This window comes from Euprymna scolopes, chromosome 35 (genome assembly GCF_053919585.1).
Source record: "Euprymna scolopes isolate OS-2025 chromosome 35, ASM5391958v1, whole genome shotgun sequence".
Classification (NCBI taxonomy): Eukaryota; Metazoa; Mollusca; class Cephalopoda; order Sepiida; family Sepiolidae; genus Euprymna; species Euprymna scolopes.
The window spans coordinates 43619686-43691774 of record NC_136516.1 but is presented as its reverse complement, the minus strand read 5'-3'; positions in this window follow the sequence as shown (position 1 = coordinate 43691774).

The window sequence follows — 72089 nt, the reverse complement described above, 5'->3', positions numbered from 1 at the left end:
AGCCTTAATTTAAACCTACGTCACTTCCGGTTTTGCAATGGACACAACAGCAAATGCATCAGTTATCTCTCTTTGGCTAGTTTTCCGAATTAATTGGAATATAAAGGCAGTAAAAAAATTAAAATTTGATTAATTAAAAACAATATTTTTCATAGATGACGCGATAAAAAGTTCACATTTATTATAGTCATGATTAACAGACCCACATTAAGAATATACCATGGGTTTCTTTTCTTTTTCTGTTTCTTTTCCTGTGGCGTCCAAAATATTAAACAGACATTTTTTTTTTCAATTTTAATCATTTGAAATTTAAATTTACAAAAGAAAAACGAGATTTGAAAGAGATTAGAACGAGATTTTTAATATATGTGTATGTATATATACTAGTAGAGAGACCCGATGTTATCTGGGATTGAATGAGGATCAATAAATGTTACACCTTCCCTTACTTTTATTGTCATCTAAATCAGTGAAATCGCCCATTTTAATCAAATCGATAGCTTGCCTGCTCTAATTAGGAACCTCTCCCCAAGTAGTAATGTACAAGGAGGAATCTCCAGATGCCTCCCCGCAGTGACTTGGTTCACAATACATTGTAGTATAAAGTGCACTGTGAATAATTTATTTCGAACGCGCCCCTGTTTTATAAAAGAACCAACTATTGAATTTTTGAAATTATTTTTACATAATCACTTGAATTAAGTTAAACGTAAAAAGTCATGCATTCTGGTTCAATTGTGCTTTAAACAGAAACATACATTTCGAACGCGCGCCTGTTTTATAAAAGAAACTACAGTTGACTTTTTAGGCTGGGCCATTCTCCTTGTGTGGTGACGTCGGCACCTCTCCTAGTGTATATATATATATATATATATATATATATATATATATATATATATATATATGTATGTGTGTGTGCGTGTGTGTGTGTGTTCTTTATTTGTCTTTACATAAGCAGTAATATGTTGCTACACAGTCATGAGCATGTTTCGATCAGCTAGTTACCAGTAACTAGAGACCTTTTCGATACGATTACGATATCAAAGTTTGCAATCTCTACTTCAGTATTGAGCACTCTTGTATTAATTTCGTCAAACTTAATTGGTTACTTAACCTCTGGAATACAATAACCTTAGATTATATATATATATATATATATATATATATATATATATATATATATATATATATATATAATGTTAAATAAGTATCAACAATTATTTTTATACGTAAAGACTAATGTTTCAAACACGTTCTCATCAATATAGGAAATAATAATTATGGCCATTCGAACCCTGTCACAAAGTCACCGTTGACTTGGCCGCCCAGTATCTTACCTCTAGGCTACCAGAAATTGCACGAGAATTGTGGAAAATTACGTATCTATAAATGCCAAAGCATAAACAGTAAACAGCCAGAGCGTATTAAACGACGTGAAGGTCGAATATTGAATTTGCGCTTAGGTTGACCGCTTATTCTTAATTTCTTAAAGAGGACACAAAGTTTCTTTAAGGAGGCCGTGTACAGATAATACTTTAAAATATTTAATAAAAATTATTTTTATATCTCTGGACAAGTGTTTTGATCATACGTGCTCTTCAGTGAAGAAGATGATAACATATTACCTAGTTCTCTGCACCTTATGATGCAATACAATATTCCATACAGAACGGCCCAGTAGTTTCCGAGAACACTTTTACGGTAGTGAGTAACCCCTATTAATCCTTAAGTGTGTATCGAACTGATTCACTTATACTTAGTTCACTACACCTTATCATAAAAAGTCCATACAAAATTTCAGCCAGATCGGCTCAGTAGTTTCCGAGAAAAAAGTGAAACGGATGGACAGATAGAATTAGAGAAATAATTATATATAGAATTTTACCTAAAATTTCAAGCATTGTTGCACTGATATTTGGTCAAGATCAAAGTGTAGTATCTGTTCTTCAGATGCCGCACTTCGATTTCTTGTTCTCTTTCGGTGGAGGAGAAATCCTTCACGACTGAGACAATTTTTATTTTTTTTACCTTTTCTCCACGTTTAAAAACGACCCTGGTGTCTAACTCTGTCCCGTGGGGAGGCATAGTAAATAGGCACTTAGTTATTTCGAGTAGTTTTTACTTTGTAAAAATACATAACCACATACAAACATACAAACATATGAGAAATATATATATATATATATATATATATATATATATATATATATATATATATATATATATATACTAGTGGGGTGCCAACTTTTCCTGGCCGTAAAATACGCTTAAACATCATATCTTAATTTTTTTTTCCAGATTTCGTATATACTATTATTATAGAGTCGTGATTTCAAAGTAAAATAAAAAAAATAATTCGGGTGCCATAAATTAGAACCGGTACCAAAAGTAAAACTGTAGAATTCAAAGCTGATGACGTTACCACTGTATAAAGGTGACACACATATGAACTGATTAAAAATAAACTAAGATGAATGGATAAAATGTATAACGATTTTTTTTTTCAATTTTGACCCCTTTTAGGCACCTTAAAAACTACTTTAACCAGCTAAACACCCATAAAAGAACAGTACCTAAAAAATTTAATCATTTGAGACCTCTAGCTACGCAAAACCGACTTTTAGTTTTGGACGAGAGAGAGTTTGGAAATATGGAAACAGACAGACAGACAGACATAATGAGTTATATATATATATATATATATATATATATATATATATATATATATATATATATATATATATATACTAGCAAACGTACCCGTCGTTGAATTGGGTTCAAAATCAGCCTACAGAAAATCGACTCTGATTCATGAAAGTATTATAGGTTATGAAAGGGAAGGGTTGTAAAGAGATAGCTTCGAATTTGGGGGTATCAAAACCAAAGCAAAATATGATGAAAGTAAAAATAAAATAGATAAACCCTATAATTTATTATACCATACCTGTTCACACTGAAACACTTATCACAATATTCGGTAGATATATATTAAAAAACCTTGTTAAACTTTGTGACATATTTCCATTCTATGGAGATCAGGTGCGAACGAAAACCCCATAATTTTATTATACCATATTTCTTCAAACTGAAACATAATTATCAAAGTATACTTGCGCAAATAGATATGAAAAGTCTTTATTAAAGTTTGTGCCTATTTCCATTCTTTGGAGCCCAGGCGCGAACGCAGATCCCACAATTTTATTATACCATCCCTATTTAAGTTAAAACATAGTTATCAAATATTATTATGTACATCTATACGAAAAACACTTCTAAACGTTCTCTTTAATTTTTAAACTTTTTATTTCCATACTTTATGAACCAGGCGCGAACGCAGACCCCACAATTTTAATGAACCACCGTTCTGCAGAATCAAACATACCTATTCCTGTGTCTCGGTACATCTTCTATCATTATATGTAATCAGTTTTTTAAAATAGTCAACCATATAGGAGCCTATTCGTGACCAGACACACATACACACACAGACAGACATTCAGCTTTATATTATATATATATATATATATATATATATATATATATATATATATATATATATATATAACTGAGAACTTCAACTGAAGTAAAATAAAACAAGATATATATATACCTATATATATATATATATATACATATACATATATATATATATATATTGTGAACGAATGACAAAAGTCTATATTCACAAGTTCATGGTGTTGACCATCTTACAATTTATTCGTTTAATTCGGTTGACATTTACACTTCTTGACAGTATCTGTTTCGTAGCACAAAATCAATCGCTTAATTATTATATCCATTAGTGAATCTATTTTACCCTTAACTCATCAGAAGAAACAGCAACAATCAATTCATTAAAAGTAAAGAAACTGCGTTTTGACATCATTAGCATGAATTCAAAATGGCGTAATGGAAACATATAAGGTATTTACAGCTTCTCTTCCAATTTTCGGATTTTAATCAAAACGCACTTTATTTCCTGGTATTATTTATTGGTATATATTATAAGGAAATAAATATATGTTTATTGGTATATATTATAAAGAAAATAAAGTATATTTACACGGATATATATATATATATATATATATATATATATATATATATATGTCATGCACATGCAGTACTGTTTCACAGTATCATAGCTGATCAGTGTGGCCAGACTAGCACCTATCCCAAGCCAGTGATTGAACGTACAACAATCTAGTTGATAGTCGGCATTCAAACTTCCTGACCATGAGATCGGTGCTCGTAAATGACTTCATCAAATGCCTATTTACATATCAAAAAACAGAGCGCTTTACATTAACGCTAATTAAGCGGAGGATGAAATCATTTTACGAACGGTGGATGGGGATGATTAATCGTTATCGAGAATCAAAAAAATCGAAACTTTATAAGGGGTATGTAAATCGGAAAAATTGGTCACTATTTTTCGATGCCAAAACCGATTGTATTGTTTGTTTTGTTTATTTTTTGAGTTTGTTTAAAACAAAATCTTCGACTGCTGATAGTAATACTAAAATAATAAATATTCATCAATTTCAAATTACCAGCAAAATTAAAACCTAAAGATCATTCCCCACAAGTGAGGAAATATTTGCACATTTAACATGTGTTTTAATGGATATCGGGAAAAACTAATATCTGTATATGTTAGAATTTAGAGATTAATAAAGATTCGGGATCGGAATCGGTAATTGTATCGGAATTTGGAATTATTACAGAATCTGTAATTGTATCGGAATCGAGTAGGATATTGGAATCGTCCTACCACTAATATATATATATATATATATATATATATATATATATATATATATGTATATATATATATATTCTGTACAAGAAATATACTTTCTTATAATATATACCAATCCTTATTTAAGAAGTTCAATGTAATTACAGAGCAATATAGTGAATAAACGACAAAAAACTATATTCCAAACTCCATGATGTTGACCAGCTTATAATTTATTCTTATAATCAAGTTGACATTTATGATTCTTGACGGTATCTGTTTCGTAGCGCAAAATCAATCACTTAATTATTATATAAATCATTGAATTTATTTTGTCCTTAACTCATCAGAAGAAATAGCAACAATCAATCCATCAAACGGAAATAAAGTTCGATTTGACATGATTAAAATCCGAAAATTGGAAAAAAAAGCTGTAAATACCTTATAATATGTTTCCATTACGCCATTTTAAATTAATTTTGTGTGTGTGTGTGTGTGTGTGTGTGTGTGTGTGTGTGTGTGTGTGTGTGAGTGAACTGTATCCTCGCATCGTGTTTCCGTCCAGATCGATATTCAACACACGTGGACTGCATCAAAAGAGCAAGTCGAATGTCAACAAAGAGACTGAAAAAGAAATCCTTTATTTGTTCCATTCACGTCAATCTACAATTGCATCAAACTCAGCCCTCAAGAGAATCGATCAATCAATAGTGCGCCGTTCAATGACGTTTAAGCTAAAAAAGAATATCTCGATTTATTGGTTGCAGTCAACTGTAACGTTTAACGCCTTCTCAAGAGACTTGACTGACCAGTAATTATTTTACTACAATCCATAACTCAGTTTTACACTGTAAACTTTGCTTTATACCAGGTGCACAGCATGTAATCATAGATGTATAGTCTGCTCTTCTATTTACGATCGAGCACTTTTGTATTTTTCTGATAACTCGCTTACTTTCGTTCTTTTTCCCCTCTCTCTCTCTCTCTCTCTCTGTCTATGTCTCTGTCTCTCTGTCTCTCTCTCTCTCTCTCTCTCTCTCTCTCTCTCTCTCTCTCTCTCTCTCTCTCTCTGATGAACCAGCAGTTTCATTGTATTGAATCAGCTACCTGTGGCTGAAATGAAATTCACGATCGGGCAATTTATTTGATTTCTTTTCATCGTTTCCTGACACAATATATATATGTGTGTGTGTGTGTGTGTGTGTGTGTGTGTGTGTGTGTGTGTGTGTGGAATGTATATATTAAGAGGATACCGTGTGTGTTATTTATTTTGCGTGTCACACTCACATCCGAGTGACTATCATTTAATTGTTATGGACTTCCATTTCTTGTATTAAAGAACAATTCGCCTTTTCTTGTAAGTGAGTAAATATGAGATAGGATAGCTAGAGATTCGAACCTGCAAAGCTAGCTTTCGAATTGAGAATTCCGATCATAAGTTAAAATATATAATACAGAATGTTATTGAAAATGGAATGTAGAATTACCATTGTTTAATTCACATAAAATAGTTAGATATATGTTTATTGAAAAAGAAATGTAATGATGAATTTTGATTCTGTTAAAGAAAAATTAAAATAAGGAATTTAAAAACGGACAATGGAAAATGTTTGTAAAGTGGGTTAATCAAAAATTAGGTTAGAGAGTCGGCTTTGTGGAAATGTGAGACGTGTCAGGCCGCGTGTCTGATATGCACGTGTTGGTCATGCAATGACGTCATGCGTTTTCAATATAGTTGGAGCTTGGCAAAGGGGAGTCGGTCAGTTAGTCAGGGGAGAAGAAAGAAGTCAGTGAGTCAGAGACATAGCTGACATGGAACCTTGGAAGCGAGGGGGGGAAGAAAGAATCATGTAGAGATTTGAATTCCTTGATGCAAAGCCATTGACCTTTGTGGCGGTATAGAAGAATTGATCGGAAGAGAATTCGGAAAGTTTCTAAATTCCGTTTGATTACCTGGGTGGATCACTCTTAGTTTTAAAGCCGGCATACTACTACAAAGTGGTGATCCTTCGTGCTGATAAAAAAGGAAAACTTCGACCCCGTTGAAACATAATAAGAAAGAAATAGAGAAACAATATTCCCAAAGGAGGGAACATCATTGAAGATCCAACTATACGCCTCCCTGGTTTTGCTATAAATAGTAGGAAGCAGAGGGTAGTCGCAAACCAGATCAGAACAAAACACTGTATGATTACAGTAAACAAACACAGATGCAAACAAATAGACTCCCTAATCTGCCCAAAGTGCAAGGAAGTCTCCCCAGCACATAAACCACCTAATCCAAAATTGTTCACTCGACTTGAAGGAAGCTATGCTACAGCCCATCTATCTTCTTTTTTACATGAGGGTCACCACTTATCAAGGCCCAGGAGCCACTCGAGGATAAGGGTTAATGGGTATACATTTGTCATTGTGATGTTAGCATAGTAAACATTAGAGGGAATTTTATAACTTGGATTACTTAGGGGGCGGTTCAATAAGAATTTGTTCACGTTGGACTTGAAGACAATCAGATTTTAGTCAGCTGGAAAGCAGGCAAACGGAATAGAGTTCCACAGGCGAACAGTTCTAAGAAAGAAGCCTTGTTCATGCAATCTACGTTTAGATGTAGGCACAGATAAAGAGTGTGGGAAATTGTTGATAGTGGTTCCGGCTAGACGAGTGTTTTTCGTTAAAGTTTTGCAAGGAGGGGGGACCATAGATTGAAGTTCAGATGAGCACTTGCCATGAAAATAACGATACAGCAGGGACAGGCTCGCTACGTCTCTTCTGTGGGAAAGAGGTTGCAGGGAAAAGAAAAAGGCACAATTTTTCAAAGTGGCTAAAAAAAATAGCAGTATAGAGGTCTAGTCCATACGATACTACTACTATCTCTCTTCACAGACTACACGCCTCAAGAGACACGAATGGTCAATATTTTCTCCATTCTTGATTTACAACTACACGTTCACTGAAATACAAAACGTTTGAAGCATCAATAATTACTTTTAAAGTGTGGTGTTGTTCTTTTGTGTGGAGCTTTTGTGTGGCGTTTTTTTTTAATTTATGCTCCATATATTTTTCGTCCTCTGAGAGGAAGTTTGAACAAGTTCATACATGCATCAACCTAGAAAAAAAGAAGACTGGGAGAAATTATAATGAAAAGGAATATTGAGATTACAACGCGGCGTAATTATGAAAACTATTGAAATTTTACGGAAAATCCTTGAACACGGAAACCAACCCAGATAAACTATGAATGCTAACTCGCTACATGAAATTTGTAACAGAAATAAAACAAATATATGACTCACATCAAATCTGTTACCATGGTTGCTGAAAAAATGATTGGATCATTCTACTGCTCTAAAAAGTATTGCCCTCCCGAAGCAATTTTTTAGCGGTATAAGAGTCAAATACCTCCTTAGATGGAGTGCTTTTGCTATATCTAAGTAACAGCTTCGAAATTTAGTAGGTGTCTTTTCTCCTTATTACAACGTCTTTCTCACAGAAGAGATGTTTCTGCTCTACCATTATTTATATGGCAAGTGCTCGGATGAGCTCCAATCTATGGTAACGATAAAAATGGCTGAAATTTTGCAGAAAATATTAGAACGTAGAAACCCAAATAAACTATAAATCTAACCAACCAGCCGCTGCAGATAACTGGGTTTTCAAATGAAACAATTCAATAATATCTCAGAAATGCTTTTCTTATAAATGAGAACAATTATTCATAAGGTATTTCAGGGTACACTTTATGCAAGACAAAAGTTAATTCTTCGGGTTCTTAGCGGTTTCAAAACACAGGATCTTTTTAACTTAGGTTTGTTCAGACAGCTTCTCAAGCAGAGGGGGGAGAGCTTTTCAACTTAGCTCTTTTGGGGGGTATCTGGCTCTGGGCAGGAGGCCAGTGCCAAGGTGTGTCCTCTTCGATGGTCAGTAGAAGTTCTCTCCTCATTTGCAAAACACAACTGTTTTTATGGAACGCTAATTCCAATCACCATCTCTTTGAGATTAGCATTTCCTCCTCTATCGTTTGTAGATTGCTCCTCTTCTATTCTTTTTCTCGTCTCTTTCCTTTCCTTTTCCGAATCTCTTTTCTTTCTTTTTTTCTCTTAAACCATGTCTCTCTTTAATTTTCTTTTTCATTTTTCTTCCTTTCTCTCTTTCAACCCCATTTTTTCTTTAATTCTCTTTTTTCTGGTTCTTTCTTTTTCTCTCTCTCAGATCCCTTCTTTGCCCCAATCCTGGAAAAAGAAATAAAATTTAAGCAAAAAAGAAACACCACCACAAAAACTAATGGGAACTGAAATTGCAAGAAATCTCATAAACCCTTGCAACATTTTCAATAAAAATATTTTTATAAAAAGCTTAATACATACATACGGATGTTTATACGTGTTGATCTTTTACGGGCTGTCTGATTCTTTTCATGAAGTAAGACAGAAGCGAGACATCCACTGAGTTTTCTTCAAGGTTTTATTTGAAGCGAATGAACTTAGGAGTGAGAGACTAATATTATCTTATATCGTTATTTTGTTCTTAAAATTGCTTTCTAACTTACTGTAATGAGTGGTACAGACAGACAGAGACTCGAAGTAAGATTCTAATAAGATTATCCCTACATTATTTGCTCTGTCTCGTTCGGATGGCTTCCCGGAGAGACAGATGTTAAAATCCTTAGGCTTCTCTCCGCTCAAAAACGTGACCTCGTTTTTATCTGTTTGTCCATTCTTTTGTGGGCTGTTATCCTCATCTTTATAGTTGTTATTGTTTCAACACGTTTCGGCCAACTCATTCTCTGGACTTCCTCAGATTATTAACCGCGATTGGATAGGAATGTAGCTCTATTCCCACTAATAGTTGTTTTTTCACTACGTTTTGGTCAATTAATGGCTAGGATTTTAAACGGTATATAGAAATAGTGCTCACCTGAAACTGCAGAAACTTACTGCCTTTATCCACTACGCCACGGGCCACAACTATGAAGATGAGTACAACAGTCCACAAAAGAATGAACACACAGATTATAAAGCCTCATCTCAAAGGATCTCAAATAAGAAATACAAAAATTCTTCATCGTCTCTCTGTTTTGTCTATGACGTTGGACCCCTGTCCTCGGCCTCACTATTACGTCATTCGTCTTTAATTCCACCATGGTAACGATTCTGTTTTACAGCATAGCTTATCATGCACTGAGTATGACCCTTGTTAAAATTCACACGAACTAACTTAATCTCTACAGGCGTATGGTCATTAATACATAACACTCCCTTACGAAAATAAAAAAAAAACACGTGGTGACAATAGAAGCAAGAGATCAAGGAGGAATGAAAGACAGGGGAGAAAGAGAGTACTTACCAGACCTTGACCGAAAGAGTCCAAAGAGTATTGAGATATTAGGGAGGTTAATTGTCGACTAAATCACAGAAATGACCAATGGTTGTTACTAGCGATAAATCAATAGCAAGCGGCTGTTGCGATAACGTAAAATCATAGAGAAAGATATGGAGAGTGTTTGAAATCTTAGAAGATTTATCACTTAGACTCCATGGAACGCTGTCAATTATCGTCAGTGGACAATCGCTCATGGTGACCTGGGTGAGGACTTTTAATGAGTATATAATAATAATTGTTGTCCATCAGGCACCAGGCTAAACCATTGTTATTGGTAGTGAGTAATCTCTGATAATATTTTATATGAAAGTGATCCTAGGCGATGCATTTGTGCTAGACTCCGCTAGGCTGTTCTCGTTGGTTTAACTTGGAAAGGGTTAGATTGATTGATTGTTTTATTTTACGGTATATCAATCTTTATAGGGTTATTAAATGCCGAATCCAGTAATTTTGGGAAAAAAGTTTTTGCGCTTCAAATATTTTTGTGTCGTTAAATATTTATTCATGGAGTTTGGTTTGGTTGTTTTGATTTTTAGTATGTCAGCACTTTTTCGGTTATTTAATGCCGAATCCAGTAATTCTGGAAAGGATTTGGATCCTTCACGTTCTTCACATCTTTATTAGAGATGTTTATTGTCAACTAAATCCCAGAAACGACTGATGGTCGTTGCCAGTGAGAAATCTATAGTAATCGCCTGTTTCAATAGCACAAAATTATTATTGCAATGATTAAAGAAAAGTATGGAGAGTACTTGAAATCTTAGAAAATTTGGGTTTGTATTACTATCCACATAAATTCGAAAAGGTTGTCAAAAAGCAAATATATAACAAATAAATGTTATCAAAGTAAAGATAAGTCACTTTTCTATGTAACTGGATATATATATTTTTTTTAATGTTTTTTTTATTTAATGTAAAATGTTTATTTAGCTCGAAAAACATAGTGTTTACCGATGCATTTGAAAATTACAAATGGCGCCGAATTCTCTATTGAACAGGATAAATTTGAGAAAATGACTTAAAACTAAAACACTATACAAAATACTGTTAGAAACTCGCTTAATATATGTTACCGTGACATAGGCTAACATATATTCGATGGGCTTTAACAGTATTTTGTATATTTTTTAGTTTTAATTAATTTTCCCAAACTTACCGTGTTCAACAGAGAGTCAGGTGCCATCTGTAATTGTCAAATATATCGGTAAAGACTGTATGTTTTTCGAGCTGAATAAACATTTTACAGTAAATGAAAACACTAAAATATTATCCATTTAGGTAGAAAAGTAACTTATCTTGCCTTTGATAACATTTATTTTTTTTTTTTATATATATTTGTTTTTCTGACAACTTTTTCGAATCTATGTGGATAGTAAAACAAACCCGAAGATTTGTTATCACTCCATGAAATGATACCAGCACCCGTCGGTTTCACTCAGGAATTGTTAGCTTGATTGACTTTTATTTTATTTATTTTGCAATATATCAATTCTTTTTGGTTATTTAATTCCGAATCCAGTAATTTTGGAAAAGGGTTCTTTATGTCTTCAAATATTTATTCCTGGGGTTCGGTTTGGTTTTGTTTCGTTTCGTTTACGCAATATCAACCCTTTTTTCGGTTTTTTAATGCTTAATGAATTAGCTTGGGGAAAATATCCTTCAAGTTCTTTATATTTTCAAATATTTATTCATGACGTTTGGTTTGATTGTGTTATTTTATGGCATATCAACCCTCTCAGATTATCATCGTAATCGATGGATAAGAAGGTTTCTTATAATTGTTAAAAGAAAGAAGTTTAGTCCTAGTAGAATTAAATGTTACTATTCGTCCCTATTTCACTACAGACTGGAGATTGTTTTCTAAAATTTCCGCTATTATCTTGAAAATGTTTACATTCGTTTTTCCTCCATGTCTACTATAGCGCGTGATGTCATCAGCAAATATACCCATCTCGGGCAGAATTTTATCAGCGATGTCATTTATGAATATCAGGAATAATAAATGTCCAAGGATCGACCCTTGTGGCACACTCGCAATATATAAATAGTAGTTGACTATAATTTTACCATAACCTTGTCGAGGTCATGTGTTATCAGAATATCTTGTCTCTGTAAGGATATATATGATAGTCTTAACTGCACAGAGAGGCAGAAAAGTTACGTGTCCTACATATAATAAATTACAGCATAAAATGTATTGACAACAGTACACGTATATTACACATATTGTAAAAGTGAAAATAAATATTACCTACGTTCGAGTCTCTGGAGATGACAATCACACAAGACAAGCCCAAACAATAGCGTTCTCATTGCCGACTAAATCGATATCTTTCTGCCTACGCATGCGTACATTGTTGCGTTTCAAGTTATAAGGCTGAAAAAGATGGTACAAGGTACTCCATCCGTCAAATACATATCGTTGCATACTACGGAATCGGCTACATCGAGTTCGTTATACAGAAGGAAGAGAAGATGAAAAATAAACTTCGAAAATTTTCGATCGATGTCAGTCAGATGATTGGTAATCCTGTGAAATTGCAGTAAGATGGTAAGCTAAGTACATTTCATTTACATCTATTTTATGTAAGCTATGTATGTAAGGATATCTGCCTTTTTTGTTGTTGTGTGTCCGTGAGGTGGTCTCATTGATGCAGTTCTGTTCCGATTTGGAGGTCGGTTCCTTATGGTATAAGTTTTTTCCTGCAAGGAAACATCGTTATAGACTAGATGAAAGTTATAATAGGTTTGGATTGGTTTAGTTGTTTAGTGTTTCAGCATATCAACCCTTTTCGAATTGTAATTGTCTGTATTTTTGAGATGAGGTGTTTTCATTGATTGAGATTGTCGGACTGACTTCCTCATCTTTGTTGTTATTGTCACAACGTTTCGGCCGTTTTGCCCTCCGGCCTTCGTCAGGTGTTTTGTATCGAACTGGGGAACCGTTTTTTAGGAGTCTCGAACCCAACCTTTATTACTATTACGGGGTACCGTGTTCGGACTCCAGCTAGGCTTTGGGACATAGTTGCTGATTCTCTGTTTTGAATGTTACTTTTTCACTGTCTTCGTTCAGGATTGAACTCAGCACCTTTGGGTAACTGTAAACTTTGATACAACGTCTAGGACCACTCGGCCATATGTCACTGGGACAATTCTTAAGGGTGGAAGAACACCGAAAAGCGGTAACTAAAGGGGAGACGGAAAAATCGGGTATAGCCAACCATGTCTGGATGGAGAGGGGGGACCATCGCCCCTTATGGGATGAAGTAAAAATAATAAACAGAGAAACCCACTGGAAAGTGAGAAAACTTAAAGAAACAGCTCACGTGCTCGGACATGATATTATTGTCTTTTCACTTTGCAAAACTCAACAAAACATAACAACCTACTGAGCAAACCAAGCATAGAGCTGAATGCAATTTGGACACCTCTGATAGAGAGAGAAAACCTTGAATAACAACATAGGTTTAACATTAACAAAAACCAACTAAGAAACGTTTTTAGGCTTCAATCAAATATGTATTCCTCGTGTTTTGTTTCGTAGGAGAAAATTTTTATTTTAGTGTTTGGATCTGCAGGACATGGTTGAGTTTTGCAAAGTGAAAAGACAATAATATCATTTTTTTTTTTGGCGCATTTTAGATCAGGAAATCAGTATCTTCAGACAGTCTAACTTTGTAGAACCAGTAGCGGGGGAATCTAAGAGCAAATTTTAGTATATGTTTTGATACTAGACGTCATTTGACCTGTCCTTTTTCAGTGAAGGATTAATCCTTCTAGACTTGGGGAAGTTTTATTTTTGTCTCATACATGATTGCTCCTTTTTTTTACATGGAGTTCACTACTTATCAAGGCCCAATGGCCACTCAGGGATAAGGGTTATTGCGTGTACAGTAATCAAAGGGATAGTGTAGCAATAGTATTGGAGAATTGGTAAGGTGTCATTACTTAGGGGGGGCGGTTCATCAGGAATTTGTTTGTGTTGGACTTGAAGACATCCAGGTTGAAATCGGGAGGGAAACAGGCAAGCGGAACAGAGTTCCACAGGCGTGCAGTTCTAAGAAAGAAGCTTTGTTCATGGTATATACGTTTTGATTTAGGCACAGATAGGGAGTGGGGAAAATTATTGACGGTGGTTTCAACCACCGTCAATAATTCGGGTGTTTTTTGAGAAAGGTTGGCGAGAGGGGACCTTTGGAGGAAGCTAGATACTCACTACATTGAATTTAATTTCCTAAACTTCGTATCACTTCAAACTGTACTTCGTTTGACCCTTGTTAAGATTAACACCAGCTGATGCAATTGCCATCCAACATAGGACCATCAATAATGTAACATCTACTCTAGCCCCCAAGTTATTTTATGCATAACTTACATTAGAAATTTTTATATCCTTTTTAAATTGAGTTTTTATTTAAATCACCTCCCTTAAAAATTAATTAACATAATATTTTAAGAAATATTTTGCCTTATTAAATCAGTTTAATTAATAACTATTAATATAGACAAAGCTAATGCATATATATGAGAAAATAGGACAATAAAAGTATAAAGAAATGACGCTAAAATTAATTTAACTGTTTAAAAAATAGTTATCCAAATTAGAAATACAAATTGCTATGTTTAGGTCTTTGCTCTCTATTATATATATATATATATATATATATATATATATATATATATATATATATATATATATATATATACTAGCAAAAGTACCCGTCGTACAGCCTACAGAAAATCGACTCTGATTTGTGAAAGTATGATAGGTTATGAAAAGGAAAGGTTGTAAAGAGAGCTTAGAATTCGGGGGTATCAAAACCAAAGCAAAATATGATGAAAGTAAAAATAAAATAGATAAACCCCATAATTTATTATACCATACCTGTTCACAATGAAACACTTATCACAATATTCTGTGGATCTATATTAAAAAAAAACCTTGTTAAATTTTGTGACATATTTCCATTCTATGGATGTCAGGCGCGAACAAACACCCCATAATTTTATTTTACCATATTTCTTCAAACTGAAACATAATTATCAAAGTATACTTACGCAGATAGATATAAAAAGTCTTTATTAAAGTGTGTGCCTATTTCCATTTTATGGAGGCCAGGCGCGAACGTAGACCCCACAATTTTATTATACCATCCTTATTTAAGTTAAAACATACTTATCAAAGTATTCTTATGTACATCTATATCAAAAACATTTGTAAACGTTTTTTTTTTCATTTTTAAATCTTTTATTTCCATACTTTGTGGACCAGGCGCGAACGCAGACCCCATAATTTTTATGAACCGCCGTTCTGCGGGATCAAACATACCCATTCCTGTGTCTCGGTACATCTTCTATCATTATATGCAATCAGTTTTTTTTAAATAGTCAACCATATAGGAGCCTATTCGTAACCAGACACACACACACGCACACACACACACACACACACATATATATATATATATATATATATATATATATATATAATATAAACTGAATGTGTGTGTGTGTGTGTGTGTGTGTGTGTGTGTGTGTGTGTGTGTGTGTGTGTGTGTGTGTGTGTGTGTGTGTGTGTGTGTGTGTGTGATAGATACTCCCATCAACGTATGGGGTTCGCCACAACGAATAACTATAACTAGAATGTTCGGAAATCCGCATAAATGATTTGTTTACAGTGGTTAAGATTTTGTGTAGAGCTAGCCACAACGTTTTTCGTACAACTGCCAATCTAAGCCGGTGCATTAGTTGCCACAGACAGAGCAGACAGTAGACCTCAGATTTTACACCAGAGGGTTTTTTTTTTCTTTCTCTTAGATGCATATCTTAACGAAGACTGGGAGTACATATCCATCAGTGGATTAAACGCCCCACCCCAGACAGCAACCTAGAAATTTTTACGTTTTACCTACCTATCTATATATATATATATATATATATATATATATATATATATATATATATAATTTTAGTCATTCAATAAATTAAAATATTTATGACGTGAAATGTTTAAATTTCAAATCAAAAGATTTTTATTATTCTATGTAAGACAACGATAATATTTTATGTAATACAAAGAATGCATTTGAAATATAAAAATCTTTTGATTTGAAATTTAAACATTTCACGTCATAATTTTTTTAATTTATTGAATGACTAAAATTTGATTTATTTGTATATCGAGCAATTTTTATAATCACAGGTTTCCATACCAGTTGATTGTTAGATAGTTTTATTCTGAAGTATCTATATATATATAATATTATATATATATAATATAAGTCTTGTATTATTGATTTAAAAATGTGAGCTAGTTTGAGAATGATACAGGTGCGATACATGAATAAAAGATTTTGCATTTAGAATATTTATCGCTATTTTGGCCTGATAAAAGAAAAGTAAGTACACAAGATACCTCTCGTTTCGCGTCGAGCCATAATTTTTCAATTCCTCGTTAGGATTTGCTGATGATTCACAGAAAAATGACTGAAAATTAGTTGGTCTCGGCCAAGAATTTTACCACTAGAGTGTAGGCCTTGCTGAGACTTCTTCTTCTTCTTCTTCTTCTTCTTCTTTTTCGTCTTCTTTTTGGTAATAATGATGATTGCGATAATGGTGATGGTGATGATGATGACAATGATAATAGTAATGACGATGATGGTGGTGACGATGATACTGATAATGATGATGATGTTTATGATGTTTATGATAATGATGATAATATTTATGATGATGATGATGATCAGCATCCACCATTCATTTCGTATCAATCTGATGATTATTGTTGGCATTCTAAGTAAACAGTAGATCTTGCTTAACTTATTTTATCCTTTAGTCCTCACATTCCATGAGCGATGTTTCTGACAAAACGGGAAGAATCTATTCTAACACTTATCGTTGGCATTTTTTTTTTTTTTTACTTTGAAGTAATATTTTTATCTCCTTACACCAAATGGCTTCATACCTTGTCTGAAACGAATTACACCATAATAATACATACGCAATCTGCATAAATTAAAATATCATGTTTAAGCGTATTGTAAGACCGGGCAACGTCGGGTGTCCAGCTAGTAATGCGTATTATCAATCATTCATCTAAAAAAATGTCAGAAACAAGATTAATGGAGTCTTTGAAAGTTAAAAAAATAATGGAATCAAAAATATTAACTTGACTCATTCGAATACTTAGTAAATCTATAAGTCTTCGATGATATAAAAGAAAGTCGCCTTTTTGTTTTGTGTTTTTTATTTGTTTGTTTTCGTTTTGTTTTGTTCTTTGTTTTGTTTTCTGTTTTTTGTTTTGTTTTCTTATTGTGTTTGGCTTTTTTTGTTTCTCTTTGCTTTGTTTTGTTTTTTGTCTTGTTTTTTGTTGTTGTTTTTTATCTTACTTTTGTGAGTTCTCGGAAGTTAATGGTCCCCTTTTTTTTACCTAATCCTTGATTACTTTATGAAATATAATAGCGGGCCGACCGGCGTTTACTTCATTTCGTATTTATTGTTATTGAGACAATTTTTATTGATTATAATATTGTAGCCTTTTTGTTTTGTGTTTTTTATTTGTTTGTTTGTTTGTTTGTTTGTTTGTTTACTTTTTGTTCTTTGTTTTGTTTTGTTTTTTTTTGTTTTTTTGGGGGGGTTTTCTTATTGTTTTTTCTTTTGTTTCTTTTTTTGTTTTGTTTTTGTTTTGTTTTTTGTTTGTTTGTTTTTGCTTTTTTTGTCTTATTTTTGTGAGTTTTCTGAAGTTAACGGTCCCCTTTTTTTTTCTTTTTTTTTTTTTTGCCTAATCCTTGATTACTTTACGAAATATAATAGCGGGCCGACCGGCGTTTACTTCATGCAGATTTCGTATTTATTGTTATAGAGACAATTTTTAATGATTACAATATTGTAGCCAATATATAATACTAACTTCATACGTTAAGAAAAAAAACTTGTTTTGTTTTCTGTTTTTTGTTTTGTTTTCTTATTGTGTTTGTTTTGTTTTGTTTCTCTTTGTTTTGTTTTGTTTTTTGTTGTTTCTTTTTATCTTACTTTTGTGAGTTCTCGGAAGTTAATGGTCCCCCTTTTTTTACCTAATCCTTGATTACTTTATGAAATATAATAGCGGGCCGACCGGCGTTTACTTCGTTTCGTATTTATTGTTATAGAGACAATTTTTATTGATTATAATATTGTAGCCAATATATAATACTAACTTCAAACGTTAAGAAAAAAAAACTTGGGTGTCATCAGCTAGAATTGAAACCAAAACATATAGCGCTACAGTGTTATTCGCTACCGTCTGAGCTAGAGGTATATACACGCAAAAAAAAAAACTTAAAAATTAATTTTATTAAAAATGTTACATTTTTTTAGATTGTTTTTAATAGCGTGAAATTGGTTTGGGAATGGTGACTTGGATTAAATTGTTGTTGATTATTTTTTTATTTTTTTTTTTTTTTAAGTTACGAGGGGTTCGTGAATAAGAAAATGATAAAGTTTTTGGTACTTATGCAGAATAGGAAACATATTATCGTTAGAATATATACAGTGCCGGCAAAAAGAATGTCCGTACTTGTAATATTTTCAAAAACTGCCAATTTAAGCTAAATTTAATATAACTGTTAAAACAAACTATACCTCATTTGATTGGCCTTTTATTCCTCATTAATTTTACCTGTTCATATTTGACTTTTAATTGAAATATTCCAGTGTTCACGTCAATTTACAAAAATAACTTCAAATTGAGAGGGCATAAAGAAAGTCCGCAGCAACAAATTCGCTTAAAACCAGCTTAAATTATCGCCCCTAAATCAGTTTAAAATACCAACCAACAGGCAACAAAGCATCTTTAATCGTAATTATTGTTGTTCCGGGTGACACAAGGTAACAGTTAGTCAATGTGCCACGAATTTCTCTTAGTGATCGCCAGGAGCTCATTAATCTCCATTTCTTATCCAATCCAGAAATTTGCTACAGATTGAAATATGATAAGAAAACGGCACGAAAGACTGTGCAAAAGCACCAAAACACTGGCAGTGTTCGTGATGCCCCTAAATCTGGTCGTACTAGAGTTACTTCTAACAGGGAAGACAATTCTATCAAGATCAGCAGCCTGAGAAACAAATTTGAAACGGCTACCCAAATCCAACAACAGTGCAATCTTGTAAAAACGCGCTCTCTTTCTACTGTCAAGAACAAATTAAAGGAATTTAATTTGCGAGGATATGTTGCAAGACGCAAGCCAATGATTTCTGTAAAGAACAGAAATCGCTGTCTGGACTTAGTCAGATGCAATTAAGATCATGACTCTTCATATTGGTCAAAAGTGCTTTTTAGCGACGAAAGCAAGTTCAATAGGCTAGGCAGTGATGGTAGGCAGTACGTCCGTCGTAGGAAAGACGAAGAATTTTATCCTAAGTGCTCAGTTTCAACGCTGCAAGGTGGTGGAGGTTCAGTTTTGGTGTAGTACCCATGATCCATGGCCTATATATATTAATTCGACCAAGTACATTAATATGTTGACTGAGCATTTTCTACCCTACTTTGGTCGGAATTTGGATAGTAATCCCATCTTCATGCAGGATAATGCTCCCATTCACAAAGCTGGCAATGTCAAGAGGTCCATGGAAGAGCATGATATTCCGTGTTTGGATTGGCCTGCACAATTTCCAGACCTCAATCCTATCGAAAACGTATGGCGTTACATCAAGCAACAGCTACACAATGATAAAATTTCTAATTTGCAAGAACTTTGGACAAAAATTAAAGAAAAGTGGGATGCCCGTTCCCCGGAGTATTGCTGCAGTATAATTCAAGGAATTCCCAAAAGATTGCAGGCTGTCAAATTGCCGAAGGGCTATGATACTAAATATTAACTAATCCATTGTGTTCCTGTTCTATTTGTGTTGCATTAATGTCATAAAGTTACATTTAAATAACAATTTTCCATTGTGCGGACGTTCTTTTTGCTTCCTCAGTTTGAAGCTATTTTTTAAATTGACGTGAACACTAGAATATTTCAATTAAAAGTCAAATATGAACAGGTAAAATATAATTTAGAATAGTAATAGGAATATACTGACCAAATTTTAGGTAAAATCATGAACCCTAATTAAAGTTATGAAGAAAAGTTTAATATATCCAATACTTTTGCGTAGCACTATATATATATATATATATATATATATATATATATATATATATATACATATATATATGTGTATATATATATACATACATATATATATATATATATATATATATATATATATATATTGCGAAAGCGTTGGCCAGTTTTTAAGAAGGTGACGAGCGAAAACTTTTTGTTCATTTTTGGCTGGGAGATGGGTACCGAAAACGTCGGCCGATGTTTAAAATGGATGTTGGCAAAATTCATGTGTTTCCTCGTGTAAGTATTCGATGTTTTTCTAGAAAAAAAATTCTAACTAGAAAGATACCGAGGAAACGAATGCTAACAAATATCATCGAAGTCATTCAAAATGAATGAATGAATGAATGAATGAACAATAGCAATGGCAACAATAGCAATAACGACATCACGAAGAAGAAGAAGAAGAAGAAGAAGAAGAAGAAGAAACAGAAGAAGATGAAAAAGGAGGAGAAAAAGAAGAAAAAAGCAAGAAGAAAAGCATGACGAATAAAAAACGAAGAAGAAGAAGAAGAAGAAAAAGAAGAAGAAAAAGAAGAAAAAATAGAAAGAATAAGAATAAGAGTGGCGGCCAAGGTTCTACAGCTTTTATGTCAAAAGTAACAACTCTCTGTGAAAGGACCATAGCACACTTCGGTCAGAATAACCATCACCACAATTCTACAATAATAATCCATCATCTTTCCTGTCGATGCATTAAACGTTGAACTCTTCTTAACGGTCGCATACTCATTTCTTTGAAATAAATGCCGCTTTCATAGTTCGCTCCACACACGTGTTTTCCGTTGTTGTATTTACGACTGTTTATTGGAAAACCACTCACCGGCATCTTGTTGGATTTTCAAAGTCAGATTCAAAATGCATTTAAGCTGACAAATAAAATTTTGCTTCTGATGATCCAATTGTCATTTGTTATTGTTTTGGCATGTTATTCACAATGTAATAAAATACTTCACAACAATATTTTATTTAATTACTAAACCTTGCCCAGGTGACTCGTAGTATAAAACTTCTTTTTTATTCTTTTTCATCCCAAACAAGGCATATTGCTACTTGAACATAAGGGACTACAATTTTAGATCATGTCTAACAGGGGATTTAGGGGAGTTGAGTAGCGAGATATCTAGTCAAATTACATTCAAACTTGTGCAGGTTAGTATAGTCAAGGAAGCAAGAAACAGGGAAGAAATTAGAAAATTCATGGAAAGAAACTAGTAGAGTAAATGTCATCCGGTATCTAAGAACCTCAACGGTGAAGAAGTGGGATTTTGCTACTTGCTGGGTTAGTAGTAAGTATGTAATTAAATGGAGCACAATGAGTTGATGAGTTTATCAGAGCACATTCCGTTTTAGTAGGAGGCAACATTGCGGCGATGGAACAAAGATTGGAGCTTAGCCGGTAGTGCGAAAACCATTAATTTTGAGACCTTTTGGATCCTGTCTTATAGTGGCAGACTAGTGGCTGATGCCCTAGTTCAGATGTTGCAACAATACTCAATGCATTGGCGAATGATGTCTTTGTAGAGATATAGGATACTCATTTTTAAAAACTCGAAAAATAAGACAGCAAATAATAAAAGTTTACTTAAGTATTCATTAGAATTTGCAATTCATTAGATCCTGCAGTTCTTTAAACTTTGTAGTTCTTTAGACTTCGCAATTCTTTAGACTTTGCCTTTCTTCAGATTTTGCAGTTCTCTATACTTTGCGGTTCTTTAGACCTTGCAGTTCTTTACACATTACGGTCTTTAAAATTTGCAGTTCTTTAGACCTTGCAGTTCTTTACACATTACGGGTCTTAAGACTTTGCAGTTCTCTAGACTTTGCAGTTCTTTAGACCTTACAGTTCTCTAGACTTTGCAGTTCTTTAAACTTTGCTGCTCTTATCCGTTTATTTTTTGTATACTATCGTATCACAATGCAAATGAACTACGATAACTAGATAAGAAGTGTCATACAAATGTACAATGAAATAGGAAGTAGCAAACAATGAATCTGTAGGTATTTTTAGATCGAGCCTTTTAGATTTGACAATGACGATAGAAGTCTACAGAACAGAATACAAGGGAAGGGCAGCTTCCGGGTGGCCGGGGATGGGGACGACTTCATATACCGACGCAGAGAAGACAGTGAGTAGACCAGTCGCGACGGATGAGAGCTGGTAGTAATTACGGTTGGACAAAACAGAGATAGAGACGAAATGCGACTGACAGACGAACGTCACATCGATAGAACGAGGAAAAGACACACACACTCACAAGTCCAACCGTCAAATATATGTAAAACATTGGTGTTTGTGTTTTTCTTCTTTGTTTTATTTTAATATTTCTACTTTGTAAACACACGTGTGTTCCTATCGAGAGTCGCCAGCGAGAAAATGACGATCCGGCCATATGAAGAATAGTTGAACAAAAAATCCACAGCATACGATGTTGGGGGTCGGTGGTCTGTCAGGGCCACACACTCGGTGTCACAGCTGCAAAAGACCGTTTCAAGCCACCGAGAAACCTGGTGCGATTTTTTATCATTTCACGGACTGTGTGCCTTCTTTTGAATGCCTTTACATCCCCTTAAGTTCGCTACAACACAATAAACAGTCCTATAAGCATAGCTAGTGTCAGCGCTAAACAATTCAGCAATAACAATTCTATTATTAAATTATATACTGGTACTTATTTATTTCTATTTTAGGTGGTTAAAAAGTACACCAAACAACATTTCAGGTTGATAATGCTGATTTTAAAAAAAAAACTAAATTGCGGATTGGAATTACTGCCAATTTATCGTTTACTCCTTGTAGTTCTGATTCTAAAAGTTTTTTAAAAAAATACCTTGGGTGCCATCAGCTAGAATCGAAACCAAAACATTTAACGCTCCAGTCGCATTCCCTACCGGTTGAGCTATCGACACATAGTTAAGAATTATATTTTTAAATAAACGAATTCAAGCTATGAATGAATTTGTGCATGCGCAAAGGTAATAGAAATATGTTGGCATGTTGAAATGAACATTTTGCATTTCAACTTGCCGACATATTAGGTTCAGAGGAAAATGCTTGTTGAATTTTTAATTTTGATTTCAAACGATATATTTTCAAAAGAGTTTTCATTATAATACCTTTACTTTGTTTACCACGTTAAAGGGTGTTTTTCTAATCGTTCAAATTACAATCGTTTTAAAACAATTATGTCTTCTTTTCAGGATATTGAATACAAGATAGAAAAAAAAACAAATTCGCACAATTTTCTTATTTCAATTCAAGCTAGGCCGAAACGCTGCTGAAACAGCTCGCAATATCAATGAAGCGTTTGGTCCTGAAGCATTTAGTTCGGGAACCACTACTGAACGCACAGCACAATGGTGGTTTAAGAAATCACGTGACTACGACTAGAGTATTGAAGATGATGAGCGTAGTGGTCGGCTATCGGATGTTGACAACGATCAATTAAGAGCCTCAGTCGAAACCAATTCGATAACTTGTTTCTGAATTAAGCGTAACCTATACAACGATTTCCAACCTCTTAAGAGAGATTGGAATGAAAATAAACTTGATAAAGTAGTGCCTCACGAATTGAACGACTACCAATAGAAACGGAGTTATAAAGTGCCATCTTCTCTTCTTTTATGCAACAAGAACGACCCGTTTCTCGAAGGGATTGTGACTTGCGATGAAAAGAGCATTCTTTACGACAAATGGTGACGCTCAGCTCAGTGGTTAGACACCAACGAATCTCCACGATACTTCCCGAAGCCAGAGTTACATCAAAAGAAGGTTATGCTGACTGTTTGATGATCTGCGACCGGTTTCATCCATTATAGATTTTTTTTTAATGCAGGCGAAACTATTACTGCTGTGAAGTACTGTGAAAAAATAGATGAAATTCATCAGAAACTTTGACAATAACACCCAGCAGTAGTCAAAAGAAAAGCCCCAATTCTCCTTTACGACAATTCCCGAACGCACGTTGCTAAACCGACTCCGCAAAAGTTGAAGGAATTGGGCTACAAAACACTGCCTCACCCGCCATACTCTCCAGTCCTCTCATCTACGACTTTTTCAAGCATCTCAGCAACTTTCTGCGTGAGAAATGCTTTAAAAATGCTAAGCGATATCAAAAACGCCGCCAGCGACTTCATCGCCTCCAGAACGCAAGATGTTTACATTACTGGCATAAATGTACTTGTTTTGCGTTGGTAAAAGTGTGTTGATTCTGGTGGTGCTTATTTCGATCAAGAAATTTTTTTTTTATTTAAGCCAAGATATGTTTATCTGAATTTAAAAGTTTAAAACCGCAAGAACTTTCTTGTCAACTTGCCGACATATTTCTGTACGTGTAATTCATCCAAACAAAGATTTTAATCGTCTTAAACTATCAATGGTGTGTGATCACTAGGGCTATGACAATAGAATACCCTTTTCATTATTTTGACTCTCGAGTATATATCAGTTAATATCTAATGTTTTTAGATAGAGCGATGTGGTTCTCGATTGTGACTAAAAGTGTCGGATATATTTTCGAGAGTCGAAACAACGAAAAGAATATTCATTATTATTTCCTGTGAAGTCCAGTGTCATGTGATCAGTAGTTTAGTAGTTTATCGGCTAAATATGTTCACACAGATACACAGACATACAGACCTACTGTTTTATTTATATAGAGAACACATAACATTGTGTCTAAATTTATTTTTATCTGAGTTTTCGAAAATTTAAATTTTCCTTTTTCTTTTTTGTTTGTCTGATATTAAAGCGGACTTCCTGCTGTAATAAAGAACAATCCTGTTATATCTCGTCGTGCGGCGGCTACATCGATTTGACTCATTAATATTAGTGTAGCCATTTTTAAAACATTGTTCTGTAAGAGTAATTTTTTATAGAAAAACATAAGAATACGTTTGTTATACGTTTTTTTTTTGTTGTTTTTTTTTTGTTTGTTTTTTTTTTTTTTGTTTTTTTCATCCTCAAATAAGTTTCCGGTAGACTTGGTCGCTAAATGAAGCCTGACTTGTGAATTCGAACCGTAAATTATATTTTCGACATTTCCGATTCCGATCGATAGAAAAACAAACAGTTTCTCTATTATTCGTTTGAACTTTTTCATCATTTTTTTTTTCTATTTTGTCCTTTTTGTTGTTGTTGTTGTTGTTGTTTTAATTCCATTACATTCGTATAATTTTTATCTCTTTCCCCTTCCGTTTGTTTTTGTCTTTTTTTTTTATTTCTTCTCTTTCTACTTCCGGTTGACGAAATTAGAAGTTAACTTTCTTTTAATTTCATTTGCTTCTCCAACATTTAAAAAACGAATTAAAGAAAACCTTCATCGTCAAAAAGTTCCGAGTGTTCAAGCGTGTTGCTTCTTAAAAGGTAGAATAGTACACGTCAGTGTATAGAACTAGAATAATACCCGTCCCAGGAGAGGTTAAATTAATTCACCAAACAGCATCCTTGGGAAAATTATAACCAACGTATAATGATACTAAACCTTATGCTAAGAATCCTTGTTCACATTTTTAATCAAAATTAATTACATAATCTTTATTCTGGAATATTCAGATTAAGTAACACCGTTTACTTCCGCCGAGTCTTAAAACCAGAAGTCTCTTGGATTGGTAAATATGCAAGATCGCCAATTATTTTATTATGGTGAGAACGTTTGGACAGCTTAGTCATATTATTATTATCTAGATCTTTCAGTAAATATAAAGCCGTCATCCTTTCAATGTCAAACGCAACTATACCTTTTTTCTTTTTACAAAAAATGGAGTGTAAATTAAAATTGTTTTATTAACTTAACTACCATGACCCGTTTCCCGGTGTTGCACGGATGGAGTATAAAAACTGATTTAATTAACTCTTGGCTAGGAGCAAAGTGTAGTATCTGTTCTGATACTACACTTCACCTTTTCTGACCTGGATCAGTGGAGGAGAAATCCTTCTAGATCGGGGCAATTTTTATTTTGTTCCTATTCAGAGGACCCCTTTTGGGGGAGCTGTAGTTTCCCCACATTAAAATTCGACCTTGTGTCTAATTCTGCCTTCGTAGGGAGGCAAGTAAATAGGAACTCTTTCTCTCTTTCTCTCTCTCTCTCTCTCTCTCTCTCTCTCTCTATATATATATATATATATATATATATATATATATACACATATATACATATATATATACATATATGTATATATATACATATATACATATATATATACATATATATATATGTATATATACATATATATACATATATATACATATATACACACATATATATACACACACACACACACACACACACACACACACATATATATATATATATATATATATATATATATATATATATATATATATATATATATATATATATATATAGCAGGATCCGCATCCCGGCGAAAATATTAAAATATCAATACAGACAAATATAGATTATTTGTATAATTTCTCTCTCTCTTTCTCTCTCTTTCTCTCTCTTTCTCTCTCTCTTTCTCTTTTTATCTATCTATCTATCTATCTATCTATCTATCCGTGTGTGGGTGGTGTTTATCTACCTCCGGCATATCTTATATGAAAGTGTTTCAATTTCAACAATTTAAGTATGTTTTCGATAAAAATTAAGTTCTTCCTTTTGGAGGTAGAGTATTATAGAATCTTATGCTTCTTTTTTTTTGGGGGGGTACTGTAGTATCTTTTCTGTGGTTATTACACCATACTTCTAGGAGATACCTTCTTTTTTGATTGTGTGGCAGGTAGTATCGTACCCTTTCTCTTGTTATAATAACCATCCTTTCAAGCACTGCCTTCTCCTTCATGGATGGGTAATGTAGTATCTGTTCTGTTGCTATGAGACAGCCATCTCCCTGTTTATTGCGGAACGTAATTAAATATTGAGTTTCTAGGAACCAAGCTATCATTATCCTGCACAACACCCACCATAATGTCCATATTGTTTTATGTACTAGATCTGCGTTTAATATAACATATCCTACCATTTATTCGTGCGTTCGACCTTCATTGTAATCCGTTACTTACGTTCGGTAGTTATTGGATTAATGGACAGAATTATACATTATTATTTTTATGTCGATAGATGATCTTCATGACTCAAAGATGTTAGGTTTTCGGACAAGTTTGTTAGTTTGTAATTATGTGTTGTGGTGGCACCCACTCATTTACATATGTGGATAATATTACACATAAATAGCAAGACTCGGTTAGTCTGAATGTGTGTTAACCAGAAGCCACCGAAGGCCGAGCCGACGGCAGATATGTTCTCCAGCCAAGGCTCTCTTACCTGACAACCATTATGTAAATATACTGTGGATATACTTTTTCTAATACACTTCTTACTGATCTACCTTTGTTTGTTGAGTCTTCATTTGTATTGCCTTATACGTTATTTGGTTCAACCTGCAAACATAACAGTTGGCGACGAAGATGAACGTCAAATATAACATTATGTTTGCTTATGTGTTTATGGATGCTATGTACGCTAGTTTTTATTTCGGTTGCTTTGTTACTACGTTTGTGTATGTTCAGTTATGGGTGTTGGTTTGTCAGTACAGGTGTTTGTTTGCTTATGTGTGTTGAATTACAGATTATATGTATATTAGATTGACATTTGGGGGAGGGGGGTCAATATGTTTGCTTGTGTATGTTGGGTTATGGCTGTTGGTTTGTCAGTAAAGATGTTTGTTTGTGTATGTTGAATTATAGATAATATGTCCATTAGTATGAATTTTGTTGGTTTGTCAATATGTTTGTTTGCGTTTGTTGAGTTATTAGTGTTGGTTAGTTAGTACATGTGTTTGTTCGCTTTTATGTGCTGAATTATAGATTATATGTATATTAGTATGAATTTTGTTGGTTTGTCAATATGTTTGTGTACCGACTAGGCACCAATCGTCACCAAACTTTGTCAAAATATTGGTAATCGTCAAACTTAAAACTGGTGTAATTTGGGGATATCGAAGTCAACGTCAATATCAAGGGAAAAGAATAAAGTCATACATTTTTGCGGTTATTTTAGTTGTATTCATCAGAGTCTCGCTACTTGGCCCATATTGTAGCCAATAACGTTCCGCATAGTTAATTTTTTTCTCTAACTATAACTTTTCTTTACTTAATCATATGGAAAACTTCGTTTTCTACATAACCATAATTGATCGGAAGTAAAATGTAAACTTGGGGTATCCGATTACATAATTCATGGCGGGATTTGCTTGCAATGTAAGCATAGTACCAATTGTAAAGAGGTAATAGGTATCTTGGTCGATAGAATCCTTTACGATGGTTCAAGTTAAAACTTCTTGCACTGATATTCTCAGGCAACACGAACTGGAATAAGTACGTAGAAGATATTGCCAAGTCTGCTGCCAAAAAGATAAGTTCATTTTACTGGGTTATAAAACTAGTGCATCTACCAGTATCCTACAGCTCTGTAAACCCATCATTCGTTCATGCATAGATGATTGTTATATGATGTTAACCTTTGGTTTTGACATTCGATTACTCAGTCATTGTCGAAATTTTGAGGGAATTATTCCAAATTTGTATGTATCGATCTACTACCGATTGATTCGAGTAAAATTTCAGTCTCGATTAAAGGCGAAAAGAAGGAGGTGTCGAAAATGTGATTTTTCATCTACTTGGCAATCCATTTGACGGTTCTGAAAAACGAGAAAAAAAATTATATGAGCAAAAAAAAATGATGAACAGAACACGTGCTTTCTAATTATATATAACACTTTCCAAATATCAAAACATGTTTTAAAACAAAAAATTTTTTATGAAACGGCGGGAACTTATGCAATAACCTGATATCTCTTTTCACAAGACATATCAGTAAACTAGAAGCGCCTTAACTGAATCTAAAATTAACTCTGCTGATCTTGCGCGGCCTGTGCTGCCATTAAAGCAAATATAGCCGACATCAAGTCAACCCTAATCATCTGAATGGTTCATTGTTAATGTTTCTATCGTCCAGATACTTATTATTTTATATTGTTTATTCCCCCCACCCACCCCGGGGAGCTGGTTTCCGTGCCAGAATATAACAACAAGTTCAAGAAACATCCCCACGACAAACTAAGTAACTCTCCCCGGTAAACGATCATAACACCAGTAGCCAGGATCACTCAGCTACTATAGTCAAATATATCTCTTTTCGTTGGGTAGATCAGCTAACGAGGAGTGCTTCAACTAAATCTAAAATTGACACTGCTGATCTTGCGCGGTCTGTGCTGTCGTTAAAACGTTGACCTATAGCTGATTCCACGATAATTCCCGGAGGGCTTGTGCAAGACGAACCATCAAAATGGCTACGGCGTTTGTGTTGAATTATTCCGACTTACAAATGTCGGACGCTTCTCCCTACGGGCTCGACATCAAAAATAGCATTTAAATAAACAAACAACGCTTCTTTTTATGTTGTTCTTTTTGTGCTTGCTTTCGTTTTATATTTGTTGTTTTATCATTTGCGTGGAAACCGTCTTCGTAGAATGTCGGACGTGATTGCAGCCATGAAAGGGGAAAATAGACAAAGGTCGACTGTATAAAAATAATTTCTAATTACTTCGCGTCGGCCAATCGGTGAGCACAATTAAGTTTTAATTATGCAATTCTTAGATAACTAGCAAGATCACTCGGTGTTGCACAGCATTAAAAAATAGAAGAGTTTTAACAAGTGTGCGACATGTTTCTTTGAAACTCAACCTTCTTATTCCCTCTCTATATATGTATCTATAAATCTCTCTCCATATATATACATTTCTATCTTTCTCTCTCTCTCTATATATATATGTGTGTGTGTGTGTGTGTGTGTGTATTCCCTCTTTCTATATATATATATATATATATATATATATATATATATAGAGAGAGAGAGAGAGAGAGATGTTGTTTTTATTATTGATACTTATTGAATTAATTCAATATGGAAGCGCATTTTTACTTAAATGCGAGTTGGGAATAATTTGGCACCCCCAAATAGGGAGCGGTACATATATTATTTTTAAAATATTATTATCCATTGACACGTATTTCGTCGTCTACGATTCATCATAGTAGCTGAATTTAGCGAGATTCGAAATCGGGATCCCGTGATAAGAAGCCTAAGCCTCTACCACTGAGCTATCTCGCAGGACTACAAATTTATCAGGTTTTTACATAGATGTTTATTTGTTTGTTTTTGTTAGCGATGCATTTTGAATGAATTCCATTATATGGAAAAGCATTTTTGCATAAATGCGAGTTGGGAATAATTTTTCCTTTGACCAGTTATGTATTATTTTTACACTTACAAAAACAAACAAACATCTACGTAAAAACGCGATACATTAGTAGTCCGTCGATTTCGAATCTCGCTAGATTCAGCCACTCTGTTGAGTCGCAGACGACGAAACACGTGTCAGTGGATAATTATATTTTAAAATAATATATATATATATATATATATATATATATATATATATATATATATATATATATATATATAGATAGATAGAGAGAGAGAGAGAGAGAGAGAGAGAAAGAAAGAAAGAGAGGAATAAGGAAAGAAAATTAAAACTGTAAGTTTAAATTTACAAGCAAAATTTATAATTAAGCCAGTGATGAAAGATGACATGCTGTTTTCCTGTACTTTTTATTTCTGGATTCCACTTGGGCGGAGATATACTTTTCTTTGGACTACTGCACTGTCCTAAAAAACAATCTCCATTATTTCAATTGCTTTGAAAACTTTCCAACCGGACTATTAACATTACACTGCATTTAATTTTGGACTCCATTCTCTCTAAATAATTATTTTCGTCTTTCGGATTATCTTGACAGAATCTTCATGCCAGCTGAAATATTATGCGCGATTTGTTTTTATATTTTTTGTTTACATATCCAAGATTTTTTTACTTGTTTTTCTTAGCAATTTATAACTACAATAAATTGCGGTTCCACTTAATGTATTAACCAGCAAATTCTAGCATTGCTACAAATATAATTTGCTGATTTCTTTCTGTCTTCTGATAAGAAGAATAGCATTCTTTGAAACTCCGTGGAATAAGGACTTTGTAAAATGGTTTTTAGAGTATTCAGTCGAACAATAAATTTTCATTGTAAATTTAAACTTACAGTTTTAATTTTCTTCCTTTTATAATAAGCTCTACTCTCTATTGTGTATTGAGCTTTTTTATTCAGTTGGGATTACATTTTCTATATATAAATACTGTTATTTATATTAGATTGAAGTTTACCATTTCGTATATCAGGTAAACACTACATCTATTTGATTTTATTATATAAATATATATATATATATATATATATATATATATATAGTTTCCCCCTGTATTCAGATATATATATATATATATATCAGTTACGTCATAACTATATATATGTTACGTCATATACATATATATATATAGAGAGAGAGAAAGAGAGAGAGAGAGAATGTATCAGTTTCGTCAAAGATATATATATATATATATATATATATATATATATATATATATATATATGATGTAACTGATACATTCTTCCGGCAGAGATATAAAACTAAAGATATAGAAAGTGAGAGAAAGGAATACATATATAGACAGCGAGAGAAACGGAGAGAGAGAGAGTGAGAAAGATATGTATATATACATATATAGAGAGAGATTGATGAAAATATATATAGATGTATGTATACATACCTTCCTCTCTCTCTATCTCTCTCTCTCTCTCTCTCTCTCTCTCTCTCTTTCTCGCTCTCTCCCCCTCTCTCTCTCTCTCTCTCTCTCTCTCACTATATATATATATATATATATATATATATAAAATTACAATTAAATTTACTAAAATGATCCAAGATGGTAAAGCTAAAGTATATATGAACCAGATGTAAAAGCTCGATAAAACCAAATCCTCTCTCTCTCTCTCACTTTATCTCTCTCTCCCTCTCGCTCTCTCGCTCTCTCCCTCTTTGTCTCTCTCTCTCTCTCCTTCTCTCATTTTTGTTTCTTTCTTTCTCTTTCTTTTTCCCTCGCACACACATACTACCTTAATATTTATCTCGATCTCTCTGCAGGAAACAGGTATTAGTTACACCGACTACATGTATAATTATGTAAGTTTAAGAAAGGTGAATAATATAATTCTTTCATCCTCCTCCTCCTGCTCCACCTCCTCCCTCCCTCTCTCTCTCTCTCTCTCTCTCTCTCTTTCTTTCTCTCTGTCATTACTACACTTTTCTGAAAATCTGTGATTCGCCACTCGATCTTGGGAAAATATTCTTGACTCTTTTCCGTACACACAGACACGCAATCTGTATCCACTTTTAATCGAATTCCGATGGGAAGGTAATCGTTTTCTATTACATCTGATTTTGACCTTAAGCTGATGCTTGAAGAACGTAATCAGATTCTCATTAGAGAAAGATTCAACCTCTCGGCTACTACATCTCGTGCGAACCGCTGAAAGCATTTTTCCATGCGTTTATAAAGAACAAAATTTACTTGTCTGCAAGGAAATGGGTCGTAACGAGTATGACTGATTGCTTCTTTCCTTTGGCAGCTTTTCTTTGGAATTCCCTTCCTGCTCAATTATTCCGTAAGGGTACCAATATACATAATATTAAATGTAATAGTAACAAAGACCTTGCTGCCGAACTCTCTATTTACGTTTCCTCCGAGAAATCTGCCCCTTACTACACAAGCTTCCTGAGTTCGACAATACTCCTGAAGAAGGTCGGGGGTTACATCGACCGAAACGTTGTGAAAATGACAATTAAGAGAATAGTAGTCCGAAGTATCTAAATAATACGAATCGTCCCATTACTACTTAAAACCCCCCATTCTTTTTGTCAGTGTTGCCAATGAAGTTATTTATCTTATTTATCCCGTGGCGGGGTGATGTGACACAAGGGTCGAGAAAGTGAGATTTTGGAAAGCCAACGCCCTAGAGGACGAACACTCTTGCCTACAAAATATGTTTGGGCATTCTAGTCAGTATTCCCCAGTAGGGGCGCTCGTGTGATTAGCAATAAAGTAACCGCTTAAAGAGGGAAAATAAAGCCTAGGATGATGGACCTTTTCGAACTGCATAGTGCTACAGATATACTTCAGTCGATAGGGAACAATGGTCTGGGCCAGCCATTCTCAACCTTTCCTCCATCATTGTTTTATGTATTTCTACATTTATCCCCTACTACTATACAAAAAAATCCAAAATCATCATAAACTGACAGAAAACAAGAAGGTCAAAAGAATCTTTTTATTATATTATTTAATTGGGATTCATTATTGAGATGAGTATCATTGAGATGAGTATTATTTATTAATTTATTTATTGCGGACTATTATTCTCATCTTTCTTAGATGTTGGTTGACGACGTTTCGACCAGCTATTCCTCTGGCCTTCGTTAACTGGAAAGAAGTTTATATAAAATAATTTTATAAAAGAAACAGTAGTTTCTCTAGAGTGCAATGTAAAATAACATATATGTTGGACTAAGTTACTGCATGGAGGCATGTGAAGCTTCCTCCCGGGCGATTTCACGGATTTCGATGGCAATAAAAAATATAGGAGTGTGAAATATTCGTTGATCATCATTCAATCCCGGGCAACGTCGGGTCTCCCTGCTAGTTTAGATATAAACCTGAAGAATGGATTACTTTTCCTGCGTATTTTAAATGGTCCGTAATAGACAATTTTGTCAATCATGATCTGATGAAGAAAATATTATGTTATTACTACAACGGTTAAGCGCTCACGAAAACACGAAATATACGAATTAAATTTTGCCGAATAAACCGGAAGAAATGTTTTTTGAAGAAACTGTAGAAACGTTATATATTATTTAATTGGAATTCATTGTTGAGATGAGTATTATTTATTAATTTATTTATTGCGGACTATTATCTTCATCTTTCTTAGTTGTTGTTTTACGACTTTTCGGCCAACTATTCCTCTTTTAGGAGATTCTAAGTTCCTATCCCGTCATGGTTACGACCTGACAAAGGCCAGAGGAAAAGTTAGCCGAAACGTCGTGAAACAACAAGTAAGAAAATATGAGAATAATAGTCCGCAGTAAATAAATTAATAAATAATACTCATCTCAATAATGAATTCCAATTAAACAATAATATATACACCATTCTGTACGGACCCGACGACGGAACATCAGATAATGAATAAGCGTTGATTTCTAAGACCAAAAAATCCAACGTTGATCGCCCTTCGGGACCCGTGGCACAGTGGATAGAGACATTGAATCTCTACGGTTCTATGTGAGAATTATATGAAGGTAGCGGTTTCAATCCTATCCAAAGCCGTCTTACTTGATAAAAAAAAACGTGGTGAGACGACAAGTATGGATGACAGTAATTGCTGAGAATGCAGTTAGAAGATTCGGAGTTCCTATCCCGTCGCGGTTACTACCTGACGAAGGCCAGAGGAATAGTTGTCCGAAACGTTGTGAAACAACAACTAAGAAAGATGAGGCTCATTGTTCGCAATAAATAAATTAATTAATCTTTAGGACTGTTTTTTATTTAAAAAATATTATCATACATTCGTATCACAAAAAATAAAGAAAATTACAACATTTTCTAGATAGGAAATTATGAAGTTAATCTGTATTACGTTTCTTAGACATGATACAATCTGAAAGAAATAATTATTTTTAAAGATCTAGCGAGGGGGCGCGATTTTGTCCGGGCGTAAAATACGCTTAAATATGATATTTTAATTTGTCCAGATGTATATATTAGTAGAGTTGTGATTTCAAAAGTAAAAAAAAAAAAATATTTGCGTGCTCTCAGCTTGAATCGAAACCGAAACTAGCAGTAAAAGCTGGTGGCGTTAACACTGTACCAACGTGACACGTATATGAACCGATTAAAAATAGAAATTAAAAATTAACTAGGATGATTGTATAAAATGTAGAACGATTTTTTAATTTTTACCCATTTTGGACCCCTTAATTTTTGGAGTATTAAAAAATAATTAACAAAAAAAAAACAGAGGGGCTGTTCGATTCATCTCTGAAATTTTCCGGTAGTTTTAGTTTTGTTTTTGTTTTTTAATTCGATTTTTTTTTTTTTTTTTTTTTTTTTACAAATACATTGTCAAAAAAAATTTCCCGTTATTCAATAATCTTTTTAATTTCAGTTTTATGTTGTTTTGTTTTTGAGGGAGATATAGTTTTTAAAAAGCTCCCCCTCCCTAAATTACATTTAAAAAATATAAAAATTTACTGTCGTTTGGAAGGGGGAGGCTCTTTTTAAAACTATATCTACCTCAGTATTTTCTTTAGTTTTCGATTTTTGAACGATTATCGAGACTCCTAAGATCTGATCCTCTCATGTTGGACATTTTTTGTTCTTAAATAACACTCGACACTGCTTGTTGCTATAATTGAATAAACGCTTTAAATAACTTAAACCACTAAAATCTCACAAAGATAAAACAAAGGTAGAAAACGAACACTTAGAAAAATCAATTTTATCTTTTTCAAAATAGCAGTAAACAAGCAAAAATATATTTTAAAAATATTATGGGATGTGTATTGCCTTTCGAAAACAATATCACCTTTAAGAACGGTCATAAAATGTGTTTTCAATCGATATTTATTCAATATCGGACCAGTTTTCCTACCTAGCAAAAATGGACCAGTTTTCCTACCTAGCAAAAATGGTTTTCCATGGACCAGTTTTCCGTGGACGGGTTTTACATGGACGAGTTTTCTGGGCACCCTTTTAAATCATTTAAATTGTTATTATTATTATTTACCCTCGACTATATAATTTTTTACCCCCTAGGAGTAAATTTACTCCTGGTTCAGAATCTCTGGCCTAGACTCTAAGTTTTTGCGTCGAGAGGATTGTTGCCGATAAGGCGATCGAAAGGTTTTGATGCTTGTAAAAATAGAATTTTCCAATTGAATTTTTGACTCGAGAATTGGAACCGCTGGGGGTCGGGGAGAAATAAGCGGGGTGGGGTATAGATTAGCAGCGGCAGGGGATTGGCGGAGAATCGGTGATTGAACTCTGCGTGAGGAACGGCTTTTTGATATTGTCCGTTAAAGATCAGAAACTGCCGCGTTGACTAGTTCCATTTGATGTTGAAGCATTGACTGTTTGCTTCGAATGATGAATAATTCTAGAAATCCATTACAGGAATCATTTCACTAAAAGTCGGTCACGCACACACGCACAATTTCCCGATGGGTAGGTGTTAGGTGTTAGGGTTTGACTAACAGTTACTGTCACGGATTATGGAAATCGCCATGTTGTATTCAAATCCGGCTGAATGTATGGCGTTCATTATAACGTTGGAGATGAGCCCACCACTTTTCCTCGTGTTTCTTGTTATCTATTATAATAAAGTGATATTCCTGTCTGTCTGTTTGTATGTTTGTTTGTTTGTTTACAATTTGGTTAATTTGTCTATAAAAGTGAGAAGGTGTGTGTGTGTGTGTGTGTGTGTGTGTGTGTGTGTGTGTGTGTGTGTGTGTGTGTGTGTGAGAGAGAGAGAGAGAGAGAGGGAACTTCTAAATTATCATCCAACGAATTTTTAATGTACAGACTTGAAATTTTGTATGCAGTATAGTCAGACATGTGGACATTTTTTTTATCCGTTTTCATCCGGAAAAGTGGCTGCTAAGGGGTAAAAATTAGCAAATCCGTACGGGGGGGGGCGGATTTTTCATACGCGGTTGAGAGACATGACGGCTTCTTTATGTTAAGAGTAAGATTTTCTTTTGAAAAGACTTTGTAAATGTCGTGTCGAGCCGGTGTAATGGTTAGTCTACTTAGGTTTTGGTTTCGATCTCAACTCAAGTTGTTGTTACTTTTTTTTTTTTTTACTTACAAGAAGTTAACTGTTTAGAAAACAAAACATAATACTCACATGCACGTGCCTCAGTTTCTGCATAAATTAAAATATAATATTTATGTGTATTTTACGACCGGGCAACGCCGGGCGGCCTGCTAGTATATCTCTAAAAGTGAAAATGTATAAAAGTGAAAATGTATAAAAGTGAAAATGTATAAAAGTGAAAATGTATGGGTTTTTTTTACATGGGGGATCACCACTTATAAAGGCCCGGAAGCCACTCGGGGATAAGGGTTATGATGTGTACAAAAATCAATGGGATAATATCGTATTTGGTATTGGAGATTTGATAAAGTGTCTTACTTAAGGGGGCTATTAATCAGCACTGTGTTTATGTTGGACTTGAAGACATCCAAGTTGTAGTCAGGTGGGAAACAGGCAAACGGAAGAGATTCCACGGGCGTGCACTTCTCAGAAAGAAGCTTTGTTCATGGAATCTACGTTTTGATTTTGGCACAGATAAAAAATGGGAGAAATTACTGACAGTGGTTTTAGCTAGACGGGTGAAAGATTGGCGAGGGGGACCAGAGATTGGAGCTCGGACGAGCACTTGCCATGGAAATAACGATAAAACAAAGACAGGCTCGCAACGTCTCTTCTGTGGGAGAGAGACTGCAGAGAAGAGAAAAGTGCATCCCCCACTAAGCCACGAAGTCTATTTTGTGCTTTCTCAAGGAAGGATAGGCTGTTTTTAGAAGCTCCAGCCCACATGTGGCAGCAGTACTCCATCTTTGGACGTACTTGGCTTTCATACAGATAGAGAATTGCATCAGTAGTGAGATATCTTCTGGAGCGGTAGAACGATCCGACCATTTTCCCAGCGGCCTGGGCAACAGACTTGATATGTGTTCCATTTCAGATCAGGGGTAAAGGTCAAACCCAGGAGCTGGTCAAAACATGAAGCCTCCCCGAGTCGAGACCCATCCATTTCAATTAATACTAGATGATGATCAGATCATGTGTATGTTAGGACACTTCTCAACCTATATACTCAACGAATTTTTCATATACAGACTTGAAATTTGGTATATAGGATATTCAGACATATGAAAAACATTTTAATCTGCTCTGATCCGAAAAATATGGTTGCTAAGTGATCAAAATTGAAAAATTGGTACCTGGTAGTCATCGGATTTTTATCTGTTTGTTAACTGTTTCACGAATGCGCATGCGTGAATTGTTCACATTACAGATTACTTATGTTAAGACTAAGTAGTATGAAAATACCTTTTAATATCGTGTCATGCTCGGTTAATGGTTATCGCACACGACTCGCTGGCTTTACGTTTTGGTTTCGATCTCAGGTCGAGTATTTTTTTTTTTTTCTGTTTTACTTACAAGAAGTGAACTGTTTAGAAAAAAAACATACACATGTCTCAGCTTGCGTATTAATTAAAATATAATATTTATGTGTATTTTACGACCCGGCAACTATAAAAGTGGAAACGTGTGTGTGTGTGTGTGTGTGTGTGTGTGTGTGTGTGTGTGTGTGTGTGTGTGTGTGTGTGTGTGTGTGTGTGAGGACACTTCTCAACCTATATAATCAACGAATTTTTAATCTACACACATGTAATTTGGTATGGAGATTATTCAGACACGTGAAAAATTTTAATGTGTTTTCATCCGGAAAAAAACGGGGTCATAATTTTACAAATGAGTACGTTGAGGTTGTCGGAATTTTCTCTGTTTGCTAACTGTTTCATGATTGCGCATGCGTAAATGGTTCAAATTACAGATTCCTAATATTAAGTATAAGTCGGTTTGAAAACACCGTTTTTCTTAAAGAGTGTGTCACGCTGGCCAAATGGTAATCGCAGTTAACTCGCTGACTTTGGGTTTCGATCTCAGCTCGAGAATTTTTTTTACTTACAAGAAGTGAACTTTTTAGAAAAAACATAATATTTGCATGCACATCTTAGTTTCAGTGTTACCTTTTTTTCTTTTTTTTTTTTTTTGACGTACTTTTTTTTACGTACTCCTTAGAAGTTAACGTTACGTTTAATACCCACGATATTTCTGTTTAAAATAAATAAACATTCTGTATTAATACAATATAATATTTATTATATACAATCTCTCACATTCTGAAAATCCTATCATAAGTTGCTCGCTTGGTTAGCATTGCAGAATGGCATCGTCCTTTCGAGTTAAACTCCTACTTGTGAGACATCGGCTTGGGGTTATTAGTTGGTTGGATGACCGCTTCCCTTGTTGAGACGAAGTAGGTTCATTTCACAGTCGGATTTCGGCGCGGTTTGTTTGATCTGTGTTGGTTAATAGAAATTCTTGTGTGCAGGGCGTTTGCTCAGTTGGTAGAGTACTTGCCTTGCATGCAAGAGGCTAAGGTTTCAAATCCTGAGTTCGGATGTGTCTAACTGATGAGGGCGAAGCTCGAGTCTTGGACTTCCGGTTCTTTGACTGTCATTGCTCTAGTGGGCTGCGACGTTGTTTAGCTGTGGATTTTATAATATAATATTTATACGTATTTTACGGCCGGGCAACGCCGAGCGGCCTGCTAATCTTATATTCTATAAAAGTTAGAATGTGTGTGTATAAGGACACTTCTCAACCTATATACTTGACTAATTTTTAATCTACAGACTTGAAAACTGGTACATAGGTTCTTTAGACATGCGGAAAACTTTTTAATTCGTTTTCATCCGGAAAACAGGGTTGCTAAGGGTCAAAATTGAAAATTTCGTACGAGGAAGACCACCGGAATTCTATGTGTATGTAAACTGTTTAACGACTGCGTATTCGTGGTCTAAAAACTTCCATGCTTTAAGTATGAGTTGGTTTGAAAACACTTTTTGGAGGCCATATCAAGTTGGTGTAATGGTTATCCTGTTTGACTCACTGTCTTTAGGCCTTGGTTTTGACTTCAGCACGAGTATATTTTTATTTACTTACAAGAAGTGAATTGTTTCGAAAAAACATAATACTCGTATATCTCAGTTTCTTTCGTTTCGTCTTTTTTGTTTGTTTGTTTTCGTTACTCCTTTTTTTTAAGGTTACGTTTAATACCTAAGATATTTCTGTTTATAACAAATAAAAATTCTGCAGTAATTAAAATATGAATAAAAAATGCATATTTTACGACTGGGCAACGTCGGATGGCTTGCTAGTATCTATAAAAGTGAGAATGTGTGTGTCTGTGTATGTGTCTGTGTAATGGTTAGATTTGAAATATATATATATATATATATATATATATATATATATATATATATATACTAGCAGGGGCTAGCATTGCCCGGTTGTAAAATATGCTTAAATATTATATTTCAGTTTATGCAGACTTCGTTACGATTAATATAAAGCGGGTTAGCGATTATTATATTGTACCTAATATGTAGTAGTGATTTCAAAATTAAAATAAAATAACTTCTGTGCCATCAGCTAGATTCGAAACTTAATCATATAGCTCTTCGTGTTTATTCGTTAGCGTATGACTAGCAGTGTCAGTCAATCGCCATTAAACTGTGTGATGAAAACTTGAATATTTAGATTTACTATCCTTTGAAGCTTATAACTACTTGAAAAATGTAATTCAAACATTAATTTTTTTTCAATAAAAGGAGCAAAGACCAAATTTTAAAATAATAGCAGATTTAATAGCCAAATATGCAATATTTGTTCTTTTTTTTTCATCGGTTTTCTTTAAAAAAAGATTTCAAGAAAATCAACGAATTTTAACTTACTTCGATTATAATATATATATATATATATATATATATATATATATATCAATTCCAAAAAATCACCTACCTATAAAAAAAATACTAATCAATGAGTACTTCCATTCTTCATTGTTAAGAATTTATCCATGTTTATATTTTATATTCCATTTCCTTTTTAAATAAAATACTTTTAAAGCAAGTATAAAAAATAGGGCGACATCAGATGTTTCAGAACGGAAATAAAATTCGAGTAAAGAACTACGATGGCCTGTAAGGGCCAGAATTATCTGCCTTTCTATTGCTGGCTGTAAACAAAAGTTAGTAAATATGGGCCATCGTATTTGAAAAATAATTATATTTCACTTGTCAGTTTTTGCCGATAAAAAAAAATCCACTCGACTGATTTTCGATTTTTTTATTCTCTTAAAGAAATACATGAGTATTTTTTTAGTATATTTAATTTCGTCTTTATGGGATATTTTTTTTTTATCTAAAAAAAAATGAATGAAGCAGAAAAAAATGTAGGTATTCAATCTTTTCAGGACAAAATTTTAAAAATGTGAGGTTTCACTTTAAAAAAATCAACGTGGGTTTAAAAATAAAGGTTTTAAACTTTTGACTTTACAGATAAATTTACACAAAACTGTTCTTTTTTGTTTTAAATTAGATTATTTTATTTATTGATCTTTCATCTTCACTTTGTGATATATAAATCTGAGGTGAGAAAATTAATTATTTTCATTTTAATAGACATTTCAAATGTGAATTAAAAAAAATGTTTGTCTACAATATTATATTCAATTTATTGGAAGGGGCATAAAATTTCGCATTATACCTGCAAATATTGTAAAAATTGAACCAATAGAAAAATTTTGATAGATTTTTAAATTGAAAAAATTGAAAAGAATTTAACTCGTAAAATTCGATATATTTTATTACGTAAAAAAATGGCATACGTACGGTGTGGCCCATTTAAAAGTAGTCCAGAAAAGGTAGTAAAGAGGGGGAACATTCGTTTTTGTGTCGACATTTTTTCAAGTCATATGCCTACCATTTTCAACGTACGTTTATAAAACGTTATTTCGAATGCAGCGATATCATAAGTCGCCGTGACTGAGACAGCTAGCGCGTTTTTTTTTTTGTTTTTTTTTTTTTTTACTTCACGGGTACTTACGGGTATTTTGATTGAAGAAAGGTTTGTTTGTTTTTTTTAGGGCTGGGTGTTGGTTACTCAATAGCCTTAGTATACCACCTCTCTCCACCAGGGCAACGCCGGGTACACCCGGTAGTTACTAATAAAAACTTTTTTTTAAAAAACTACTATCAACAAATAAATTTTACCAATAGAAGTAACATATTGAAATGTGTATAAAGTTATTAAAATAATTAGCCAATAAAATAAATATACACATTATTTAAAAAAAATATATAAAAATTGTTCAAAACGAGTTAGATTAATCTATCCCTGACGATGAATGCAGAAGGGCTAGAAGGTACTCGGATTTACAACAAATATAGTGATTATATCAGCCAGTTCCTGTCAAAAGTAAGCATGGGAAGGATCCAAATCAGAATTAATAGACAAAAAACGTCTTTTATATATATATATATATATATATATATATATATATATATATATATATATATATATATATATATATATTGTGATACATTTATTAAAATGTATAATAAAGTATTTTATTGCTTTTTAGCGGAGAGTATATTTTATTCACTGTATCATTTTTCGCGCCAAAAGGATTCAATTCACGTCTGCTCGGTCACATTTTGTAAACAAAATAGAAGAAAAAAGGGGAGGAGGGGGCCTGCGAACAGGAGGAGAAGGGAGAGACAGATACTGTGAACGAAGAGTGTAAAAGGGAAGAGAAAAAAAAGATAGAGAGAAATAAGAGAGAGAAACTGTAGGTCGTATAGAGAGAGAGGGGCCTGAAAAAAGTTGTCAACAGGCAGTGGAGCTTCGCGCTTCAAAGCGATAAGACGTAAGTCCGCGAAGGTCGGGTTGGCGAAGCCGGCGAAAGGCGACGACGACGTGGTAGCGGCGTCGCGGAGGTAAATATCAACGACACCAGCCGATGATCAGCGGTCAAAGTTAGAATATTGACTGAACAAAAGAATGAACCAAGCGAAAGAAGGAATCATGGAGCAGTGAAACTTTTACTATAAATCAAGAGCTTCGATGAGCTTCGGAAACAATACTTGGAGCAATTAACACGCACGCGCGTAATGAAACATAAATAATCCAAAGGACAAAAATATGAAAATTAACCTGCGCGCGCGTAATCAAATAAAAATAATTTACAGGAAAGAAATATATATTAAAAAAAGAAGAGACAAAAGAAAGGTCGAATTTCAAAGGATATTAAGTGAGTTTTTCAATCAAAACTTTCATTTCTCCAACATCTCTCTCTTACCCTAGAACCTGTATCTAATTAAGCAGACGATTTCTAGTTTTATGTGAACATTGACTGTTAATATATTTTTCTCTCGGTAGAATTTGCATCATTAAATCATTTCATTTAGTCAGGCATATTTAATTTTCTTTTCTTGAATTGAATTTTATTTTATTTTTATATAAATAAAAGTTTGTTAATTTTTCGACGATACTTGTCCTCGTTATTTCTTATGTGATTTCGTTGTCCAGTACATTTCATTTTATTGTTGTCTTCGGGACGGTTGCCCCATTCCCATAACAACGCATTATCAAGGAACCTGGGAAACTTAATTTTTTATATATATATATATTTTGTTACGTCACCCATCTCTACCGTCCCCAGTAGGACTGGGATACGTCGTAACAATATATATATATATATATATATATATATATATATATATATATATATATATATATATAAACATACTTGTGTATATGTATGTGTGTGCGTGTGCGTGTGTCTATAATACAAACATTGTTGGTTACATATGTGCATAGATGTCTAAATGCAATCTCTTTTTAGAGAGGCCCACCTCATCAGACCGAACAGCTCTCTCTCTCTCTCTCTCTCTCTCTCTCTCTCTCTCTTTCTCTTTCTCTCTCTCTCTCTCTCTCTCTTTCCATATATATATAGAGAGAGAAAGAGGGGGGAAGAGGGAGAGGCAAGCATGAAAAGTAATATGGCTAAGATTAAGATGAGAAAAGTAAAAGGTTTTGTTGTTAAAACTAGAAAAAGAAAAGGACAAGATATTCTAGTAAAAAACATGATATATTTATAACTTAAAATATTGCAGCATTAAGAAATTCTAAAAAATTTAATTTATTATTATATATAATGTTATAATTAATTTTAATATTTAATACTTTTGATGCTGATAATTATATAGAAATTGTCACAAAATCACACTTAATCATTTCACCCAATTATCTGCATGTCTGATGGCCACTTTCCTTCAAAAGCACCCTGAATTCGTATTCCAGAACGAGGAGCGTTATTGAGGTCCAAATTGCCGTGCTTAAATCTGGTAAAGCAATCTCGAATTTTCTCAGCTATAGCGTTTTCTCCATATACGGTACAAATATCCTTGGTCACTTCACTCGATTTTTGACCTCGATTAAAGGCGAAAAGAAGGTGTCGAAAATGTGATTTTCCATCTACTTGACAATCCATTTGACGGTTCTGAGAAACGAGAAAAGATTATATGAACAAAAAACGATGACCACATATATAGGCTGATATCCGTAGTATCGAATATGCTTGTGAGGGTATATAGAATGAATAATCCCACAAGATCTGATGCCTCTGCAGAATCTCTGACACCCATCGCCAAATCAAACGAATTTTTCATTTTAGTTTTTATCCATTGGTTATTGTTATTTCGGTTATTATTATCCGAAGAACTTTTTAACATTGCCCTAGAATTTGCCGAAGCATACACTGATATATCCTCGGAAGAAATCAACATCATTAAAAAATGTAGAAAATCAGTTCTAATAAATAACAATAACCAATGGATAAAAACTAAAATGAAAAATTCGTTTGATTTGGCGATAGATGCCAGGGATTCTTGTGGGATTATTCATTCTATATACCCTCACAAGCATATTCGATACTACGGATATCAGCCTATATAGAGATGACGGACTAGCTATAATAAAAAACTCCAACAAAGTCAAGGGAGAAAACTTTAAGAAAATCATACACAAGGAAATGAAAAAATTAGGCCTAACAGCAGACGTATCAGCTAACATAAAAATAACAAACTTCCTGGACGTCACGTTAAACTTAGATAAAAACACATATGAACCATACTTAAAAGATAACGCTACTCCAATTTACGTAAACCCTAAGTCCAACCACCCACCATCAATTATAAAACACATTCCCATTCGATCGTAAGTAGACTCAGTAATAACTCAAGCGATGAAAATGCATTTAACAGGTCAACCAATATCTACGAAACAGCCCTAAAAATAGTGGATACAAAAATATCGATATTAAATATAAGCAACAAAACACCAACAACTATAATAAAATCAAAAATAGAAGAAAAAGAACTATAATTTGGTATACGGCCCCATACAATCAAATGTTAAAAACAAAACTTGGTAAGAAATTTCTAGACCTCATTGAAAAACACTTTCCCGCAACCAACCCCTTACACAAAATCTTCAATAAAAATAACTTGAAGTTATCTTACAGTTGTTGCGAAAATTTAGAGATGATAATTAAGGCACATAATAACAAAATACTAAATAAAAACAGTGTAAACAACAACAAAATAAACAATAAAAAAGTAGACACCATGACAAAAATAAAACCAACACTAGCAGAAATAATAATAATAATAATAATAATAATAATAATAATAATAATAATAATAATAATAATAATAATAATAATAATAATAACAACAACAACAAACCAACCCCGGACAAGAACAACCATACCATAAATAAAAATAATAATAACGAACAAGATAAATGCAACTGTAGACACCGCACACTTTGCCCAGTTCAAAATAAATGTCTAACAAAAAGCGTAGTTTATCAAGCAACAATATTTGCGAAAGAAAACCCGAATAACAAGAAATATTACGTAGGCATGACTTCCTTAGGTTTCAAAACCCGATACTATGACCACAGAAGTACATTAAAAAATAAACAAAACACCGTATAAAAACAACACTAGCGAATAAATACTGGGAACTCAAAGAAAGCGGACATTCGCCGGTAGTCGAATGGAAAATAATAAGACAAGCTACCACGTGCAGACATTTAGATGACCCATGTAAATTATGCCTCCATGAAAAATTTGCTATCCTGTACTTTAAAGAACCCCAAAATCTATTAAACTGTAGACGAGAAATAGCAAACAATTGTGTTCACAAAATAAAACTTACTCTAGGATAGCGATACAAAATAGCTTTAAAACTAACAATAACAATAGAAAACAAATAAATAATTTAAATAAACATGAATATACATTAACGACCACACATACACACACACACATATATATATATATATATATATATATATATATATATATATATATATATATATATATGTCTGTATGTATGTGTGCATGTATGTGTGTACACATATGTATATTTATATATTTAAAAAAAAAGAGCAGAAATGAGGAAATCGTCTGCCTTAAACCACTAACCTAGTTCTAAAACAGATCCTTTGTTCGATAAAATGCATGCCCATTGGCTGATAGGAAGGGGCGCGGTGGATACTGGGAAGCTGATTGGCTAAATAAAATCCTCAGCATATATAAAAACGAAAAACAACCACAGAATCCGCGCATAAGCCTGACGAATCCTATAGTAGATTAAACGCCGAATATTCAGTGTAGCTTTATCGCCATATATATTTTATAAATTACTAACTAGCTCTACCTACGTATTGAGCACTTTTGAAGTAAATACTTAAAGTTTACGCATAAATCTATACTTTCGTATATTAATTTTATGTGAGTAAATGAAATAGTTATATATATATGTATATATATATATATGCGTGTGTGTGTACACATACATTCATTATTTATTTATTTACTTGACATTTGAATGCTTATATATATATATATATATATATAATAGGTATCCATGAACGCGTGTTTCGCCCTATATACGATTCATCAGCATGACTGCGTGTTCCGGGGGTCAAAACGAAAATCATCTAGAGATCTAGTGCGCATACTGGTTTAGATTTTATCGCTTTAGAATTATGTTGATTTTTTTCATTGTTATTGTTAGCGATAAATTAAATTCAGTATATATATATATATATATATATATATATATATATATATATATATATATATATATATATATATATCGCTGTTTATATGTATATATATATATATATATATATATCGCTGTTTATTAACAGTCGGAAGAAATAAAGAAGTCAGGTAGAAAAAAAAATCCATTATAAAAATAGGGTTTTTGAAATCTTCCTTCGTAGATCACCATGGATCTACGTAAACACTAAACCGCCTCAGAAGGGGAACGGGGCGCATAAAACCGATCCAACCATCTGTGAATGCAAAGAGAACAAGTGAAGCATGCATGTTTCCCCGTGGGTGCACGAGGCATAAAAAACGACTAAGTTCAGCATTCGCCCCCCCCCCATTTAGCCTCAAAAGTCCTCAGGAAACGTCAAATCCTGGTGAAAATGAACAAACGATACAGTTTTAGGTCTTAACATATGTAAATTTGCACCATGCAAAAAAACAAAAATGACTAAGTCCATCATTTGCACACACACCCCTATTTAGTCCCAAAAGTCCCCAAGGCCTTAACATATTTAAATTTGAGATCAGCACCATGCAAAACTGATAACAAATAGACATACACAGAATACAAATATGGTAAAATGGTCCCCAAAAGAGCTCCTGGGGCACACCCAAGAGTTATCACGAAATATAGACAAGCAAAATTATATAGCAATCAGTTAGTTACTTCTTTTCGGAAATGTTTTAGAAAAATCCAAGGCATCATAAGCACAAAAGTGTCAATTTTAGCCATTTTAACCCGAAAGGTACCCTTGGCGTGGGGGCGGAGTTTTCCCGGAAAATCCGTTCTATTACTTTTTTACTCATATCATGTTTAATGTTTCTGCAAATTTTTTTAAAATTCCAAGGCGTAGTTATTGAGAAAAGTGCGGACAGACGAACAGACGAACGGACGAACGGACAAGGATGAATTTACAGGTCCACTCTCTGTGTATCGAGGGACCAAAAGCTATATGATACCACAGTATCTAGTCTGCCCTCTATCACACATTAAATGCCGCTGAAAAGATTATCTAAAATATAAAGCTGAACGTCTGTGTGTGTGTGTGTGTGTGTGTGTGTGTGTGTGTGTGTGTGTGTGTGTGTGTGTGTGTGTGTGTGTGTGTGTGTGTTTCACTTACATGCTAGTGACTGTCGTTTAATTGTTATGGACTTCCATTTCTTGTAATAAATAATTTTACCAATAATATATATATATATATATATATATATATATAGTGAAATAAAAGGAGATGCAATGTTTACCTGATATAAGCAATGGTAAACTTCAATCTATTATATATATATATATATATACCAAGTATTTATATATAGATATTTTAATCCCAAACCGAATAAAAAGCTCAATACAGAATAGAGAGTAGAGCTTATTATGAGAGAAAATAAATTGTTACAAGAAAAGATTCCCCTTTTCTTGTAAGTAAGAAAAACATTAGATAGACCGAGATTCGAACTTTGTAAGCAAGGTTTAGAAATAGGTTTAGAAATGGAATTGTTCAGTTTCACATTAAATAGTTTAGATTTGTTGTTGTAAAAGGAATTTTGATTGTTTAATCCTTTTTATGAAAACTGAATTAAAATCTAGAAAATAATGAACAATGCAATTTAAATATGTTGAAAAATAGGTTAAGAAAAAAATAGGAGCGAGAATTCTTTGTCTGCAGAAATGGTTTAGGAACATGTGCGAACCACGTATGTTTAGGCCACATGAGTTCCCCTCGTGTGTGTGGCACGTTTTGAAGCCATACATGACGTCATAGCAGAAATGAATTCTCAATATAGGAGCTAGAGTCGGGACAGAGAGAGACAGAGTACAAAGTCGAGTCGGAAGGAGACAGAGCTGACATGAGGAGGGTCCCCCTTTAGAAGCGAAGGGTTAGAACATTAAACATGTAGAAACAACTTTGAATTTCTGGATGTCATCATCATTTTGACCGGTCAAATGGAATAAAAGAACATCTCATATTTTTGTAATTGCCGTCTTCGTGTCATCATTCCGCAAATTAAGGTAATGTGTAATCATCTTATATGAACATAATTCCCTCATTGTTATTAATGAACATTGAATAACCCATACTAAATAATGTCTCACCATTCACTATATTCTCTTTAATTCGAGAGAATTCAGCCAATTTCCTTTGAATAACTGACCTAATCACATCTAGTGGGTATTCTCTAGATGTGATTAAGTCAGTTAATCAAAGGAAATTGGCTGAATTCTCTCGAATTAAAGAGAATATAGTGGCCAAATGTCCAATTTATCTTCGTTTGCCTTGGTTGGGTACAGTAAGTGAGAAATTTGACAAACAAATAAGTTCATCAGTTCATGGATGTTATTTTGCTGCCAATATGCGTGTTGTGTTCTCTACGAGAACTTTATTACCATCTTCTCGAAAAGACGTTCTACCCCCCCCACACCATAATAGTAACGTTATTTACAATTTTGAATGTGGTTGCGGTGCCAACTACTTGGGTCGAACGACATTAAGATTAGATGGAAGAATCTCACAATATGTACCCAGTAAAATTAGGAATGGAACCTACCGGGCAACGGACGTTGTTACTAATACATACGGGTCTTCAATTACGGATCCTTTACTTAAAACCCCGTCTTGTGCAGCGAACTTTAGCACGGTTTTTCTATTCTGAGTCGTGCTCATTCACTATATCACCTTAAGATCATGGAGACTATTCACGTTTGACTTAGAAAACCTTCCCTTTGCTTGCAAAGGGAATGCCTCCTGAGTTTGAACGTGATTAATCTCTAGGGTACTCGACCATAACGCTGTTTTATTTTAATCGTTTCCCCACTTTTTTTTCTCCCCGTAAATTGAATAAAACGCAATTTTAATCGCTTTTTCATTCTCTGTTTAAAAATTCCCTCGATACAGCTTTGAGAAGCGAGGGTCGAAACCGGTCAGCTGGCTCCCCATTTCTCTTTCTTCCCTCTCCTGTTGCCCTTTTTCCCCCTTTTTGGAGAGAATATTAATATATATATATATATATATATATATATATATATATATATATATATATATATATGGAGAGAATATTAATATATATATATATATATATATATATATATATATATATATATATATATATATATACACAAATTTACTTTTAATCATGAATCATAAAAGTCTTCCCTTCCTAATTGCAATATTTAAATTTTGTATCCCTAAAAACAATATATATATATATATATATATATATATATATATATATATATATATATATACAAATTTACTTTTAATCATGAATCATAAAAGTCTTCCCTTCCTAATTGCAATATTTAAATTTTGTATCCCTAAAAACATTATGATATGTGTGTGTGTGTGTGTGTGTGTGTGTGTGTGTGTGTGTGTGTGTGTGTGTGTCGCTATAAGATTCTGTATTTGTTTATTTTCGTAACTACGTTCATTAACTCGTGTTATCAATCAAATGATTGTACTGTACAGTGTCTGTGTTTGCATTCGTTTTAAAAGTTTCCGATTTTTTAAAACTTTTCTGCCGTTTTGTTTCCCTTCGAATTATCTTTGTATTTTGCTCGTTTAGTTTTTTGCTTGTTTGTTTGTTTGTTTGTTTCTTTCTTTTTTCTTTGTTTTGTCTTCAGCCTTTTTTTTTCCGTATAAAACCGATATCCTGTCAGTCAATTCCATGTTTTTAATGTCAGCCAGCGAAAACAGCGGCGTTCGTTAATGTTTCGCTTTCGTAGATTCTAACCAAACCTATGTTGCTCAACTTCAAACGACATCTTATCTTTGTACAATAAAGAACTACAAATAGGAAAAAGACGAATAGACACAAGGAGTTTTTTATTTTATTTATTTACTTATTTGGTTTAGATGATAAGAATGAAAAGACGGTTACGTTTCTTGGTGTCAACGACATTTTCTATTGTAAATTGATTTTTTTTTTTCTTTCATTTCTTATACATTCGGCCATTTTTTTTTTTCGTTTTTCATTTTCGTTTTTCGTTTTTTACTAGCGTCTGATTTGTCATTTCGGATTTTAAAGTTGTTTGTTTGTTTGTTTGTTTGTTTGTTTTGTTGTTGCTGTTGTTGTTTCGTTTTATTCTTACTTTTTTTTTGTTTCATCCACCTATCTCTTTAAGCGCCTTTGTCTGCAGGTCCTTAGACCTGCTAAATGCACCGCTGTATGTTATGATAATAAAAGAAAAACTTGTAAACAGAACGAAAAACAAAACCTTAACACAACAACGAAAGCATTTATTTACATGAAAGTACATTTACTGGGTACGGGCAAAATGAATGCCGATGCTCAAAATGAATAAACATTTTGACCTCTCCCTTTACTTAAAAATTCACCAAAAATCAGAAAATTAACCAATTTTAATGAAATTTCCAGTATTTATCAAATAATGACCACGGAATATATTGAACCCATTATCTGTATTTAATTTTTAGTGGAATTGTATTATTTTGTTTCAACAAAAAATACCTTTACTAAAGTTATGGTTTTTAGTAAAAAATATGAGTGAATTGATTTTTTGTTTTTTTTATGAAAATAAAATATCGTAAAAGAATTATTTAATGTTTACATGAACATTACGAGGAAAGCCCCTAAAGTATTTTTAATGAATTCGATATAACTCGAAGAAAACTGAATTTCTCAAAATACCGAAATTATCATTGAATTAAGCATTGTTTATTTAATATTTTCACACAAAAAAATTATAATAGCAAAAAATATGTCTACTCTTTTTTAATTACATAATTTCGCATAATTTTTATATGTAAGATTTTAATATTTTCCTTGCTTAACTGAATGTGACACTTTCGGCGTAACATAGTTTTTATATAATATTGAAAAATAATTTTTTTTTAAGTTTAATTTAAAAACAGGAACATAGAAAAATAATTAAATTAAAAAATGGTAAAAATGATACAAACGTTCAGAATAGGAATGTACGGATGTACGTCTGGGAATAAAAGAAAACTAGCATCCCCCTTCCTCCCTTTTAATTACATGACGTCATTTTCACAATCTTTCGACTGGCTGAAATGTTGGGCTTCCGCAAAATCCGTGTTTACAAACGTTTTGCGAACGTCAGAATCACTCGTTTTGGGGGGCTAATTAATTTATGTTTTATACAAACAAGTTTTTTTTTTTAATCTAACTCAATATCTTAGGACTTTACTAATTATCTTTGAAATAGACCAAAAAGCTAATATTTATCTTTTAAATGATTTTTACAATGAATTTATTTAACTTTAAAATTTAGCTGAATTGGTTAGCTCGCCGTGAAAACATTTTTCGTAACTTTTTATTCAAGTGTACAAATTTTTTTTCTTTTAAAAATTAAGTTTAGTTTTTAATCTTTCAAATACAATCAAAAAGTAGCCAGAAACCTACAAAAAATTATGATCAATCGGCTTTCAAAACTAGGTCCCCCTATTTACATTGGACAATGTTGAATGAGAAAAATGAAAAGTTGAAAGTTCTTTGGACTGTCGATGGTTGGTCAGCAGGTTTCTCACGGCGAAGATAGTCAACGTTGGATTGTTCAGTTTATAGGGACGAGAGAGAGAGAGAGAGAGAGAGGGGGGGGATCTTTCCGCGTTTGCTTCCCGGGTTTTCTCTGCTTACTAACCGGGATTCTCAAAGGGACTGCAGTAGTTCTTCGGGTGACCGATGGAATCAATGCACTCTGCAAGATGATTGGTCAATATGTGACTAAACTGCTTACAAGGGGCATTCATTAACGAGAAAAAATAAGTCTTTATGACTGTCACAAGTCCTTCGGCCAGGCTTAAGTTAAAAATAGCGATAGACGATACTATTGGCAACATAAATTATTTAAAAGGAAATATTTTTGACAAATTAGAAAAATAATTCGTTTTGTTTATCCATTCGGTCGTTATTAATGTATAATATAAATCTTACCTGTCTGTTTAAATGTATGTATGTATGTATGTATGTATGTATGTATGTATGTATGTATGTATGTATGTATGTCAGGTCATGTCATGTGCTACTGGTACCATGTAACCCAGTACTACCTGCCTCATGGTCGGGTCACCGGCGACTAAACTGGTTCCCTCACCAGACTTGTTTGGTGAGGAGGGCGGCTAGTCTCCCTGAAGGATTAAAAACAAGGCAAAAAAAAGGGCGAATGAACTCTTTTTTCTGGGTCAACGGCCAACTAGCACCGTGTATATTTGTGTGTGTGTGTGTGTGTGTGTGTGTGTGTGTGTGTGTGTGTGTGTGTGTGTGTGTGTGTGTGTGTGTATTGGGGTGGAGAGGGCTCCCGTAAGCCGTGGTGAAGGCAACCTTTCTAGGAGAAGCAAATCTCTAATTTAAAAAAAACATAAAGCGGAAGACCATTACCCGCATTAAGCTGGTCTGCAGTTTAACTTGTTGCTGGCTATCTTGCTCTTGCTTGTTGCTGGATCTCAACATTTTGAACCGAGAGAGAGACTTAGCTGTCGTACAAAGCTAAGACTCTGTAATATCATATTTGTATAGATACTCCCTCAGGCATTTGGGCTCATGGATTTAAATGTCTGAGGGAGTAGCACTCGTCTGACAAGACGTTGCAATCATCATGTATGCCTAAAACTTTCGACAGAGGCGACTGATTTTCACAAGATCGGTATCATTTTGAAGCCTACGCTTCGGACGACAAATATCGAAAAATTGGTCAAAAACATTAATTCCTTCACCCTCAACTGGGCACTTTTCTACAAGGAGGGGTCGCCTTTTCCGCCGATATTTTCGAAAGTCATCCCTCTTTTCGATTGCCTAGTCTTAATTTAAACCTTCACCACTTTCGGTTTGAGGGTGGACGCAACGTCAAGGACGTCACTTTTTTTCACTTTCTTTTTCTCCTTCGCGGTATGAGTTCGAGCCTGCCTGCTTACTAACACTTTCTTTTCTTTTTTTTTTTTTTTTGCTCAACCTCCAAACATCTGGGACATGCCGGGCACCTAGGCTAGTCTAAGATATAAAAGGCAAAATGGGCGCGCGCGTTTGTGTATGTCCACGAAAGGCTTTTTCCGTCGGGGTTTTCGTGTCGGTTAGATTCCGGGAGAAGTTTTCACATACTTCCTAGAGTCGCAAACGGATATTGTCTCTATCTCTTTTTTTTTTTTTTTTTTTAACAGAGTTTTAAAAAATTCCCACCGTCCCGTCGTGTGGCTGTTTGTTTGTCTTTTTCATATAAATAAAACAAAACTATTTGAATGCAAATGCTTGGCTCTCGATCCGGGTAGTATCTATTCTGAAATTGGTCCTTGGTCAATGTAGGAGAAACCTTTCATACTGAAATAATAACTATTTATTTAGATACTGCAAGAGTTCTCCCTTTTGGGGGGTGGAGAAGGAGCTGCTTCCCCCCCCCATCAAAAATGACCTTCGTGGGAGGTTTAAAAGCAACGCCATTTCTACATCTTTTGTTTGACTACGTTAAATTTGAACGCTTTACAGTTTCGGTCATGTCATGGAGTAGTGGTTAGATGGCAGGTTTTCTTTCACTTTCTTTTCTGTCTTCGCATCACGGGTTCGAGCCTGCCTACCAATTACTACTTTTTTTTTTACACCCGCAACCACCCGGGCAACGATTGCCACCCAGGCAACGATTGTCACCCAGGCAAGTCTATTATATAAAGGAGAACAGGGTGACTTGCATCTGTATAATATTCTGGTTGTTACCTACCTTAGTTCGTGCGTTAAGCTTTGAAAAAGCCTAAATACAATTTTTTTAACGTCAAACTACTTCAAAAAAGGTCAAGTTATCGAAATTTGGCGCTAAAAAGCCAATCTTCCAACCCTGGACAAGAATATAAGAGTGACCTTCTTTTTAATGTTTTTTTTAGTCTATTATAAACTAATCTGTTGGTCGATGTATAAACTAATTCTTTGGTCTATGTATAAACTAATCTTTGATCTATGTATAAACTAATTCTTTGGTCTGTGTATAAAATAAACCTTTGGTCTATGTACAAACTAATCTTCTGGTCTATGTATAATGTAATCCTTTGGTCTATGTATGAACTAATACTTTGGTCTATGTATGAACTAATACTTTGGTCTGTGTACAAACTAATGCTTTGGTCTATGTACGGACTAATCTTCTGGTCTATGTATAATGTAATCCTTTGGTCTATGTATGAACTAATACTTTGGTCTATGTATGAACTAATACTTTGGTCTGTGTACAAACTAATGCTTTGGTCTATTACGGACTAATCTTCTGGTCTATGTATAATGTAATCCTTTGGTCTATGTATGAACTAATACTTTGGTCTATGTATGAACTAATACTTTGGTCTGTGTACAAACTAATCCTTTGGTCTATGTACGGACTAATCTTCTGGTCTATGTATAATGTAATCCTTTGGTCTATGTATGAACTAATACTTTGGTCTATGTATAAACTAATCCTTTGGTCTGTGTACAAACTAATGCTTTGGTCTATGTACGGACTAATCATTTGGTCTATGTGTAAACTAATCCTTTGGTCGATATATAAACTAATCTTTTGGTCTATGTATAAACTAATCCTTTGGTCTATGTTTAAACTAATCCGTTGATATATATATAAACTAATCCTTTGGTCTATGTAAAAACTAATCATTTGGTCTATGTATAAACTAATTCTTTGGTCTTTGTACAAACTAAACCTTTGGTCTATGGAAAAACTAAACCTTTGATCAATGTACAAACTAATCTTTTGGTCTATGTATAATCTAATCCTTTGTTCTGTTTACAAACTAATCCTTTGGTCTATGTATAAACTAATCCTTAGGTCTATGCACAAACTAATCTTTTGGTCTATGTATAAACTAATCTTTTGGTCGATGTGTAAGCTAATCTTTTGGTCTATGTATAAACTAATCCTTTAGTCTATGGATAAACTAACCCTTTGATATATGTAAAAAGTAATCCTTTTGTCTATGTATAAATAATCCTTTGATCTGTGTAAAAACTAATCATGTGGTCTATGTATAAACCAATCCTTTGGTATATGTACAAACTAATCCTTTGGTCTATGTATAAACTAATCCTTTGATCTATTCACAAAGTAATCTTTTTGTCTATGCATAAACTAATCCTTTGGTCTGTGTAAAAACTAATCCTGTGGTCTATGTATAAACCAATCCTTTGGTATATGTACAAACTAATCCTTTGGTCTATGTATAAACTAATCCTTTGATCTATTCACAAAGTAATATTTTTGTCTATGTATAAACTAATCCTTTGTTCTATGTAAAAACTAATCCTTTGGTCAATGTATAAACTAATACTTTGGTCGATGTATAAACTAATACTTTGGTCGATGTATAAACTATTCCTTTGGTCTACGTAAAAACTAATCCTTTGGTCTATGTATAGACTAATGTGTCATGTGCTCCCTTTTTTCCTTTCTGGTATCCTTTCTATCCGGTGAGAGTAACACGCAATTATGAAGGGAATGTTTCCTCAGTTGTGCTGTAAGTATTTTCCACATTGTAGGTAAACATGTTATGGTCTTTTAATTGCTGAGGTAGTACATTATTTGCGTCTTTTTGTGCCAGTGTGGTTCTACCTCTATGCTGTTCCATGAATAAATTTTTTTCAGGTTCTGAATATGCTTTTCTGTTAGTGTTTTGAATTTTTTTGAACCAGTATCGTTATCATTATTATTGACTCACAAGGAGCTTTCACACAGGTCATCAAAGATCTCACCTTAAAAACAGCCTGTGATGTTCTTTGGAAGCTGAGTGACAACAAGTCTCCTCAGGTTTCCAGTACTCTCCACCTCTGTCGATAACATTTGCAAATAAATTTACATTATCGTAACAGCTTCTTGCCATTGATTTCTCGTTACCAGTGGCCATTAGTTTTCACTGGAATTTGAATGGCAATAAGCATCCCCAAGGTCCCATTTCTCTTCGCACATTATTATTATTATTATTATTATTATTATTATTATTATTATTATTATTATTATTATTATTATTATTATTATTATTAGTCTATTGTAAACTAATCTGTTGGTCGATGTATAAACTAATTCTTTGGTCTATGTATAAACTAATCCTTTGGTCTGTGTATAAACTAAACTTTTGGTCTATGTACAAACTAATCTTCTGGTCTATGTATAATGTAATCCTTTGGTCTATGTATGAACTAATACTTTGGTCTATGTATGAACTAATACTTTGGTCTGTGTACAAACTAATCATTTGGTCTATGTGTAAACTAATCCTTTGGTCGATATATAAACTAATCCTTTGGTCTATATATAAACTAATCCTTTTGTCTATGTTTAAACTAATCCGTTGATCTATATATAAACTAATCCTTTGGTCTGTGTTTAAACTAATCATTTGGTCTATGTATAAACTAATTCTTTGGTTTGTGTACAAACTAAACCTTTGGTCTATGTAAAAACTAAACCTTTGATCAATGTACAAACTAATCCTTTGGTCTATGTATAATCTAATCCTTTGTTCTGTTTACAAACTAATCCTTTGGTCTATGTATAAACTAATCCTTAGGTCTATGCACAAACTAATCTTTTGGTCTATGTATAAACTAATCCTTTAGTCTATGGATAAACTAACCCTTTGATATATGTAAAAAGTAATCCTTTTGTCTATGTATAAATAATCCTTTGGTCTGTGTAAAAACTAATCCTGTGGTCTATGTATAAACCAATCCTTTGGTATATGTACAAACTAATCCTTTTGTCTATGCATAAACTAATCCTTTGATCTATTCACAAAGTAATCTTTTTGTCTATGTATAAACTAATCCTTTGTTCTATGTAAAAACTAATCCTTTGGTCAATGTATAAACTAATACTTTGGTCGATGTATAAACTAATACTTTGGTCGATGTATAAACTATTCATTTGGTCTACGTAAAAACTAATTTTTTGGTCTATGTATAAACTAATCCTTTGGTCTATGTATAGACTAATGTGTCATGTGCTCCCTTTTTTCCTTTCTGGTATCCTTTCTATCCGGTGAGAGTAACCCGCAATTATGAAGGGAATGTTTCCTCAGTTGTGCTGTAAGTATTTTCCACATTGTAGGTAAACATGTTATGGTCTTTTAATTGCTGAGGTGGTTCCTTATTTGCGTCTTTTTGCACCAGTGTGGTTCTACCTCTATGCTGTTCCATGAATAAATTTTTTTCAGGTTCTGAATATGCTTTTCTGTTAGTGTTGTGAATTTTTTTGAACCAGTATCGTTATCATTATTATTGAATCACAAGGAGCTTTCACACAGGTCATCAAAGATCTCACCTTAAAAACAGCCTGTGATGTTCTTTGGAAGCTGAGTGACAGCAAGTCTCCCCAGATTTCCAGTACTCTCCACCTCTTTCGATAACATTTGCAAATAAATTTACATTATCGTAACAGCTTCTTGCCATTGATTTCTCGTTACCAGTGGCCATTAGTTTTCACTGGAATTTGAATGGCAATAAGCATCCCCAAGGTCCCATTTCTCTTCGCACATTATTATTATTATTATTATTATTATTATTATTATTATTATTATTATTATTATTTACTTAATAGGAGTTTTCACACCGACCATTATCAGAGATTGCTCACTAACAAAGGCCAGTGGTGTTCTCTGGAGTCTTGGTGACAACAAGTCTCCCTAGATTTCCAGTAATTCTCACATATTTTGACAACTTTTGCAAATAAATTTGCACCATCTGGTTTTAATAAAACTAAAACATCTAATCACTTCCGTATTTTGAAGGTCTTTTTCAAACTAATGTTTCCTTTTTTTTTTTTGGTTATTGTTTTTTTTTTGTTTGTTTGTTTTTTGTGATTATTCAGATTGGCACTTATGGCGGTATTTAAAAGTAAAGAAAATACAGAAATGTCTGTATGATGTACGTACTAGACACGGGACAAAAATAAAACATTCAAAAAATTACGTAATTTGATAAAGTAGTTTTTTTTTAATTCAAGAAAATCAAATTTTAATCTGTTTCGATGAGGGTGAAAACGCGTACATATTTCAATTAACGAATCGGTGGACAAGTGCAGATAACGCTAATCGATGTGGCAACTGTCTAAATAATTAATGATCACCTCCCCTTATGTTCTTTAGAAAAACATGGCCTCATCTGTAAAAAACCCCAGACATTTTGCTGCTGTTCTTTTTTGCAAATAAAAAAAATACTTGATAAATTTTTGCGATTTGTTTTAGAATATAAAATCTTCATTCTGTGAAAATTAGGTTCAAAATAAAAGTTTTATTCATTTTTGTTTATCGCCATAAGTGCTAATATGAATAAGCATCGTTTTTTATTTAAAACAAAAGTAAATACAAAAAAAAACATCGCTTATAAAGTCTTCCACTGTTTATTTGACTAAAACAAAACTTACTACTAATGGCTTTTTAATGGTTGTTTTTTTGTTTTTTGTTTTTTTGTTTTTTTAAATAACGTGAATAAAGCTGAATACAAACACAAAATCGATTATTAACTTTAAAGAATTTTTTTCTAAAAACAAACAAAAAAACAATTCTTTACGAAATCTTCTACCGTTTTCTTTTGACTAAACCAAAAGCAGATAATCACTTAATCACTTAATCACTTTTAACGACTTTTTTTTTCTTTACTAAAACCGTCCAGTTAATCGTTTACTAACTTTTAACAAATACTTTTTATACGAACCAAAGACATAACTGATTACACTGTGCAACAATTTTTTACTTATGAATGTTGTCTGGATTTCTGTAACTGATTTAGGGTATTTTTGCACTGCTGGATCAAGAAATGTCATCTGGTTCTCTCCACCAGGTCAGATTTTTGTGCGAAGTTTATTTGAAAAAAAATCAGATTTTGTTACAAAATCGATTAATAGGGAATGGACTATTCTAATATTTTCCGATTCCGATACAATTACAGATTCCGATTCTGATTCTTTATAAATCTATAAATATTTAACTATAAAGTTATTTTTCACGATTATCATAAAAACACATGTCAAATGTGCAGGTCGTTTCTCAAACGTAAGGATACACTTGTGAGGAATGATCTATCGATTTTAGTTTTACTAATAGTTTAAAATTAATATATATTCATTTTTTTTTTTAGTATTCTATCTCTGTCCACCAGAGAGTCGTTAAAATTGTTTCTTTCTTTGCAAGGCATTAATTCCTCCCGCACAGGTCAGTTCGTATCGATTGAGCACCAATTTTTTGGAAGATTTCCAGGTTTTATGACTTCTAATTGATTTTTTTTTCTACAAAATCATCAGATCTATCGGAATACTTGTCATTAAAATAATCATTTCCAATCAAACCATGGCATTTTACACCAACAACTTATAAAAAAAAAATGCTCCACACATATTTATATGTAAACAGAAACGTGTGTGAATGTAAAAATGTAAAAAATATTTTTAAAAATGTGCAAATTTTGAATAATATAAAAAACTAAATGTGTAAATTGAAAAAAAAACTACTTGTGCAAATTTTGATAAATGTAAAAACTACATGTGTAAATGTAAAAAAAACTACTTGTGCAAATTTTGATACATGTACAAACTACATGTGTAAATGTAAAAAAAACTACTTGTGCAAATTTTGATAAATATAAAAACTACATGTGTAAATGTAAAAAAAAACTACTTGTGCAAATTTTTAAAAATGTTTAAAAAATACATGTGCAAATGAAAAAATGTAAAAAAAAAAATACATGTGCAAATGAAAAAATGTAAAAAAAATACATGTGCAAATGAAAAAATGTAAAAAAAAAATGCATGTGCAAATGAAAAAATGTAAAAAAAAAAATACATGTGCAAATGAAAAAATGTAAAAAAAAAATACATGTGCAAATGAAAAAATGTAAAAAAAAAATACATGTGCAAATGAAAAAATGTAAAAAAAAAATACATGTGCAAATGAAAAAATGTAAAAAAAATACATGTGCAAATGAAAAAATGTAAAAAAAAAATACATGTGCAAATGAAAAATGTAAAAAAAAATACATGTGCAAATGAAAAAATGTAAAAAAAAAAAATACATGTGCAAATGAAAAAATGTAAAAAAAAATACATGTGCAAATGAAAAAATGTAAAAAAAAAATACATGTGCAAATGAAAAAATGTAAAAAAAAAAAAAAATACATGTGCAAATGAAAAAATGTAAAATAAAAATTTGATCTGACTGAGCAAAATCAATGGGATTTTTGGTTTCAACGCCTGATTCGTCCTAAATCAGCTGAAAAACGCAGACAACAAATTTGTTGTTGACCCGTGCTACCAAATTTCAACGACTGTTGGTATTCTACTGTACAATAATAATGGTGTATAAAATATTTTGGGTAAGGGATAGTTTTTTACTTACGAATTTCGCATCTTTTCTTTTTCAGCTTTAACAAGATAAAATAGGGCAGTAGAACACAATAAGTCCCCATTGTGTAATAAAACATTTGTATATGTAATAAAACATTTGTATATGTAATAAAAACATTTGTCAAAACAAAAAGTGATTATATTACCATTATACTTTATGCTGACGACACTACCACCTATGGAAACACTTCAAAGCCAGTAAACGACCAAGTTCTCTCTGATTCTCTCTCCTCTGATCATTATCACGTGGTCCAATGGGGAAAGGGGTGGCTGGTTACTTTTAATGCATCCAAAACCAAGCTTCTATCTTTCTATAATATACGCTCTGACCACTGTCTGGCATCAACTGAAATGAACGGCTTTCGTCTTGGGGAGGCTCCATGTTTTGACAAGCTTTTGGGTTTGACCTTTAATCCTGATCTGAGATGGAACACGTACATCCAATCCGTTACCAAGGCTGCTGGGAAAATGGTGGGATCATTCTACCGCTCCAGTAGATATCTCACTGCTGATGCAATTCTCTACCTGTATAAGAAGCAAATATGTCCAATGATGGAGTACTGTTGCCACATCTGGACAGGAGCTGCTAGAAGTAGCTTATCCTGCCTTGACAGAGTTCAAAATAGATTTTGTAGCCTAGTGGAAGATTCTCTTTTCTTTTCTCTGCAACCTCTTTCCCACAGAAGAGATGTTACGATCATGTATCTGCTTTATCATTATTTCCATGGCAAGTGCTCGTCTGAGCTTTAATCTATTGTCCCCCTGGCCAAACTTTCATGAAAAACATCCGTCCAGCTGAAACCACAATCACTAATTTTCCCCACTCTTTATCTGTGCCTAAACCTAAACGTAGATTTCATAAACAACGCTTCTTTCTTGAAACTGCACGCTTGTGGAACTCTGTTCCGTTTTCCTGCTTTTCAACTGACTACATTATGATCATCTTCAAGTCCAATGTGAACAAGTTCTTGATGAGTCATCTCCTTAAGTAATAGTAATCTAATTTACCAAATTTCCACTACTAACGATTATTTTTACATTTTCCAATTGACTACTGTACAGTTATTAACACTTGGAGGTTGGAGTTTGGTTGACACTGATAGGGTTAGGGTTAGGGTTAGACCTATTAAGTTGGCCACCCTTTTTTGAATGCTGTCTAGGAGTAAGAGACTAGTAGCAGATTCACCAACCCAAATGGGGTGACAATACTCCATGCATGGGCGAATGGTGGCCTTGTAGAGGTATAGAATACTATCAGGCGTAAGTAACATCCTAGCTCAGTAGAGAGAGCCCATCTTCGCAGCAGTGTTGGCAATACGCTTAATATATTTGTTCTAATTCATGTTTCCTGTGAACGTTAAGCCAAAAAGTTGAAACCAAGAACTTTCAGGTAGTGTATCATTAGCTATGGCTATCATTACTTGATAAGATTTCTTGTAATTATTAAACGAAAGAGGTTTAGTCTTGGCAGCATCGGTACCATCCATAGATGTCCCTATTCCACTACAAACTGGTCTTCCCTAAGGTTTCAACCATTTCCATAGATATTTTTCATTAGTTTTCCCCTTATGTCTCTTATAAAGTGTCGTGTTAGTAATACGATATGAATTTATTTTCATGAGAAGTCTACAGTGCAATGGCCTTGGATATATCTACGGCTACGGCCCTATCCTTCCCTGCTTTATCCAGTGCACGGTATATACGTTCAGAGATTACAATTAGGATATCCGCATGCTTGTTTTAATCCATATTGTTTGTTGGAAAAAAGTTTAGTATCTGTGAGATTATGTATTAGTGCTTTATGAATTAATGATTCAAAACTTTTGGCGAAAAAAAAAAGAAGGGACTAATGGGGCGATAATTTATTGGGTCAGTTCTTTCGCCAGAATTCTCGTACATTGGTACCACGGAAGCAATTTTCCAGCAATTAGGAAAGCAAGATTCGGGAAGGCATTAGTTGTAGAGTTTGAAGAGAACGGGGGCAATCTCAGCGGAGCACGTTTTTAATAGTATAACAGTGATGAGATCAGGTCCACATGCTTTTGAGGTGTCCAGGTTTTTATGATATCACGAATACTTCCCTGCAACCTCTTTCTCACAGAAGAGATGGTTCGAGGTTGTCTCTGCTTTATCGTTATTTTCATGGCAGGTGCACGGCTGAGCTCCATTCTATGGTCCCCCTCGCTAAACTTTCACAAGAAACAACCGTCTAGCAGAAAACACCTACACTAATTCCCCCCACTCTTTATCTGTGCCTAAACCTAAACGTAGGTTCCATGAGCAAATCTTCTTTCTTAGAACTGCACGCCTATGGAATTGTCTTCCGTTTTTCCTGCTCTCCGGCTGACTACAATATGTGTGTCTTCAAGTCTGACGTAAACAAGTTTTTGATGAGCCGTTCCAACGATCCCACCATTTTCCCAGCAGCCTTGTCAACGGATTGGATGTACGTGTTCCATCTCAGATCAGGATTAAAGGTCAGACCCAAAAGCTGTCAAAGCATCCCAAGACAAGAGCCGTTCATTTCAGTTGATGCCAGACGGTGGTCAGAGCGTTTATTATAGAAAGATAGAAGCTTGGTTTTGGATGCATTAATTGGACAATATAGTAACCGTTAGTAATGGAAATTCGGTAAATTTGTTAACTTATGTGGAACGGCTCATCAAAAACTTGTTTACGTTAGACTTGAAGACAACCATATTGTAGTCAACCGGAAAGCAGAAAAACGGAAGACATTTCCATAGGCGTGCAGTTCTAAGAAAGAAACTTTACTCATGGAATCTACGTTTAGGTTTAGGCACAGATAAAGAGTGGGGGAAATTAATGTAGGTGTTTTCTGCTTGACGGTTGTTTCTTGTGAAAGTTTAGCGAAGGGGGACCATAGAATGGAGCTCAGCCGAGCACTTGCCATGAAAATAACGATAAAGCAGAGACAACCTCGCAACATCTCTTCTGTGAGAAAGGGGTTGCAGGAAAGAATTCGTGGTATCATAAAAACCTGGACACCTCAAAAGGATGTGGACCTGATCTCATGACTGCTATACTATTAAAAAACATGCTCCGCTGAGATTGCCCCAGTTCTCTTATGACAAAGTGGGAGACAACCATGCATGTTAAAGTGGTTGAAGAGGATGGAAGAGTGTAGGTTAGTTTCACTTAGCGCTAAGATACCCAGGGAGTTGGCTAGAAGAAATGTTTCTACATCGTCTAAGTTAGTTCTAAGACTACGGATATTTGGGAATGCGAGCCTCACCGGAGGAGGCGAATTGGCGTTGTTTGATCGTTTGTATTTTTGTTTGTTTTTGTTTGTTTTTTTTGGGGGGGGTGGACTGAACTGTCATTTCATTTAATAAAATTATTCCATATTCTCTGAATACTGGATTCCGTTCGAAATTCCGTGCAGATTCCGGAGTTCGACAAGATTCACCGGAAGAAGATCAGAAGTTACATCGGGCGAAATGTTGTGAAAGTAACACCCAAGTTGAGAACAGTAGTCAGAATAATCCAAATAAAACAAACTCTTTTTATAATAGGAATATTTTTTTCTATTAAAAATCTATCTCTGCTCCTATAAATTTGTGTTTTTTTTTGTGTATTGATATTCATATTTAAAAACCTTTTTTTTCTATTTATTAAAACAAAAATACAACTGGGTCGTGGAATTGCAATAATCTGCAAAAGATCTAGCTTATTCGCATACTCGTTTAAGCAGTTACTTTGTGTAAATATATTCATGCAGATAGTCTACATGATTTACACTTGCATAAAAGGGTTATAGTAAACACAAACCTCCTTCTATATTAATTTATTAATGTATGCGTATATATATTTGTTTTAAAAAAATTGACTATCAATATATAGGTTTTCGAACCCATGCGAAACTTTATATTTGGGTTTTAGCCGAGTAAAATCGATTCAAAAGTGTGAAAATTAAAAACATGAATTTGCCAGATGGAGGTCGAACAACAGCATAACGAATATGTATGAGTAACGTAATAGCTATTGGTTCATGTTTTAATTTTAGTATTGCAGTAACCCTGTGTTATAGCTCAGACATTAACGTTAAAGGAAAAAATGAAAATCATAAGCTAAACGTTTTGGTTTCGATTCTTGGTGGTGGTGGCGCACGAGTCATTTTTTTAAAACTTTTTTAAGCATTACTATATATTGAGTCCAATATAATATAATAATAAATACAAGATCTGCATTAATCAAAATATGATATTTAAGCGTAGTTTACGACCGGGCAATGCCGGTCGACCTTCTAGTAATCCAATAAAATCTTTTGTTTATAATTGGATTGGAGGAGGGGGGTGTATATATATTTTTAAACAGTTTATTTTGGAAATATTTAAGGTATTTTATTTAATTTCGTAATTAGAATGTTTCAAAATCAGAGTTAAGAATGATGAGAGACTTTTTTCTTTTTTTTTTTTCTTTTTCTTTTTTTTTTTTTTGATAAACGCCGCTTATCAATTTCCGATTTCAAGACCGTAGACCACCATCAAGTAGCCTGTTACTCTTTTACCAAAATCTGTGCTTTTAATGAAGTGTGACAGATGGACATATCGACCGACACACTGACATATGGACAGACAAGGTCTTTTTATAATGATACGTGCAGGTATCTAAATTAAGATCGCTTGCCTTAGCGCTGGTTTGCCTGCTGTTTAATTGTCAAACCGGAAGATTCCCAACTATAGCATCCATCTTGGATTTTCGAGTGTCTTTGATACGAAAGCCGTTTGTCAAGAGATAAGCGAGCGGACAGGTTGATGCATCTATAAATGAACATCAAAATAATGCGTGAAGAAAGGAAGAAAAACGTGTTATTCTTTGACAGACCGAATTGTAGATGTAAGAATAGATTTTAGTCAAAGAAAGAATGGAGCAAAAAAAGGAAAACTGCAGCCATTTTCTGATAAACAAAAATGATTCTAAGTTTAGACTCTATCTAACCAATTCTTATGCCAACAGAATTTCAACACAATTCGCAATAAGTTCAAAAAGAAAAAGAGGAAAAGCAGATTTGGTCATTTTTTACGACATATCAATTAATGTTGGGGCGATTAATAGGAAGCAGAATAGGAAAAATCGGAATATTGTGGGTATCGGAATCAGAAAATTTTTTTAATTAATTGCCGATTCTGAAAGCGATTATTTTATTTTTTGTCTGTTTTTCTTGAAAACAATTTTTCATTGCTGATATTAATAATTGATGAATATTTATTGATTTTAAAATACCAGTAAAACTAAAATCATATATCCTTCCCCAGAAGTGCATTTTTACGTTTACGAAAATAAATGCATATATTATATGGGGTTATCAATCCATATTATATGGAGTAATCAAAGTTTAAAAAACAATGAAGTATGCATGGTCCCCCGTGACTGCACAATGAACGAGGCATAAAAAATGACTAAGTTCAGCATCCCCCCCATTAGCCCCAAAAGTCCCCAAGGGACGTCAATTCCTGATGAAAATGAACAAACAGTGCAGTTTTAGACCTTAACATATGTAAATTTGAGTTCTGCTCCATGCAAAAAAGAAATGACTAAGTCCATCATTGTCCCCCTTCCCATTTAGCCCCCAAAGTCCCCAAGGCCTTAACATATTTAAATTTGAGTTCAGCACTACGCAAAACTGCTAAATAGACATACACAGAAAATTTTGGACAAATATGCTAAATAGTGCCAAAAATGGAGTGTCTTTATTAACCCTAAAAGAGCCCCTGGGGCACACCCAAGAGTTATCGCGAAGTATAGACAAACACAATTATATAGAAATCAGTTAGTTACAACTTTTCAGAAAGTTTTATAAAAATTCAAGGTGCCAATTTTTTTTTAACGCTCACAAAGTGTCAATTTTAGCCATTTTAACCCGAAAGGCATCCCTGGGGGGAGGGGCAATCGGAGTTTTCCCAGAAAATCCGTTCTGTTACTTTTTTTACTCATATTATATTTAATGTGTGTGCAAAGTTTCAAAATATTCCAAGGCGTAGTTATTGAAAATAAGTGCGGACGGACGAACGGACGAACAAACAAGGGTGAATTTACAGGTACCCCCTCCTTTTGTTGGGGAACCAAAAACCAAAACACAACTCCGTTAGAGATTTTTAAATGATCGGAATCGGTAATTATATCGGAATCGGGAAAAATAATGGAATCGTCCCATTCTAACATAGCGTGAAAATGTGGTTATAAATGCATGCGAAATGACGTCACCGGGAAAGAAAAAAAAAAGATTATAAAAAGAGAAAGAGAACGATCACGCGAGAGACATGGAGCACAGAACGAGATTATGTTCGAGATCTCGTGAGAGGCGTGGAGAACGTTGTAGATCATGTGGGTGACGTCACGGCTGTAACAATGAGGAAATAAATGCAGTTGTTACAAAGAAAAGGTGAGTTGGAGTTATTTCCTATTCTTTGCGACTAAAACTGGACACAACGTGTGTTGGTTCCCGGACAACCTCCCACCATCACAAATATCAGCGTTTCTGTTCACTTGCTTCTCCATTAGGGCACAGTTAGATACAAAATGTTTTTTGTTTGTTTGTTTGTTTGTTTTTGTTTTGTTTCTTATAATTATGGGGGAAATCCAGCTCTTCAAAAAAGGGAGGGTACTCTTGATTGTAACAAAAAAATAAAAATTACCTCAGTCCCGAATGATTATTATAGACAGAAAAGACAAAGTGTAGTACCAGAACATATACTACACTCTGTTATTTAATTTTAAAAAAATCAATATCCATTGCAAAGTAGGACTCGTGGAATATTCATGGAATGGGAAATATATCAATTCAACGAATAAATAAAGCTGATATCTTTCTGAATAGCGTAAAAAATATAGTTTTGGGGTAGAAAAACAACAACATGCAACAAATATGAGTTTATTAACGTTTATATAAAAATAGTGTCCGCTATATTTAAAAGACGGAACAACTATAAATGAGATAAATTAATAAAATACTAATAAAACCTCAGAAAGTAATATTGTGCTACATAGTTCAATACGAATAACAAAATATATTTAATCAACCAATAAATAAAGCTGACATTTTTTTCGGGATAGCGCCAAAAAATAGCTTTTGAACAGAAAAACAATAACATGCAGCAAATATGAGTTTATTAAAAATCCTATGAAAATAGTGTCCATTGTATTTTAAATATAGAACTGACCAAAATGATATATTTTCGGTGAAGAACCGCTGCACGTCGAAATTACTACGAGTTCCTTTCTAACACTATTACAACAATAATCATATATTATTATAGCGATATTCGAAAACGAGGCTACATCAAAGGGAGATCACCCTTATATTTTTGTTTTGGGTTGCCAGGTTGGCATTTTAAAGCAAAATTTCGCGAATTTGGCATTTTTAAAGCAGTTTGGAAGGAACAAGCATAATATGGATTGATTTGATTTCTTTTACGACATATCAACCCTTTCGGTTTTCTTTAATACCAAAAGAAACCACTCATTGGAAATCGAAATATCAGTTATAATTGTTTAACTTGTCGAAAACAAACCAGTAACATATTTACTATTCAGCTTTCAAATAATATTATATTTACTTTTAACGTTTTATCGTTTATTTTGTAGTGAGAGAGAGAGAGAGAGAGAGAGACACACACACAGACAGACAGACAGACAGACAGACAGACAGACGGACGGACAGAGACAGAGAGAGACAGAGAGAGATGTGGGGATAAAGAAATATAACGAGTTACTATAACACTCTGCTTCAAGCATCGGACACCAAACTAAATTAAGTTGACGTTTTATTTAAATAAATAACCAACGTATCCTTTCTTTTCACGCCAATTTTTTTTTTAATTAGATCGTCCCAGTCCTTGCGCGCACACGGACACACACACACACACACACGTACACGTGCACATACACGCACACACGTATATACATTAAAACGTAAAGATAACACACACGCGCACACACGTATACATATGCACATGTACAGACAAGAACACCACACATATATACGCACATACAATTACACACACGCACGCGCGCACACATATACATGCACACACGCACGCGCACACACATATACATGCACACTCGCACACGCACACACACACGCACGCCCATGCACACTCGTGTACACACACACGCACACACATACATACACACACGCACACGGACGCACGCGTACACACATGCACACACACGCGCACATAGACGCAGACATAGCCCTTTCTATTTTATTGGTTTATTTTTAATTTTATCGACCCCATCGTCAAGATGTTAGTGGGATGTGGGTCGAATCACATATTGATCGTTCGAGAAAAGACGTTGACGTCTAACGGATACGATACCGACGTGCTTGCCAGGAAATGTAAGCACAGGCTTTCGGAGTATTTGGATGGGAAGCACTGTATATATTTTGGTGGAGAAGGCATATAGAGAGAAAAGGAAAATGTGATATATTATTCTTTATTCACTAAGAATTTCGACGAATAATCGCTCACTGAAAACAATAACGTCTGAGTGACAACAAGTCTCTCTAGATTTCCAGTTTTCTCCGTTTCTTCTGGTAACCATTGCAAATCACTTGAATTATTTGTTTTTCTCACAACAGATTTTATCATTGATATCTCGCTAATATTGACCGTTTATTTTCTCTGGTAATAGGCCTACTATCATTACTTAATGATTAGAGTTATTACTAGTGATGAACAATAATAAATAATGTTATCTGGGGGGTAAGAGTGGCAGGATATTCTATGTAATTGATGAAATACATTGGAATTTTCTTCTCGCTGAAAGTTCTGGCTCTTTTCGTTTCTTTCGATAACCATTGCAATTCACTTAAATTACTTGTTTTTCTTGCAACAGTTGTTTATCATTGGTTTCTTGCGAATACCGACCCTTGATTTGCTATGATAATAGGCTTATTACTATGTCTTAGTCAGATAAATTTCTCGCACGAGTTATTATCAGTAATCGATAATACAAGTAATGTTGTTTGAGGCCAGTGTGAACGGATATACTATGTAATTGATGAAATACATTGGAATTCTCTTTTCATTATATGATGAATAAAACAGATTGTAATTTCCAACTATTTCTGTTTCTTTCGGTAACCATTGCAAATCACATGTATCATTTGGCATTTTCGCGACAGTTGTTTACTATAGATATAGGCATTCTATTATCATTTTCCTTAGTAAGCGTTATGGCTATAAGTTATTATGAAAGATCGACTACTGGCGATAGCAGGCAATATTCCCTGGAGTCTGAGTGACAACAAGTATTTTCATATTTTTGGCTCATTCTGATTCTTTCGGTAACAATTAAACAATTATTTGATGTGTTCGCAACAGTTGTTTACCATTGGTTTTTCGTTGCTAACGGACGTTGCTGTTCCCTGAAACCTGGGTAGAAATAAACCTCTAATTATGATTAATCTGTATTCTCGAGTAAACGATGGGCCTTGATAAGCGGCGACATATTTAAAAAAATAACATTACTTACTAAGGTCTAGTTTCTTACGATCCACAATCAATTAACATACGTGAACGTTCATGGGCCTTCGTACCTTACTATAATCGTGTTCGACAGAATACCTCGCTTGCAAACAAGTTATTTCATACCCCCGAAGATAAGGACCAAGATATGGTTGAAGACAAGAAGTGGTTTATTCGCTTTATTGTTTTTTCAAACCACTGACCAGTTTGGACGGGGTGAGACAAAGAGAAGTGGATAATTACAGCTTAATCATATTTTATCGAAACCTCTTTAAAACCCCTAGTTCACACATGGGTGTTTTAGACCGTACGTCAGTAGCGAGTAAGTTCGCTAGTGTGAATTTTAAAAAGGGTCACAGTTAGTGCATATCAGGATAATCCAAATCTGCAAACAGAATTGTGCTCAAAGACTGGTGACGTGAAGTTGAAGCAGACAAAATAGGAGTCGACCGATGAAATAGCGTCACGTTTTCGGGCTAGTTCATGATAGCCGTGCAGATGGGACACGGCCTAATTATATAGAACTAGCGTAGGGGCGGCTTTGCCTGGGCGTAAAATACGCTTAAATATGATATTTGTCCAAATTTCGTATATATTATTATAGAGTCATGATTTCAAAAGTAAAAAAAAAAAGTATTTAGTTGGTATCATCTAAAATCGAAACCGAAACTGTAGCATTCAAAAATTGTGACGTTACCACTGGACCGACATAAAGTGAATAAAAATTAAAAATTAAAAATCAAATAAAATGAATGTGCAAAATGTTTAATGAATTTTTTTCAATCTTGACCCATTTTTGATCCCTTAAAAATATTTTAACCAGCTAAAGACCCATAAAAGAACGGCCCGTAAAAAATCCATTCATTTGAGGCCCCTAGCGCCGCTCTGCAATTTTTAGTTTCAGGGGAGATAAAGTTTCGAAATGTTGAGTCATACAGACCGACAGACAAACCAACAGACAGACATATATTTGTATATATATTAGATTATCTAAGCCGAATGTTGCTTCGAGTGTCTGTCGGATGTGTCTCTCATTTCGTTAGATAGAAAGTAAGTTGTACAAGAAATATACTTTTAGTTTAGTTTCTCTCTTCTTAAGTCTATTCTCTCCAATAAAACCTTGAAGAAACTCAGCTAGTGTCTCCTTGTGTCGGTGCTTCCTGCATGAAAGATTTTGTTCATCTTGTT